We start from the raw sequence: 52,353 nt of genomic DNA on the forward strand, positions 1-52,353 counted from the left end.
TGTTGTAATCGAATCGTACCTGATTGAACCAACTTTTCGGGTAATTCGGTTAATCGAATTTGACTGAATAACTTTAAAATTAATTATAAAAATAAAATATGATTGTAAATTTTGTTTCTAGTTTACCAATTCCATCTTAATTAATAAAAGAGTTTAATTATAAAAGAGATATTTTAGGATTAAACATTTAAGATTTAACATATATCATATATCAATATTACTAGTTAACATTTAATTATTAATTAATTAGTAATTCGGTTAATTGAATTAAAGATTCCACATACCTGAACTGAAAATCGAATATCCAAAATTATTCAAATTTCAAACCGAACTGAACCAAACCTATATATTAACCGAACCGAACCAAACGAACTCGGTCGATTAATTCGAATAATTCAGTTAAACACGAATTATGCTCACCCCTAATTTTAGATGTTGGACATATAATAAATTAATCTTTTAATATACACCACATTATCTTTTAGATCTTTGTTTACAATAATTTCCACCCAATTTTTATGTTTCTCTTTACTAGTGTACCAAAGTTTAAATCCTGATTTTTCAATTTTTATAACTTTCTTTTCTACTCATTTTGTTTAATTTTCCTTTTAAATAGTATTTCCATTATTTTCATACTTTTGCCCATAATAGTCCTTATATTCAAAGTCGTTAATCTAATCTTAGTTTTTTGTATTAACATATTAGCCCTCTCCCTTCTATACTGACTCGGTCTATTTTCTTAATCTAAGTGAATTTGATAAAATTCATGATAATAAAATTTGACAAAGTTTTATGTTGGTTGTTAATTATCTAACACAAACCCATTCCTTTATCCGAACTTGGGACCTATTGTGTGTACAAAGAATTTATGTTACACAGATGAGTAGACGCTTGAGGAGTCTTTTGTGTTTTTTTTAGACAACTTTCTAATGACACCCTACAACTAGTAGAAACCACACATAAAATACATTGCATTAAAAAAAAAAATTTAAACACACAATTTTGGGTGTGAATCCAAGATAGATTGAAATTTTAAAAATTAAAAAGCATGCAATAGTGTTTTGTGAAAAATTTTGTATCTTTCAAGACTTGTAAATGAAAAAAATAAATAAAAATTAACATATTAAGCTTACAAATCATAAACAGAAAAATATGTCTTTCAGGCCCCCAGGGCGCAGCTCAGGTGGTTGAGCGGATTTCGGGTGTGCGCTTCATGGCGTCAGGGTTTGCTCCCCACCCGGGTTCGATTCAGCGCCTGAGCTCCTGATTTACCTCCCTGTGGTTTGTGGGGCCATTCTACAGGGCGTGGGATTAGTCACCAGGCCGGTGCGACGGACCGTAAAACGGACGTCGTTGACGGCGGGTGGACACCCGGGACGTACCCAAAAAAAAAAAAATATGTCTTTCAGATTATGTGCTGCATACAGGGCTGATTTTGCAAAATCTTGGGGGTTCTTTAGATTCTCAAACGACAATTTTCTGCCTGCTGCTGCAGACACTAGACCTCTCAAATTGGTTTTTTTTTTTTTTTTTAAAGAACAATCTTTATTGATATGTCATCAATTTTGACGGAGAAATACGGTGGTTACAAGACAAGTATTAGGAGATTATATATAAATAAATTAAATCTCTTTAAAAAAACAACATCAAGAACCAAACAAATTAGGATTACAAATCAAAACAAAATTAAAAAAGAAATAAATCTAAACAGACCTAGATAGTAATATTATTATTATTATTATTATTATTATTGTTATTATTATTATTAATTTAAATAAATCTAAACTCACAAAACAAAAAGGTTGAACTAATGACGAAAAGAAATGAAATTTAACCAATCCATCTGAAAAATACCTTTCAGTGAATGTGATAAAAGATATTGTTCTTTGTAGCTTTCACCATGTCATGATAGTTCCAAATAATTTGTTCACCTTCTAAAGTACTCGAATTGTTTAAACAAATATTTCATGTAAATTTAAGAAAGATTTGCAACTCATAAAGCACACTTCTAGTATAACTAAATGCAATTATGATCTTTTTCTCTTATAATGTTATTTGTATCATTGAGGACAAACTATATAATTAGCGACCCAATTTAACCCTTGAAAATTTCTAAAAAGACAAATAGAACACATATTCATATTTGTTAAGTTTACTTTAATGATTTAACATTTTATTTTTTTAACTATTTTATATGTAAATTCAATCGCTAGAATCAATATTTTATAAGTAAATTTAAAATAAATGAATTGAAGAAATTAAAATAATTTGGATTTTCTTTTTTAATTAAAAATATTTAAAGTAAACATTATATTTACATTAAAGACAAGAGAGAGAGAGAGAGAGAGAGAGAGAGAGAGAGAGAGAGAGGTAGTATAAAAGTGTGATGGCACATCACCCCCGCACACCCCGCACCCCGGCGCGGGGCCGCCCCAGAATCTTGCATGGCCGAAATTAGGCTATGGTCCGCAAGTTGGATCAATTATCCTTCATCATCCATTGCTTCTTTTAATTTCATTGAACTGATATATACTTTCTGCCCCCCTGAAAAGGCACCCTACCCTATCTAAGGGCACTAGCTGGGGCTGCGAGACCCTACACCGGCCAATTAAGATTTCAGAGCATTCGTTAATTTATTTAGTGTGCTTGTCGTTTGGTGGTAAGTCTGTAATGGCCAATCAGTCAAAGAAGAGCAGCCCCGTGAATTTTACTTTCCAAAGAAGGTTGACCAGCGAGTGATTCACGTTTTTATGAATGATCATTGAGACTAGCTGCAGTCAAAATTTGTCCTCAGCCTCAAATTTTTTGTTCAAAAAAAAAAATACTTACCCTATTTTCAGATAAATTTTAAATTTAGATAAAAATATACTATAAAATTATATTAAAAATTTGTCCAATTCATCAAAATTAAAATAAAAAATTTTAAATTCACGTTCTCAAACACTACTTTAGAGTGCCGAGGGGTATTTTGAGCAATCTCACTAATACCTAATTCGGGAATTAAAAAAGTAAGAATAGTCCGACAACAATGTAAAGATGTGCTATTGTAAGATACCTAACGTTATCAGGAGTTTTCATTTATAGTGAGAGACCCTTTTGCTATTGATTAGCAACACATCAACAAGACATCGACACCTACACGTTACACAAACATTATTTTTGTATTTTAGAGTATTAAAATAGTTATTTTTTATAAAATAATTGGGAATAATGGAGATATTGGTGCATTAGAGATATTTTAAAAGTTTAAAAATTAAAGTTATTTACTATTAGATTACTTCTTTATCTTTGTAAGGTTTAGTTATTGGCTCTCTCCCTAATAGTGAAAATAATAATAATAGATTAAAGTTAATGGGAAAAATAAAAATAATTGTGAAAAACTATAGGAAGAATCTTAACTACTTTCAAATTTGACAATATTTGAAAATTTTAAATTAAAATTAAATGGTAGGATTAATTTGTTAATGATGCATTGGTGATATTGTTGCCCAAAGTTCTTTGATTTAGTTTTTTTTTTTTAACTAGAGGAGGGCGGCATCTCTATTTATTTATTGATATGCCTTCATTTTTTGCGGAAGAAAACCGTGGTTATAAAATAAACAAAAGGGAGAATACAGAGAATAAATAAAAACCCTCCTAAAAAATAACACTAACAACCAACCAAACCAACACAATAAATCCAAACAATGCTAATTAAGAAAAGATCTAGCTTGAAGAGAGATAAAGCGAAGAATATTTTCGAAATTAGATTTTATTTTATTTCTTACCATTTGCATTTTTTTATGTAGAGAGAGAAAGAACTAATAGAAAATGTGCCAAAAATTTAGCGGGACAATTTTTCGTTTGCTAAGTTATTTATTTATCTGAACTTTCAAATTTCTATTTTGTGTGAAAACCCGTAAAAAGTGGACGATTGTGAGGGCATATTTAGCACAAATTTTATAAACTATAAGGGTTGAAAATTTTAGATGATTAGAGAAAGAAAAGATATCAAATCAACATTTTTCTCCTTTCTTATTTTTTTTATCAATCTTAAAAATTATAATTTGTTTATGTAACCTCATTTATTATTTTTCAAAAAAAAGAGGGATTGGATTAACAAATTGACTTTTATTTATTTATTTATTTTATTAAGTTCATTGGAGCCTATAGATCGATTTAAGCCTGAATTAAATAATGGGAGATAACCCATATACTGCTACATATTAATTTTCATTTCATAATGTTTAAACCCTACTATAAATGTGAAAATTCAAAAAATTATAAACGTCTTGTAAGAAAATACGTTATTAAAAAGTATCAACTTAGAAAAAACAAAATAGATCAATAATAACAAATCTCAAAAAATACGCTATTAAAAATTATCAACTTAGAAAAAACAAAATAAATCAATAATAACAAATCCCAGAAAATAAGTTTTTAAAAATTATCAACTTAGAAAAAATACAATAGATCAATAATAACAAATCCCACTACTTCCTACCAAAAGATTTTTTATTTTTTTTATTTTTTGGCATTAAGAACCCCACCAAAGGTACAGTTAACAATAAATGTGGATGGTCCATTTCCTCGAAAAAGTTAGGGGAAAATATAGTAATAATTGTGTGAATAAGGGAGCGAGAAGACCATGGCCTTGTCTAGTTTAACCAGACAGAATAGGCGACCAAACGTCCCCTTATCTACCAAAATGAAACAATCCTAATCATCACTACCCTCGCACCAATAAAGAAGATTAAAGAAAAGCAAAATGACATTACGAAAATGACACCTCCATATTATATATATATATATATATATATATATATATAAATACTTTCTGAAAGTATTTTGAGGCATGGATTTTCATCTCATGAATTTGAATATGGATAGATTTGAACAAGTTTTAATATAATTTTATATTATATTATATTTAAATTTTATGTAATTTTAAATCTAAGATCCCTTCAAATATAGGGTCTGCGAAAATTAAACCAATTAATAGCATTATTCGCGAATTGCGATATACATGCAACGCACCAGTTGTAATCAACATCCAAAATTTTGACCTACCCCTTGACCTTCATTGACTTTGGTTGCCAAATTAGTAATTCCCAAAAATTTGATGCCTAAGCCTACTAATCATATTATCCTATCTCATTATATTAATCAATTCCACATTTAGTATTATATATATATATATATATATATATATATATATGTATATATTATAGTTATCAAATTGTGATCTTCAATGTGATCATTATTTACTCTAATTCAATAAAAAGATAGTTTGATGCACAAAATTTTCTTGATAGTGAAAGGACGAGATATAGTAAGTTGATTTATAGTAAGTAGTCTTATTTTTATTTTTATAAGAGACTAATTCTGCAGTTTCTCGAACCTGTGATCCTTATTAGCATAACCGTAAATGATCCCTGTGGAGCACTATAACAAATGCCTTGTGACTGTAGGCATCTTTTCTCTATCTCTCTGTAACTGTTGGCTTCTGTTTGTTATTCTCTCTTAGTTTTGTAACAAACTTGATTCCTTCTTTACTTGTATAAATTCTTGAGTATTGTAAATGAAATCCGGAGTGAGCATATTCTAACAATTAGCTTCTCTCTGATATGGTATCAGAGCCTCTCTCAAACCTCCGTCTCAAATGGTTGACGCCACTACTATAAATATCCCTCCTCCTGCTGCAAGTATCTCTCCCTCTCCACCCTCCTTCTCTCACGTCGTGACCTGCAAGCTCACTATCGACAACTTCCCCCTCTAGAAGGTTCATATAAGTGCCTATCTTCGTGGCCAAGACTTGTACCAGTATGTCGATGGCATTCTTCCTTCTCGTCCTCAATTTATTGCTGACCAGACTACTATTAATCTAAATTCTATGCCTGGATAAAGACCAATCAACTTGTACAGAGCATTCTACTTTCCTCCATTCAGAGTATGTTATGCGTCATGTACTTTCATCTACAACCTCTCATGAACTCTGGTGCTCCCTTGACTCCCTGTTCACATCCAAATCCCAGGCCCAACAATTTCAAGTCTGATTTCAGCTAGCTAACCTGTCTCACGGAGAGCTCTCCATCACCGATTTCTTTGCCAAGGTTCAAGCCCTAGCAGATATTCTTGCATCCACTGGCAATCCTCTACTGAACCAACCCAGTTATGTTTCCTCACACGAACTATTTCAACTGCTTCTTGTTCGTGAGAGCAGGTTAGCTCACTCAAACAGAGCACTGTTTCCCAACGAATCTTCGATGAATGTTGCAACAGTCGATAGTCGTGATCATCATGGTCGAGGATGCTCACGCACAAGAAAGTCTGGCAGCTATGGAAATTTTAGAGGATGCTCCAACTCATTTACCAAAGGAGGTTGCAGTGGCAGCTACCCAAATTCACCCTCACCCCCAAACAATCGCTCAATCTGTCAGGTGTGTGATAAGCGGGGCCATGTCGCATTACAATGCCGTCATCGCTTCAATCACTCCTACCAATACGAGGCTCCTCCATCCTTCTTCACCAATTTCACAAACACCCTTTCGTTGTCTTCTCCACACCTAGACACCAACTAGTATCATGACTCAACTGCCACCCATCACATCACCAACAATCTTGAAAATCTCAATCTGATGGTGATCAAGTTTAAGTCGGTGACAGATCTACCCTACCCATTCAGAATATCGATGACTCCAATTTTCTCTCTTCTTCTTCTTCATTTACACTTAAAAATCCGCTACATGTTCCTTCAATCACCAAGAATCTTGTTTCCGTTTGTAAATTCTACTCAAATAATAACTGTTTCTTTGAATTTCACTCTTCCTTTTTCTTTGTAAAGGACACCTTGATCAGGAAACTCCTTCTCATCGGTCCCAACATTAACGGCCTCTATGTCTTCCCACTTGCGTCGGCACCCTTGTCTTCCCCTTCCACACACGTTGATGAAAATACCTCCTCTGCTGAATGGCATCGTTGCCTAGGCCACCCGTCTCTCCAGCTTGTTTCTCACATCCTCCATCATCATCGGCTACTCTCTAGTTGTGCTGATTACTCATTCTTCTGCCCTGATTGCCCTTTGGCTAAAAGTCACCAACTGCCCTTCTCTCCAAATTGGGCTCAGGCCTCCAAGCCACTTGAACTTATGTGTGTTAATGTTTTGGGCCCAACTTTGTATTTGTCCAGATGTGATTTTATATTTTACTTATCCATTGTTGATCAATACACTTGGTTCTGTTGGTTTTTCCCCCTCACACTTAAATATGATGTGTTTCATGTTTTCACTAATTTTATTCCCTATGTTGAACGTCACTTTAACTCCAAATTAATTTCCATTAAGACGAATGATGGTGGTGAATTCAAATCACTCACTTCTTTTTGCCAAAAATTTGGCTTCACACACCAATTAACTTGCCCGCATACCCATCAACAAAATGGTCTTGTTGAATGCAAGCACAGGCACATTGTTGAAACCAGACTTGCCTTACTGGCTCATGCAAAATTACCCTATAAATTTTGGGCTGACGCCTTTGAAACTGTTGTGTACCTCATCAATTGTCTTTGCTCTCCCACCTTAAAAAATAAATCTCCCTACTCCTTGGTGTTTCATAAAGATCCGGACTACAAATTTCTTAAAATTTTTGGTTGCAAATGTTGGCCCAATCTTCAACCCTTTAATAATCACAAAATGCGTTTTCGTTCCAAATCCTATTTATTTATGGGCTACAGCCGCTCTTACAAAGGCTACAAATGCTTGGATCTCTACTCAAATAGATTGTACATCTTCTGGGATGTTTTATTCAACGAGGCATCCTTTCCTTTTGTAAATCTCTTGGCTGACCCCAATTCCTCTCCTGTGCCCTCTCCACTGTTCACCTTCCTCTCATTTCTCAATATATTTTGGGCCAGGCCCAATTCTCTCAAATCCCCTCAATTAGACCTCTTCCCCTTTTAGCCCATCATCGCTCCTACCCACCCCTGCAACTTCTCCATCTCTTTCATCCCCAATCTCACCAGATAACCCTAATCCATCTCCTCCTTCTCGATTGGCTCCCCACAACCTTGTTCCACCTCGATCAGCTATCATCACAAGATCTCACACCCATTTGTCTCATCCTCGCATCTTCATTGATGGCACGGCGCCGTATCCTACTCGCCACTGTCTCACCACTAAAGCTATCCCTTCCGACAGTTACTCTGCGACCTCCAAGCTCCTTGAATGGTGCTTTGCTATGAATGACAAGTACACCACTCTCATTCAAAACCACACCTGGACCTTGGTTCCCCACAACCCCTCTTCTAACATTCTTGGTTGCTGGTGGATTTATCGAACCAAATACGATTCTGATGGCATGATTCAATAGCGGAAAGCATGCTTAGTTGCAAAAGGATTCAATCAACGAGAAGGGGTCGATTACCATGACACCTTCAGTCCGGTTATTAAGGCCCCTACCATCCGGTTGGTCCTCTCACTTGTTGTAGCTCACCGCTGGTCCCTGTGACAAATTGATATTCAAAATGCCTTTCTTCACGGTGACTTATCTTATACAGTTTATATGCACTAGCCTCAAGGCTTCATTGATTCCCTACATCCACATTATGTGTGCAAACTGGAGAAGGCGCTCTATGGACTTAAATAGGCCCTTCAAGCATGGTTTGCTCAACTGAGCTCTTGGCACCTTAAGTATGCCCTCTTTGCTTCCAAAGCTGATCCTTCTTTAATCATTTTTGCTCATGGTTCTGTGAAAATTTTTCTATTGCTCTATGTCAATGATATTGTTATCACTGCATCTCTTGACTCTTCCATTGACTCCCTCATTGCCGCCCTCGGTCAATCCTTTCTTGTTAAAGACTTAGGCCCTTTGTCTTATTTTCTGGGTTTGGAGATTGATTATCTATAGGATGGTATTCTGCTCACTCAATGAAAATACATTAAGGATTTGCTTCATCACAGCAATATGCTAAATGCCAAACCCATGTCCTCACCTATGGCGGCCTCCTTAAAATTGTCTACATTTGATTCCCGTTCGTTTGATGATCCAACCCTCTTTAGAAGCACCATTGGAGCTCTTCAATATTTGTCTCACACTTGACCAGACATTAGTTTCTCAGTGAATAAAGTTTTCCAGTTTATGCACGATCCCAAAGTCTCCCATTGGAGTACTGTTAAATGAATTTTGAGGTAGCTTAAGGGGCCTATTAATCATGAGCTCATATTTCCCTTCAAATCCTCTCTGACCCTTCAAACCTACTCCGATGCCGATTAGGCGGGTTGTCCTAATGACCGACGATCAACCGGTGGATATTGCATTTTTCTTGGCAACCATTTGATTTCATGGAGTTCCAAAAAGCATAAAATAGTAGCTCGCTCAAGCACAAAGGCTGAATACAACTCTATTGCAACTGCTGTGGCTGAAACAATCTGGTTACAAACTGTCTTATGCGAGTTGTGGATCTCTCTCTCTCACGTGCTCCAATCTTATGGTATGACAACATTGGCGCAACTTACCTCACAGCCAACCCAGTTTATCACTCTTGGACAAAACACATAGACATCGATTTTCATTTTGTCCATGACCGAGTGGCAGCAAAATCATTATCAGTTTCTTTTCTCTGCTCATAGGACCAAATTGTAGATATCTTCACCAAACCTCTGGTCACTAAAAAATTTCTTCGTTTTCGGTCAAATCTCAATGTTATTGAATTGGACTCGAGGGGGCGTATTAGCATAAATGTAAATGACCTTATGGAGCACAATAACAAATGCCTTGTAACTATAGGCATCTTTTCTCTATCTCTTTATAACTGTAGGCTTCTGTTTGTTATTCCCTCTCAATTTTATAACAAACTTGATTCCTTCTTTACTTGAATAAGTTCTCGAGTACTGTAAATGAAATCCGCAATGAGCATATTCCAGCTATTAGCTTCTCTGTCTGATAATCCTGAGGTCAAACTACAATAATTTCACTTTTACATCATGGATTTTATCTCATTTGCCAAGTTGAAGGATATATAAATGTCGTACTCTATAAATAAGTTTTGTATTTTTTTTTTGTTTGTATATACTATTTTAGCCCGTTTGTTTATTACTTTTTATTTGAGATTGGACTTATCATGGTTTGAAATTTGTGTAATTATTTTATTTTTAAATTTTCTTAATTAATAACAAGTTTAAATCTTTGATTGAGTAAGATATATTTCCATGATTGATTCTTGAAATGTATATTTATACATTTAATTTTTTAAATATTTATTTCTTAAAAATTTTAATTTTACAAAGGTTTCATGGCATTCTTATTCATGTCTCTCAAGTCGTACCTCACATGAGGAGATGACTAAATAATTTAATATTCATATTTAGACTTTGTTTTAGTTATATTAATTTATCCTTTATTTCACAAATTTAAAATTACATTTTAGCATCAGACATCCAACACAAGCTTAATTTTATCAAACTTAAAAAAAAAAAAAAAAAAAAAAAAAAAAAAAAAAATAATAATAATAATAATAATTTCACATTCATGAATTTTAAAACTATATGTGAAGCTTAAATAATAAATTAAATGGTTAGCTAGGAATTTCAATTTAAGAGAGATTAAAATATGATTTTTGGTTAAAATAATGTACTGCGTAATTAGCAATTTTTTAAAATACTGGTTAGTGTGGGATCCAAAGGCTCTAATTAAAGAATTTTAAAAATAAATAAATGATAAATGTTGAGATATTGAAATGAATAGTAAAAAGGGCAAAAGACACTTACCTTCCCGAGGCTTGCCAAAAAGATGCGGACATCCCTTGAGGTTTAAAAATTTTCATTAACCTCTCCTAAGATTTAAAAAATATCACAAATATTTCCTAAGATTTTTCAAAAGATACAAAGTTTTCCACAAAAGATTTATCTGGTTACAATGGGAGGTTTGTATCTTTTTGACAAATCTTAGAAAAGATCTTTGAAATTCTTGAAACCTCGGATAGGTTTTTGAAAAGTTCAATTTTAGGTAGATACACTCACGGAGCCAGCGATACCTGTGGATGGTGAGAGTTTACTCTGTGAGTCAGTAGGAACCGTGGATGGTGAGAGTTCGCTCTGTGAGCTAGCGTGGACCATGGATGGTGAGAGTTTTCTATGAGCCAGCGGAGACTGTGGATGGTAATGGAGATGTGTCTCAAGGATCGAGTTGGCCGAACATCCAACTGATGCATAGAAGTCGTATCCGCATCCGGACTTTACCCTGATCAGTGAGACCTAAGGGCGAAGGACGTTGATAAATGGTTTGGTGCCGCACCAGGGGATCCGAAGGGTTCGTTGGTGGCTGGAGTTTCTATGTAATAAAAAAAAGTAAGTTTGGAGTTCTAAACTTTGAAAAAAATAAAAACAAAGCGACAAATAAATAGAACATTTGAAGAAAGGAAATGATATATAAACAAAGTTCTACCCAAGTGAAAAATAGATGAAAAATCACAACTTAAGTGATTTGTAGATTCAAGTGAATCGAGAATGTTTGAAGAAAAATTTTTTTTTGAGTGCTGTGAAAATGGTTAATTAAGCCTTTGCAAAATGAAGCGATTTAAAAAATTTGACGACTTTTAAAATTTATGGCAAGTTCATAAATGATGAATCAATAAATTTGAATAAGTAAACTAGGACAAATCAAGTCGTAAGGGAAAGTCAAGGATTAACTTGAAATGTGATGCATGTGCTTGAATTAGTAATTAAGTCCTAACTAGGTGACATCGATGCAAAAAAATAATAAATTAGGAAAAAAATTCCTAGAATTGTAAATCAATTCATTTGAATCATAAATTATGTCTCTCGAATTATAGATGATATCAAATGTGAGAAATTGGCAATACTGAATACAGAGGTGTGAATCACATGACATGTAATGTTAAATTAGTCCCATTTATACTAAGTCAAGTTAAATGAGCTTATACTAAATACGTCAATAGTCTGTCTTTTCATGAGACAAAAGTCAATTTTATAAGGCCATTCTTACGGCCACACAGATCAACAAACACACTATAAATGTTTTTAAAATCAAACCAACAAATGAATCATAGCCAAATTAAAATTGCAATAAAAATACATATTTTAATGGACATAAATACACACATTATAAAATCATGTAAATTAATATCAAATGGCTCAAAGTGGCAATCAAAACTTGAGAGGATTGAGAGAATGAACCTACAAACTTGTGAACCCTAAATACAAAAAGGCAAGAAGAAAAATAATAAATTGTTTAATTATCTATAAGTTACATGTTAAATATTTAGACTCGTTTTGATTTTGAGTTAGTCGGCCAGCTAGTTTAAACCCTCTTTTTTTTTTTTTCATGTTTGGTTTTGGTTGATGTGCATGTCTAATTATATTAGAAATGACTTAAGTTTTGATCAGTTGAATTGCTGGTTTTAATATGGTTTTAAAAATATTGATTGGCTTAGTTTGATCTTGAAAATATTGGATTGAAGTGAAAAAAAATTAGTTTGAAACACTCTACGGGAAAAGGTAAAAATGGAGAAGTCAAAGTAGTATGCTCTAAGGAATTATCTGTTGAGGATTTTGCTCAGGTCATTGATGAGTTTATAGGTAGAGACTTAAGAAAAAGATAACTTAATATATAATTATTAAAAAGTTTAAGACTTAAAAAATAAATTCTCTCTCTCTCTCTCTCTCTCTCTCTCTCTCTCTCTCTCTCTCTCTCTCTCTCTCTCTCTCTATTTTTTAAGTAAAAAATTTAACTCTTGTTTGTTTTCATTAATAAATGACTTGTATAAAGATAAGAGCCTCGAATTGATCCTTTTTTTTTATTTTTTATTACGCACTGAACTTCCACGTGTCTTTTTTACGGTCTACGTGACTAATCCCGCGTCTTTTAAATTCAGCGACGAAAATGAATCCGAAAGGGTTTGAATACCTAATCTCGTAAGAGACACTCTTACAGTCCGCACTATCACCTGAACTATACCTCGGAGTTCAAATTGATCCTTTTGATGACTATGCATGCATCTTTTATAGCATTTGAACAATTCAAAGCAACTTAATAATTAAAGTTGTCTCCTTCCTTACAATATTTATGAATAAACAAGTAACTTAATAAAAAAATAATAATATTCGAAAATATTAAATTAATTATATCTTTCATAATTTTTTAAAAGAATTATAAATTTAAAATTATAAAAAAAATTACTCCTTATATATGCACGCCAGGAAGAGCGCGGAGTCTTCCTTCAATGACCACGTGATTTCTGCAGATCTGGTGGCCGCTGGGCACCACTGGCTTTGTGTCTGAGCCAGCGAGTGAAGCCATCTCTGGGATACCTGCGCGTGAGCTCGACAGAAGTCTAACTGACATTATTTATTTATTTATTAAAGAGTCAGATATGAACCGTATGCTTCACGAAATATCTCCTTCTCAAAATAAATATGATGTATATATAGTTATTTAAAAATAAATTATGCACGAAGATTTTAATAATAAAATTTGAAATATTTATTTTGTATTTTTTTATAAACTTATAAAATTTTATAAAAATAAAACTATCAAATTCTTTTAATATAAAATAATCACATATTGGAAAGATTTTGGATTTAAAATTGTACTAGATTTGAATAAAATATAATATAAAATTATTTTAAAATTTATCTAAATTAAATATTCAAAATTCACACTCCCAAGCATTACGGTATAATAATAAAAAATCATCTCAATTAAATTGCAAATGAGCTTAATTGATTTGACTTTTGCCATATTCGAATTAAACTCAAATTAAAAGTTAGTATACTTGTTCATACATGTTCATTATGCGAATGAATGGATTGCTAAGCTCTTATCGAGCTGAATTGTCAAGCTATTAACGCATGTTTTCGTGCGTTTGAATTTCTCATTATGAGAGACATGATACCCTTAAAATTTTATTAGGAAAAGGGTGAAATGAACTCTTAATAATACTATTATACTTGCATTTGTATTGAAAGTGTAAATGAATTTCAAATTCTAATCACGAAGAGTATTACAAAAGATGTTTATATACACATAATAATAACAAAATGTTTAACTGAAAGAATAAAATATTAACATAATAACAAATCTTCAACTGAATATATATGTAGCAGGTTGAACGTGGGAACTCTGTTTTACTAATTGAAAAAATGCTCTTGCAGGCTGCTACAGTAACTAGTAATTGGTTTCTGCCTGCTGCAATAACTAGTAATTGGTTTTGCTGGTAACTAAAAAGTTGTTGTAGCATTGTATGATAAAGAGATGGAAGCTACTGCTCTGGTGCTCTGCTGAATGTTGTTTCTGGTAAATGCAGCATTGTGTGATGAAGGCTGCAAGATATATTATCTGCTAATATGCCCCCTCAAGATGGAGATGGGGAATGGATATTCAACATACCCATCTTGCACAAGAGATGATGAAATGCATCAGAACCCAATGCTTTTGTAAAAATATCAGCTAACTGATGATGTGTTGGAATGTGAAGAAGATGAAGAAATCCAGCTTGAACTTTATCACGAACTAAATGACAATCAATATCTATATGCTTTGTTCGCTCATGAAAAATAGGATTAGAGGCGATGTGCATTGCAGCTTGATTATCACATAATAAAGAAATAAGTAAAGAAATTGAAACACCAAGATCTTTGAGTAAGGTGACAAGCCATGTTAATTCACAAGCAATAGTTGCCATAGCTCGGTATTCAACTTCAGAAGAAGACCGAGAGACAGTGGTTTGTTTCTTAGATCACCACGAGATAAGAGAGTTACCAAGAAAAATACAAAAGCCAGTAACTGATCGACGAGAATCAGGACAACTAGCCCAGTCTAAATCAGTAAAACCAATAAGTTTAAAGGATGAGTGAGTAGGAAAAAATATTCCTCGACCAGGAGAAGATTTAAGATAACGAAGCACACGATGAGCAGCATGAAGATGAGGTAGCCGTGGGGTATCCATGAATTGAGCAAGACTCTGAATAGAGAAAGCAATATCTGGTCTTGTAATTGTGAGATATAATAATCTTCCAATAAGACGGCGATATTGTAAAGGATCCGAAAGAAAATCACCCTCAAATCAAGAAAGTTTAAGATATTGAGTCATGGGGAAAGCAACAGGTTTAGAACCAAGAAAACCTGTATCTTGCAAAACATCCAACGTATACTTACGTTGACAAAGAAATATACCGTTGGAAGATCGAGCAACTTCAAGTCCCAAGAAATACCGTAAGCAACCAAGATCCTTGATTTGAAAAGTGGAATGAAGAAAATGTTTGATGGTAGTGATAGAAGCAATGCTGGAACTGGCAATTATAATATCATCGACATACACTAGAAGTACAGTAAAATCTGAAGAAGAAGTCTTGGTAAAAAGACAGGAATCAAATTTGGATTGAAAAAATCCATGAGTAAGTAATGTGGTGACAAGCTTAGAGAACCATTGTCTGGAAGCCTGCTTCAACCCATAAAGACTCTTATGAAGTCTGCAAACCAAATCAGTTTTGTCCTTTGGTCCATAACCAGGAGGAAGTTTCATATAGACCTCTTCTGATAAATCATCATGTAAGAAAGCATTGTTAACATCAAGTTGATGAATAAACCAGTTATTGATTGCAGCAACAGCTAATACACATTGTATAGAAACCATTTTGGCTACTAGAGAAAATGTTTCAAAATAATCAATGCCTTCCTGTTGAGTGTAGCCTTTGGCTACTAATCGGGCCTTATATCATTCAATGGATCCATTTGAATTATACTTAATGCGATAGACCCACTTGCATCCAATGGTTTTGTAGCCATGAGGTAACTTAGCAAGAGACCAAGTCTGGTTTTCCTCGAGTGCACGTATTTCCTTATCCGTGGCATTGCGCCATTTAGCAATTTTAACAGCTTGATGACAATATTGTGGTTCAGTATGTACAGAAACATTCAATATAAAAGAATGATAGGCTGAAGAGAGATTACAATATGATAAAATAGAAGATAGAGGATACTGATTACCTGAAGATGGCAGGTCTGAACTGTGAAGAGAAGAAGGGACTGATGTAAAATTATTGGCCAGAGAACAATGGTAATCATGAAGATAAGAAGGTGGATGGCTAGGACGTGTTGTTCTTTGAAGAGTAAGAGAATTAGAATCAGATGATTGAGATGAAGAAGATGACATACTGTTTGATGCAGATGGAGTGTTTGGTGAAAAATGTGAAATATCAGGAGAACAATCTGTTTGAGGAGTAGGCAGAACAACATCAGAAATTGATGGTGACATAAGAAAATCTGAAGGTAAGGAAGCAAAAGGAAATTAATTTTCATGAAAAATAACATCATGAGAAACAAATGTTTGATGAGATTGTAAATCAAACAGTTTGTAGCCTTTGATGCCAAATGGATAACCAAGAAAGATGCAACGACGAGAACGAGCATCAAATTTATGATGATTAAAAGGAAGAGTGGAAGCAAAACAGAGTGCACCAATAACTCTTATGGGAGAATAATCAGGAGATTTACCAAATAAAAGTTCATAAGGAGTTTTATTTGATAATAGAGGAGTCGGTGTACGATTGATGATATATGCTGCTGCTAGAATACAGTCAAACCAGAAGGCTAATGGAAGATGAGCTTGGAAACGAATTGATCTTGCAATGTTAAGCAAATGTTGATGTTTTCGTTCCACTACAGAATTTTGTTGAGGAGTATTGATGCAGGATTTTTGATGGATAATCCCATTTGAATGATAAAATTCAGCCATATTAAATTCTGAACCATTATCAGTTCTTATTATTTTAACAGTTGACTGAAATTGATTGTGAACTAAGGCAAAAAAAGATTGAAGTAACATACGAGTCTCAGATTTTGATTTCATAAGAAAAATCCATGTGCATCTCAAATAATCATCAACAATGGACAAAAAATAATGAAAACCTTGTAATGAAGGAGTTGCAAATGGACCCCAAATGTCTACATGAATTAATTGAAAAATAAAAGTGGATACAGATTTACTATGATGAAATGGAAGTCTATGTTGTTTTGCAAGTGGACAAACATTACATGTATGTTTGTTTGAAGTAGAAAATGAAATATGATCACGTAACAGATACAATCGTTCAGAAGAAAGATGGCCTAGTCTTTGATGCCAAATATCAAATGACTTATGTGTATTGTTTGAAGAAAAGCTGTTATTGACAGTATTTGCAGAAGAACAATTATTATTGGAAAAAGAAAGCAGATGATAAAGGCCATTAGATAATCTACCCAGTCCAATCATCTTCCACAGCCGCATGTCCTGGATGAAACAAAAAGATGAAGAAAAAATCAGACAACATGCTAGTGAAGATGATAGTTTACTAGCAGAAATAAGATTGAATTTGAAAGAGGGAACATAGAGAACATCATGTAAGATTAAAGAAGAAGAGAGAAAAACAGTACCAATGTGAGTAACAGAAACTGAATTTCCGTTTGGCAAATTTACAGAAGCTTTTACAGAAGATGTAATGGAAGTTAAAAAATTGACACTACTAACCATATGATCAGTTGCACCCGTGTCTATGATCCAAGGAGTAGAAGAAGACAAGGAAGAAAAACAATTAGAAGCAAAAATGGAAGATGAAGCTGATAAAGACATACCTGTCATATGCATTGAGGTTAAGGAGGAGCTACCATTGGGAATAGTGGAGGCTCCTAAAGCTGAAGATGATGGAGGTGAAGGTTGAAGAAGAGCCAACAATTGAGTACACTGTTCTTGGGTAAATGGTAAAGAAGGATTGTCTGAGATAACTTGATTTCCAGAAATATTTTCTTTCTTTGACTTGGTGAATTTAAAACCAGGTGGAAAACCATGAAGACGGTAGCATTTTGCAATAGTATGACCTGAAATTCCACAATGAGAACAAATAATCTTGTCTTTCTTGAAAGATTTTACAGCATTGAATGAAGGTTTAATTGTAGCCATAGCAGCTGAATCAAAGATCGGAGCTGAAATTGAAGTAAGCTGTCGCTGGCCTTCGTCTTGAAGCAGTAATGAGAATGCTTTGTTAATTGTTGGAAGAGGATCCATCATTAACAAATGACCTCGTATAGCTGAGAAAGAATCATTTAATCCCACAAGAAATTGAATAGTATAATCAAATTGCTCACGTTCAAATACTTTCTGAAGTGCTCCACAAGAACAAGATGGTGAACAGGAACAACAAGGAGCAGGGTGATAAGTCTGGAGTTCATCCCATAGAGTCTTCAGCTGAGTGTAATACTGAGTGATAGACAATTGACCTTGAGAAAGATCTGAGATTGATTTCTTTAGCTGAAAAACTCGTGGTGCACTGCTCCTGGAAAACCTTTGTTGTAGATCTAGCCATATGTTTCTTGCATTATCAGAAAATAAAACACTGGATGCAATGTCCTTTGATAACGAATTTGTAATCCAAGCAACAACCATTGAATTGCAGCGCCCCCATGCAAAATGAAGAGGATAATTCATGGCAGGTTGTGGAAGAGAGCCATCAATGAATGAGAGTTTATTTTTAGCATGAAGAGATGTAATCATGGAACGACTCCATGTATGGTGGTTTGTTTTAGTGAACGGTGTTGTAACGAGAGCAACACCAGGACTATCTCCATGATGCAGAAAATAAGGATTGAGGAAATCTTCTATAGTTGATGAATTCGAGGAAGTATTGGATGAAGAAGAATTGGTAGAAGCCATGAGAATTTCAAGAAAGCTTCAGGAATAAAATGAGGAAGAACTTCAGATCTGCTCTGATACCATATTGAAAGTGTAAATGAATTTCAAATTCTATATCACGAAGAGTATTACAAAAGATGTTTATATACACATAATAATAACAAAATGTTTAACTGAAAGAATAAAATATTAACATAATAACAAATCTTCAACCGAATATATATGTAGCAGGTTGAATGCGGGAACTCTGTTTTGCTAACTGAAAAAATGCTCTTGCAGGCTGCTACAGTAACTGGTAATTGGTTTCTGCCTGCTGCAGTAACTGGTAATTGGTTTTGCTGGAAACTAAAAAGTTGTTGCAGCATTGTATGATGAAGAGATGGAAGCTACTGCTCTGGTGCTCTGCTGAATGTTGTTTCTGGTAAATACAGCATTGTGTGATGAAGGCTGCAGGATATATTATCTGCTAATAATTTGGGTACATGAATTTTGATGTATGAATTTGAATTTATGTGTGTTTTGATTATAATGCAATATCATATTGTATTGATTTTTTTTTATCCTATATTTGGATAGGCTTTGGATTTTGAGTTATAATGAATTTGAATAAGATGTAATATAAATTTATATTGAAATTAACTTGAATATTGTTCAAACTTGGTTAACCTTAGAAGTTGCTAGTGTTTGTTTTGCAGGAACTACCAAAAGAGATGCTAAGGAGGTGCAAGGGTCACAAACTTGTCAAGGTAGAGAATTGTTGGAATGTCAAGCGTTGAAGAAATAAAAAGGAATCTGAGCTGTCCATTTTGTTGGGAAATCCACGACTGCTGTGTTTTCACTTTTGTTAGTGGAGGGGCAATAATGTAATTTATTTGTATCTATAAATAAGTAAATGAAATCAGCAGGGGCACAAGGGGTTTTTCAATTTTTTGGTTTGGGTAGCTTCAGAACATAAGGTTTTTTTTTTTTTTTTCTCAGTGAGAGAGCTTTTTCCAGCCACAGCCGCGAGAGTCTCCTTCCATAGCCGAGCGAGAGACACCTGCAGCCGACGGTTCCTTCAATCGCGCGGGAGAGTGGGCCGCACGAGAGAGGGAGACGGCTTGGGAGGGTGGTTCGGCGTTGGGGGGATCTCCAGCCTCCAGTGGAGGTTCACGCGCAGGTGCGAAGAGGGGCTTTCTTGGGTCGTTCTTGGGCTGATTTTCAGAGGAGATTGGTAAGACAAGAAAGGGTAAATATGTGTGTATTTGTATTTATTTCCGCCGATTTAATATAGTGTCTCCGAAGGTGAGTTCCTGTCGTGGAAGTAGGCCAATTTTTGGGCCGAACCACGTAAATGTGTTCTTGTGGATTGTAATTGTGGCATGTTTATATTTTACTGAATTTATTGTGACTTTACTGAATATTGGATTGGTGAACATATATTTTTCTTGATCAAGCTTAACATACACGCACTGTCACGACCTGCTCATTTTTCACATTTTTTTTATAATAATATCAACGTCATACATTCCAGCTCAGTAAGTCACCATCCACCTAAACTCGTGGGTACCAGTGATATAACAGAATATATATAGTAGAAGCCTAAGCAGCAGAAAGCATATAATCATATACATTTCATCATAACATGCATTACAACACCAGAGTTACTACAATCACTATATCTCTGTATATACATCCCAAAAATCATATCTAGGGACGTTCCCCGCAAAATCTAACTGTCCCTACAAAAACTTACCCTTCGAAAAGGGCAGCTAAACAATACTATATCAGCGAGGCTTTTCCCGCTCTCCTATTTGAGGCTCCTAAAAAGTTAATAAGATTTAGGGGTGAGACACCTCTCAGTAAGGGAAATAAACTAATACCAGTATGTGGCAACATGAGCATTTCGTGTTATACATATACCATACAAAACATATTCAGTACTGTTTCGTCAAATCTAGAAAACATATATATATATATATATATATATATATATCAACACATGGCAGAACATACTGCATTTGCATAAACATATCTCATCTTACATAATAATAATAACATAAAAACATCTTGGTAGGTTAGCTGGTTGTTGTCATGTATTACCCCCACATGACTGGGTTGTGTGGCCCGAAGGCGAGACCTGACAATGGTTGGCCGACCACTGCCAAGTCAAACATACAGTCTGTAAGTCCGATGGGCCTGCTTGACCTGGTCCATACACGAGGGGCGATCACACACACTTCTTAAAAAGCCATATTGACCATCCAATCTCACACCACTACGTATAACGGCGTTAACACAAATATCATGATCACGAAGACCATTGACACATAGCAACGGTATCGTGCAAGTGCTAGCCTAGACCAAGCCAACCAGGTTCTGATATCATATAACATATACTAAAACTGTGATACATAGATATCTCATATCATTTATTTTCACATCAATCATATCATTTTGCATATATACGTGCATCATGAAAATCATCGGCCTGTACACCGGTATTACATATTTTATCATAGGTTGGCCCATACACCGGCAAATCATAGCACAGTTCATACGCTGGCAAATCACATCCACATAGCATGACCCGTACGCCGGTAAATCATATCCACATAGCACGGCCCGTACGCCGGCAAATCATAACACAGCCCATACGTTGGCAAATCACAGTCACATAGTCTGGCCCGTACACCGGCAAAATATATAAAAATCTTGGCCCGTATGTTAGTTTTTCATCATAAAAATTCATATCATAAACACATTTCTATTTTCTATTTTTATTTCTATACAGTAAAAAATTATAAAAATGCGTATATTTATGTTGTTATTTTTCTATTTTTTTGTTGTTGATTTTTTAGCTTTTGGCGAAAAAATTGAAAATTAAAATTTGTAATCTTTTAGTTGTACTGACAAAAATTTTAATTTTCAAAAATAATTTTTTTTAAATTAAATCATTTATTTTATATATTTTAAATTAAAACTAAATTAAGTGATCATATGAATTTAAATATAATTAAAATAAAAATATACATTAATTCCAAATAATAATAATAAAGTCAATTACAACATATTTTTACTATTTTTCAAGTATCATGTCTAATAATTTTTTTTTTTACGAAATAAGTTTTGAAAGTATAACAATTAATTAAAATAATTGTAATAATTTTTTATTTTTATTTTTATTATAATATTTATTTAATGTGTATTCTTTATAAATTTATTATTTTAATTATATTTTTATAATATTATTTGATTAAGGATGAAAATGAGCATTTTTATTAAAATCTAAATTTATATTAGTTTTATAAATTTTAATCAAATGATTATTGATTGCTAATTTTTAATTTATTTTTATAATTTTTAGTTTTTATTTTTATAATTTTTTATAGCGATATTAAAGAGAAAAGTATTATTTATTTTTTTTCAAAAAGAAAAAATAAATTAATACGGCTGGTGGGTGGGAAAGGGACGGAATCGAAGATTGCAGTATATAAATGTATATATGTGGCCACTTCGGTACTCTAGCTTGCCTTCACCTCAAGAATTTCAGAAAACAAAAACCATTGAGAGAGAGAAAGAGAGAGGTCTGACTGTGACTTTAAACGGAGATGGAGACTCGGACGCTTTCTAGAATTGATCTCCAGTCCAAACCACCATTTCCTTTCTCCCTCAATGCACCTATGGATTTCCCGGACCTCTGCTCTCCGGTGTGCCGGAGCTCCGAAGTGCCTCAATCTCCAGCCCTAGATTCCCCTGAAACCGCTGTTGATTTCTTGAAATGCGCTACCTCCGAGAAGAACTATGTTTCGCTACCGTCGGACGAGTCATTTCCTGACGGCCACGGAATCGGCGGCCTCGAGTCTCCGAACCGTTTGACTTCCGACTCGAAGTCGACCGCTGCGATGAGCCCGACGGGTGGCGTCCTTGCGTTTCCTGTGTCGAGTACTGCAGCCGTGAAGCTGCAGAAGGTTTATAGGAGTTACCGTACCCGGCGCAGGTTAGCGGATTCCGCCGTGGTGGCCGAGGAGCTCTGGTGCGTATATGTTTTCTTACTCTTTGATACTTTCGTTCCATTTAATTTTTTTTTTTTTAAATTGTTGACTTTTGTTTTTGCGATGATTGCATTCTTTGAAACTAAGTGTGGCCTGATATTGAGTTTGAAGGTGGCAAGCGATTGACTTCGCTAGACTCAATCACAGTACTATTTCGTTCTTCAATTACGATAAACCGGAGACTGCGGCTTCGCGATTGAAGCGAGTAGGCTTGAACGCTTCAAAGGTACACATGACAGTTCTCATTTCTCGGTAGATTTTTTTTTTTTAATTCTGTTTTAAATATTTTGATACCATCTGAGGAAATGAGTTGATATACTTTTTCATGTTGATATGCCTTCCTCCTCCTGTGCTCGAAGGATTGCAGGCTACCTAATTTCTACCCCTCCCTCCTTCTTTCCGGTTTCTTTGTGTTCTGTGGTGTTGTTCTTCCTCTTATCTTGCGTAGCAAATAAATAAATAAATAAATAATAACGACAAATTTTGGCTTGAAGCCAAAAAATATGACTAAACGTGACGCCGATTTTGGACTCATTCACAGGTAGGGAAGGGATTGTCCAAAGATGCCAAAGCACGAAAATTGGCTTTTCAGCACTGGATTGAAGCTGTAAGTTTAACTCTTTCTAAATGATTTGTTGTTCACTGTGCATATTTTACTTTAGTTTTGATGGTTATGTGATGAATTGAATTTCTCTTTAGTTATATACTTATATCAATTCATTACTTAACATGCTCTTTAATTATTTCTTTTTGATTATTAATTTTTATTATTTATTTATTTTTTACTTCAGATTGATCCACGGCATCGATATGGGCATAACTTGCATAAATACTATGATGTGTGGTGTAAAACATATGCAGGCCAGCCGTTCTTCTACTGGTGAGAAACCCTTCTTGGAGGATTGTTATATAGCAACTTAAATGAGCCATGTCAAATATCCCCATGAGAGACTGTCGGAAAGATGATTTTGATTTCATTAGCTTTTGGCCTCTATTATTTTTTTTTAAAATTTTTTTTTCTTTTTTTGTTCTTATCCAAAGCCCTGGCTTCTGTTCAAGGCCCCTGTAATTGGCACTATATGCATAACTTATATGAAGAGAAGATAATGTGTTTATTACACTGTTCATTTATGGACTACCAAACTTTCTGCTGCCTAATTCTTGTTTTTGGCATGTGTTTCCTCTGCATCATTTGACTCTGCAATTTATTTCTGAAGAATTTGCAGCTCAACAAGATTGACATTTCCATCACTGTTATTTCTGCTTTTAGGCCAAAGCATTTAGATGCTGAGGGCTTTTATTTTTTAATTTCTGCAGGCTAGATATTGGAGATGGGAAAGAGGTTGATCTTGAAGAATGTCCAAGATCAAAGCTACGACAACAGTGCATTAAGTATCTTGGACCTGTATGTACTTATGTGACTTGAATTTGGGAGACAGTTTTAGCTGAAATGATTGTGCTTATTGCATTGCAGTTCAATTCCTAACGTAAGATTGTTATTTACAATTTAAGAGATTCTAACATGTCATTCTTCTCTTGTGGTTTATTTTTGCTGAAAATCAGCAAGAGAGAAAACTTTATGAATATGTCGTGGTCAAAGGGAAAATTGTCCACAAACAAACTGGACATCTTTTAGACACAAACCAAGATTCAGTAAAGGTCAAATGGATATTTTCTATGGACACCTCCAAGAAACTGTATGCTGGTGAGGTAAGAGTTGGAATAAACACAAACACCAATATGTTTGACAGTTTCTTCCTAATTTTTGGTTTCTCTTTTATTTTTCAGAAGTATTGATGTGTTGCTAATGATTTTCTTCAGAAAAAGAAAGGAAGATTCCATCATTCCAGCTTCCTTGCTGGGGGAGCTACTTTAGCTGCTGGTAGGCTTGTGGCAGATGAGGGAACACTTAAGGTAGGATTTCTTAAAGATCATTTACAGTCGTGCCCATAGTGGTTTTAGCTTAAATATTGAAATGAGCACATTATTGCTTCTGAGGCTGTATGAAGTGGTTATGTTTCTTTTCTTCTTGGGGATGCCTGTGGAGAACTTGCTATTCATGTTTACCAAGCTTATAAATGGCCCCTTGATCATCAAATTCCCAAATTAAAAGGTATTAACAACAATGCCAATCGCATTATCAGAAAATGTATCCATATATTGTCTTCCAATTTCAAAGGCGGTTATCCATTATTTGAAATATTTTCCAAAAAAGGAGGAATTTGTGATTTCATTTTCTGATCAACTGGAAGGCTAGGCTGGAGCTACAAAAAAGGGATAGCCCATCCCCAATCCCAAATCCCTCCCACCCGGTCCCAAGATTAGAACCTCATCCTCATTAGGTGCCTTCTGGTATTACAAATTGCCCAAATTCATTTAGTGTTGAGAAAAAATGAGTAGACAACTAAACAGTTTGAAAACAAATAGGCTGACTCAGGACTGAATTTCAGTTTCATGGCGTATCCAAATGGCCCCACCAGCAGGAGCTCCTGGAAGGCCATCGATGTATATATAATGCTTAATTAGTTGGAAAGTAAACTTGAAGTTGCATCCTTGCACCCACAGAGACCTGTTTAATGTTGTGGCTGTAACAAAGTTTAGTTGGAGTTTACTGTCCCTAAGCATCTGACCCTGATTTCTCTGATTTTTCAGTCAATCTCCCCATACAGTGGACATTACCGCCCAACTGAAGACAGCCTTGGCAGTTTTGTGTCATTCCTCGAGGAAAATGGAGTCAACATGGATGAAGTTCAGGTATTCCCTCCCCAAAAAAAAAAAATTTAACTGCATTATCTCTCATTTCTCATCTTAAAATGTGTGGTTTCCATAGGGCTATTGAGGAAAGTACCCTGAACTTCGTGATACTTGGGCTTCTATCTAAATGTTTTGAACCTGTCATGCAAGCATTCCTTTTTCTGTTCCTGTTGCTTATAGCTTCTGTGTTCATGTTTGGTTTCTAGATATTAACGGCAAATGAAGATTACGACAACTATGAAGAAGGCAAATTGAATGCAAGTGAAACCGCGACAAAATTAGAACTGCAACATGAAAGGACCAAAGAAGAAGAAGAAACAGACCCATCCCCACAACTGGCCAAAGCTTCCGAAACCCAAACCAAAACCGAAACTGAAACCAGAAGCACATACAAAAGGACTTTATCCGGTGGGCTTCAGAGCCCCAAAGCTGAGGTGCCCAAGAATGCAATACTGCAGAGGATCAATTCGAAGAAGGCAGCAAGCTCATACCAGCTGGGACATCAACTTACAATGAAATGGTCAACGGGGGCTGGCCCAAGAATCGGCTGCGTGGCCGATTACCCTAAAGAATTGAGGATACAGGCACTGGAGTTTGTGAACCTCTCCCCAAGAGCTCAACTCTCGCCGCCATCGGGCTGTGGGTGGAACAGTACTGGCAGTCTTGCATCACCTTCAGCTCTTCCGGGGGTGGATAATGTTGCTGCAGCTGGTGTCTGACCTTCCCCCTCACTCTGCAATTTCTCATGCTTCCAGTCGTGTGGAAGCTTAGGTGAATAATAGTAAATTTCTCAAAGCCTTTTTGGATCTTCAGAATGCAAGTGGCATTACCTTTCGGCTAGTTAGTAATTACATATAGTATCTAGAAATAATGACCGTAACATCTAGAAATTAGGTCATTAGCTTTCTCCCAATCTCTTGAAGTTGTGTTAGGAGGTTGCAATTGCTTGCGACTAATAAAATTTGACCTTTTTTCCTTCCAAAAGAGGAAAGGAGACCTCCGAAGCTTTGTGGTCCTTGTGAAGAAAACAGTGGGATTCCCATTCCCCTTCTAAAACCATGAATGGTTGAATGCCTTGGGTTGTCTCTCAGGAGTCAATTTCTCAATTGTTTCACAAAATTAATGCTTGTGAGATGTTTGAGCATACCAACTAGTAGATATGGACGGCCATTGATTTTAATTCCAATTATGATTACAAATAAGGTTAAGAAATTAAAAGATGGTAAATGTATTAGTGAGTTTTTGAATTATAATAATCAGACTTATGTTTAAAAGTCAAATTATCAATTCAAGTACCCTAAAAATCATAAAGGAAAATAATGCAGATCACAAGCCTCACAGGCGTGGCAATAAAAGGGAGAGGAGAAGGGATTGGTAAACCGGGGCGTGATGATGAACAAAAACATGATTAATTTGAAAATGATACAAATCAATGTCGGGCTTTTATTCAAGTCAAACAACGCGCTGAGAACACTAGAAAGCAATAGTCATTGACATTAGGGTTGTAAAAAAATATTTTAAAATTGATCCGATCTTAAAATGTGATCCCTATCAAACCAAAGTTTTGGTTAATTAATTTGTTTTACTTGGCTTCAATTCTTTTGTTTTTTTTTTTTATGTACTTGGCTTCAATTCTTTTTATTTATTTATTTATTTATGGTTTTTAGTTATTGATTTGATTTAATTTTTTATGTTCATGAATCCATGATTACCCAAACCAAACTCATATATCTATTTATTTACAATATATAATATTTTTAGGTGATTAGTTTATTTAAATAAATTGTACATCTTAGTAAAAATATTTCATTTTTCTTTTTAAAAAATTATCATAGTTACCGTGAGTTAACTGGACCATCGTTTAATCAAAAGGTTCAAATCGATTTTGTTATTGAACCGAAACCATGAAGTTCGATTCAGATAACCAAGCCATGAGCATCCTTTAATTGCCATTGTGAGCTTGGTATAGGAGATGAGCTTCCATTATACCCCTGCCCTTGTTTTTGCATTTGCATTTGCATTTGCATCTCTAGGGATGTCATATTAGGTCAACGTTCAAAAAGATTAGTCAGCAAAAAATTGAAACCGAATTGATTGTTGGGATTTTGGGTTTGTTTGAGAGCGGTGAGTGGACAAGAAAACTGTGGGCCTGATGGGGCCCAAGTTGGAAAGACTAATGTGTGGCCCAAAACTTGAACCACAAGCCCATTGTTCCACTATGCACCGACTGAATTCAAAAAGTCAAAAAATAAAAAATAAAAAATAAATTAAACATTAAACCCTTGTTAGGACCACCTATCTTATGTCATGAAAATAATTTTCCTTGGATCAGGTACTTAACCATTTTTTATAAACTTAATTTCTTATTAAAAGTATTGAATCAGAAGAAACAATTTAGTGCTTACTTAAATTCTAGCGTTCTCCAAGGTGAAATTATTTGTTGCTGCATTTTATGTTGAACATATTTATAATCCTTATAATTATAAATTGTTGTAAACCACTGCATCAATTTTCTTCAAAATATTACATTATTATGTATGAAGTTAAAATCAATAAATAGATTAATAAGAACTATTCATGGGTTTTTGACCTTAATCAAAATCAAGATAAAAAAATTTACACAGAAGTTGAAAAGATCAAAATGAAACCTCTCAAAAATACAAATTTTAAAGGACAAATTGAGGGTCCATTCAACAAGTTTTCTTACATTCAAACACTAAGATTATTATTATTATTATTATAGAGTGCATGCTGATTTTGAAACCTCAATCTTTAAATGCGATCAAGCAAAATTTTGTAGAAGGATTTTTAACATCCCATTGGAGTTACAGAGAAAAACAAGTAGGAGAAGATGCAAGCTATAGCATGTCTCCTAAAATTCAATGGAAAAGAATAGTGAAATTGATAAAATTATGTTAATACAAAGAATATTATTTTTAGAGAGCTAGGTATACTCCTTTTCCAAAAACAATTGAAGAAATTTAAAAAGCAAGATTAAAAAATACAAAAAATAAAAACAAAAACAAAAAATTAGTAACAGAAACTAAAAATTAGAAATCAACAACTTGTTTGGTTAGCATATATAAAATTATTACAAATTAAAATCTTAATTAAAAAAAGCTCTTGTTCATCCTTAAATAAATAAAAATATTATAAAAATGTGATTAAAATAATAAAATTGCAAATAATACACATTAAAAATTACTATAATAAAAAATTTTATAATTATTTTACTTAATTGTCCTACTTTCAAATTTTACTTTACCATAAAATTTGTTTGGACATGATGATTGAAAAATAGTAAAAGTATTTTGTATTTGACTTTTATTATTATTATTATCATTATTATTATTATTATTATTTTGGAGCGTATGTGTAACGCCCTGAACCCGCAAGTGGGGCTTGAGGTGTTATGTGTTCCTTCCTCCTATTTCTGATACCACAATCATCATGCATGCATCGGAATTAATTATACATCATCAATTAAAATACCAGAGTACTGTACACAACAAAAAAGGGTATATCCATTCTACCATATTACATATCCAGAACTATAAAACATAACCAAAATGCATATGAGTTTCTACAGTTACTCACGCTATGTCTATCAACCCTACTCTGGAGCTTTCTAAGATCGACCACCAAAAGATCCTGAAAAAGATGAGTTGTATATTGGGGTGAGATATTTTTCCGTAAGATGGAATAGATTATTATTAGTGCGTGACTATCATGAGTTTAGTGTATACAAAATAAAACCATTTGTTAATCAATAACAACTGTTAATACATTTATAGACTATACTCACACATACATCATTATTTATAAGCGAGAGTTCCCGAGAATTTGGGAGATTACAAGCCCATAACATGTAACGCTCCTTTACTCTTATATCTTTTATAATCTTGCCCATTTAACTTGGGCGTGGCTACAACTAATGCCTATCAGGACACTCGTCTTACTCAACAAGCCCTCGGACGGAGAGTTTACTTTGCCCCAATCACATGTAATGTCATAATATAAAATACATTTAATAATTTACTATAAATAACTTTCACATGAAAACTATAACTTACACTTATATAAATACTATAAACTGTAAGTTGTTAATACTTTTGCAGCTATAAGTTGTGTACTATAAATACTTTGCAACTATACTCTGTGAACTGTAACCTCTAGAATACTCTACTATGTTATACTCTGTTTTCATGTACTCCATTCTATTATACTCCAGTTAAATCTACAAATATGAATATAAGAACTCACCCCCGAATGGATAAACGACATGCTTCCCTCCATGATGGGTTGTGCGGCCCATAAGTTGGACTTAACCCTGGCCGGCCTGCCACCAGGCTAAGTCAACTATATTGTATGTCTGCTAGTACGAATGACCATCTCATAGCTGGTTTAGACTCCAAGTGGGAACTTTACACTTCACTGGCCCAATCAACTATTCAATATTAACACTCTTTCTCAGAGATGAGTGGTTGCACTAAGCTTTTCATTACTGTAACTGCGGTACCGAGCGTTTTATGGTCCATCAGAGTTCTTAAACCATACTTTGCAATTTAATAAAACTACCCGTGGTCTATATGCCACTATAAACAATTACTATACATGCAGTGTTTTGAACCATTCCAGAAAATAATTTAACACCAACACAAATTCCAATATACGGTTATATCAAACTATAAACTCATAATTTTAATTAAACAATAATCCTCTGCCTCATGCCACACGATTTGAGTGTTTCTCATAATTATATAAATTACTGGAAAATCTGTCGTTCTATACTCAATATCTATTTTATCGAAAACACAGGTTTAATCATCTCCACAATTTATCAAACTCAAAATATGTATTTAAAGGAAAAATGGAGATAACCAACCCTACTCACTTTAATTCTTTACAAAATACGTATAATAAACCAAACCAATAATTTTAACCGGTCAAATCATTCAAAAAATTCACTACAATAATCCAGAAATCAAATACTTTAATTCAATCGGTTAAACTTTGAAATACAATTATTATAAAACTCCTAAGCTCACAAACGCCAGTTTAATCAACTCATAATATTAATAATAATAATCCAAAATTCAATTTTCATATGTCAGAATATTCAGAAAAACATGTATATAATTTTTGTAATCTTATATTACAATTTAATCGGTTAATTTATAAAAATTCCTGACATGATTTATTCTCCTTATCTTATCCCAGAAGTGGTGCCTATGACGCTCCCATGACAAATCCACTTCGGTTAAAATGTTGGTGGTCGAATTTGGAACCCAAGAGTATTTTCCGTTCTTCGATCGATGCACGTTTGACTGAGGAAATCGAGGAGAGAGGAAGTGAGGGCGTGAGGAGAGAGAGAGAGTGAGAGAGAATTCGTCGGGGGGGGGGGGATTCTGTTTCTTCTTGAAGCTCAGAAGCTTCAGGAAGATATATATATATATAAAATATTATATTATATTATATTATTTAATTAATAATTATTAATTAATTATTTTTTAATATTTTTATTTTTATATAATTTTTTTCCTGAGTTACTACATTCTCTCCTCCTTAAAAAAAATTTCGTTCTTGAAATTTGTGAACCTATAATTCTACATATATTCTACTATTAATGAACCAACCCCATATCATGCATTTTAGTATACTTCACAACTGTAAATAAATACATTAATCTAGAACCAAAAATTACCATTGCTTGCCTTATACCATAAACATATCACCTGCTCCTGCGCCACGAGCAATATCTGTGTTAGTTGGGATCAGTGTATACACACACGCTTGGCCGCCTCGGGGTGCCTAATTGTCCCCCCGATTATGATCAAAAGAAGGTGCATTAATTGGCAGCCCACGACAATATCGTATGATGTGACCTGACCTACTGGGGGAATAATGGCAGCCCACGACAATATCGTGCGATGTGACCTGACCTACAGCACCGATAACAGTTCGCACTCCCAACCCGACAGTCACCCCGATGCCTTTTGTTACATCTATGCCATAGAGGGTGCAACGAATGATCCTGATAGCCTCGATCCCTTATCTCCTGCCTCTGGCCCATGTTGTCCCTATCTCTCCTCCATGAACCCTGACTAGCTTTGGTGGGGAAACCTAAAGGTATGAGCCTCTTCTTCTGCTCTGACAGCTCTATACTGCCCTGCAAGCTCTTCTCCAGTACTGTGGTCTTATCCACCAATTCTGAGAAGTTTTAGACTTGGAACCCCACCATCTGCTCATAGATCCTTCGTCATAGGCTTGTTTCAAACTTTCTCGCCTTCCTCGCCTTATCCAGAATCATGTGTGGGGCAAAGCGTGACAGTTCGACAAACTTGGCTGTGTATTCTCTAACGGTCAAGCTCCCCTGAGTCAGACTAGTAAACTCCTCAGCCTTGTTTTCTATGATGGATGAGGGGAAGTGCTGGTCAAAGAATAGCTCCTTGAATCGGTCCCATGTCCGTGTCACTGGTACTAACCTCTGTCCCTCGAGCAGCTTCATAGAAAGCCACCAACATTTTTCCTCTCCCATCATTTTAAATGTGGCGTAAAGGACCTTCTCCTCGTCAGTGCAACAGAGTACCGCCATTATCTTCTCGATTTTCTAAACCTAGTTCTTTGCAGCTATTGGGTCAAGTCCTCTTGGAAAAGTAGGAGGGTTCAGGCGAGTAAACTGCTTGATGTTGCAGCCCCTGGTTTGCTAGTGGGCAATTCTGCTCTCTAGGGTTCTGCCTTATCTCTTTCCTAACTTGCTGAGCTATACCTCGCAACAATGTACAGGTATCAAGGTCATCCTCGCTGGAATCTATCCTGAAGATAGGACAGAAAAGAATTTAGAGTTCCAATATCATAACCTAATCGTTGCAAACATTAATCTAATCCAACATACATCCAAGTTCTCAATTTAAGGACCAGTCTCACTGCTCAGAAATGAAACCATTTAGGGTTTGCCATAGCTTTTCTAAAACTGTCGACTGCTTTAGAAAAATCACAGAAAGCCATCAACGTACTTCCGCTTCCAGACTACAAGACAAAATCCTATACCTCTCAACACCTAGCCTACCCATTTCCTATTCTCATTGTCATCTGTTTCCTATACTTTGGTAATAATCATCCCTAAAGTCTTCAGAACCTAACAACCTAAAGTTTTGATACCACTATGTAACGCCCCGAACCCGCAAGTGGGGCCCGGGGTATTATGTGTTCCTCCACCTATCTTTGATACCACAGTCATCATGCATGCAGTAGAATTAATTATACATCGTCAATTAAAATACTAGAGTACTATACTATACAACCAAAAAGGGTATATCCATTCCACCATATTACATATCCAAAACTATAAAACATCACCAAAATACATCTAAGTTTCTACAACCACTCACACTATGTTATACTATCAAACCCGCTCTGGAGCTTTCTAAGATCAACCACCAGAAGATCTTGAAAAAGGTAAGTTGTATATTGGGGTGAGACACTTCTCAGTAAGAAGGAATAGAGTATTATCAGTGTGTGACTGTCATGAGTTTAGTGTATACAAAATATAATCATTTGTTAATCAATAACAACAATTGTTAATACATTTATAGACTATACTCACACATATATCATTATTTATAAGCGAGAGTTCCTGAGAATTGGGGAGATTATAAGCCCATAACATGTAACTACCCTTTCCTCTGATATCTTATATAACCTTGCCCATTTAACTTGGGCGTGACTACAATCGATGCCTATCAAGGCACTCGCCTTACTCAGTAAGCCCTTGAGCGGAGAGTTTACTTCGCCCCAATCACATGTAATGCCACAGTACAAAATGCATTTAATACTTTACTATAAATAACTTTCACATGAAAACTATAACTCAAACCTATATAAATACTATAAATTGTAAGTTGTTAATACTTTTACAACTATAAGTTGTGTACTATAAATACTTTGCAACTATACTATGTGAACTGTAACCTCTAGAATACTTTGCTCTGTTATACTCTGTTTTCATATACTCTACTCTATTATAGTCTGGTTAAATCTACAAATATGAATATAAGAACTCACCTCCGAATGGATAAACAACATACTTCCCCCCATGACGAGTTATGCGGCCCGTAGGCTGGACTTAGCCCTGGTCGGCCTGCCACTACGCTAAATCAACTAATACTTGTATGTCTGCTAGTACGAATGACCATCCCATAGCTCGTCTAGACTCTAGGTGGGAATTTTACACTTCACTGGCCCAATCGACTAATCAATACCAACACTCTCACTCAGATACGTGTGTTGCACTAAATTATTCATTACTGTAGCTATGGTACCGAGCGTTCTATGGTCCATTGGAGTTCCTAAACCATACTTTGCAATTTAATAAAATTACCTGTGGTCTATACGCCACTATAAGCAGTTACTATACATGCATTGTTTTCAACCATTTCAGAAAATAATATAACACCAACACAATTCTAGTATATCGTTATATCAAACTATAAACTCATAATTTTAATTAAACAATAATACTCTGCCTCATGCCACACGATTTGAGTGTTTCTCATAATTATATAAACTACTGGAAAACCGATCATTCTATACTCAATATCTGTTTTACCGAAAAACACAGGTTTAATCATCTCCACAATTTATCAAACTCAAAATGTGTATTTAAAGGAAAAACAGAGATAACCAATCCTAATCACTTTAATTTTGTCAAAATCCACTACAATAATCCAGAAATCAAATACTTTAATTCAATCGGTTAAACTTTGAAATACAATTATTATAAAATTCCTAGGCTCACAAACACCAGTTTAATCAACTCATAATAATAATAATAATAATAATAATAATAATAATAATAATCCAAAATTCAATTTTCACATGCCAGAATATTCAAAAAAACATGTATATAATTCATGTAATCTCATATTACAATTTAATCGGTTAATTTATAAAAATTCCTGACATAATCTATTTCCCTTACCTTATCCCAAGAGAGGTGCCTACGACGCTCTTACGACAAATCCACTCCGGTTAAAATGTTGGTGGTCGAATTTGGAATCCATGGGTATTTTCCGTTTTTCGATTGGTGCACATTTGACCGAGAAAATCGAGGAGAGAGGAAGTGAGAGCGTGAGGAGAGAGAGAGAGAGAGTGAGAGAGAATTCGGTGGTGGGGAAGCTTCAGGAAGATATATATATATATATATATAATATTATATTATTATATTATATTAATATATTATTATATTATATTATATTATAAATTTTGTTATTATTAGTATTATTATTTATTAATTAATTTTAATTTTTTAATTTTAATTTTAATTTAAATCTTTTTCTCAGGTTACTATAGTATGTTAATTTTTTATTTTAATTATCTTTAAATTCATGTGATTAAATAATTTGTATTTTAATTTAAAAGGGTATAAAATGAATAATTTAATCCAAAAATATTATTTTTGGATATTACAATTTTTGACAATAGATTGTTAAAATAATTGAAAACCATAAATTTTAGTTTTCAATTTTTTGGTAAATAGTTTAAAACTACAACAAAAAGAGAAAATTAACTACATAAACAAAGACCTTTCTATAATCTATTTTTTCATTGTAGAGAAACAAACACAGAAAACTGAAATAACAATGATACCAAACATACCCTTAGTTATTGGGAAAAGAGTTTATCTAGGAAAGTTTTCTGCAATATATATGAACTATGTTAAGGTCAGTGATGGTTACTCTATGCTAGTTATATAGTCAAAAGTTGCACCGTGTCATTATGGCCAAGGACTTTCGACTTTGGCTCCTAATCGTAATATTGGACAATGCAAGAGATCCCTTAAACATTAGACTTCTAACTCTTTGCCCTCCAAGAAATTTATGTTTGTAAGAACCCGAACCATGATGTATGGATTAATTATATAAAAGAAGGGTAAATTGGTAATTGAGCAGAGTTCGTCAACGAAGTCTAGGTGCTGCTCGTCGACGAAATGCAGAGGCTCATCGACGAGGAGAAGCTGAGGGATTTCAGGAAACCGGTAATATTAGGTTCGTCGACGAGCTATTTATATGGCCTCGTCGACGAGGACGTCATTCGTCGATGAGGGCGGTCGAGTCAAAGGGGTAATAAATATCAGTTTCCTTACTTCCAAGTTAAGTAATCTCAAAAATCCTCTCCCTCTCTATTTAGAGCTTGTAGGCCACTCTATCTCTCTAGATTTCTTCGTCGTTCGTCGCTTGATTCGTAAATCCTCATTATCACGTAGATTAGGGAAGGATTCTCTACAAAACCTCTGGATCGGAAACTCGTTCCGGGCATTTTCGGGTTTTGGCATAAAATCGAGAGAAGGCTCGATTTAATTTTCTAATCCGGTTGTTTGGTAGAGAATGAAGTTGTGAATATATTTTGTACTGTATTTTGTAGGTTTTGAGAACTCGATTCACTGTTTAGGAGCTGTAGAGTTCGAGATTGGTCTTTTGGGGGAAAGGTAAGGGGATTTAGTTTATGTCGGTTATTTTTGAAATTAGACTCGGTGGAACTGTGGTCCATGGTCCTGTGTGCATTTTGATTACTCATTTAGGGGGATCTAACGGGTAAAACTATGGGTTTTTTCATGATTACAGTTTTGGAAAAAGGGGGTTTTGGGTTGCATCCCTGGTTTTGTTGGAAAAATTGTATGTATATGATGATTTATACTGTGTAATGGTCGTGCTTTGACTTTATTTAAACTGTATATGTTTGGAAAATCATAATTTTAGATTACCAAGTGGGTGTGGTATGTTTGGTTATATGAGCATGCATAGTTGTGTTTTGTGGAATGCAATTGGAACTGGGTTCTGAGTTGTTCTAGGTACGGAGAGTGTCCGGCTCTATATCTGTGGGCGTATGAAATCGCTAAGCCATGTTTGGCAAGAGTGTTCAACTCTATATTCGAGGGCGTGAGTCTTACTGACTGATCACCGAAGGGTGTGGATCCACTAGTTTGCGCCGGTATGATGCCATGGGAGCCTGAGGCTACGCCATGTGCTAGTGGCGCCGTGTATCGTGAATAGGCTGCGAGCTGACGTCGGGTATCGCAAGACGGCTTCAGGCCAAAGGGTGTGACGACACCAGGTTGCTTGATCATGTGTGTGTGTGTTTGTATGCACTGCTATGAAATTAGTACTGGAACTGCATTTAACTGCGTATGTGGTGTGTATCATGATAACACTCAAATGCCACACACTGATATAACCTGTATTCTTCTTTGCTGAGATGTGTCTCACCCCTGCTGTACGTACATATTTTACAGGTCCTTCGAGTAACCAGAACTAGCGTCCTGGTGTTGGGAGCATAGTAGCCGATGTACTGCGTGTAGCGCTTGGGTAAGTGCTAGGACTTTTGTTTTACGGGTTTTCGTTTTGGGGTATGTTTGGCACTTGTATGTATGTTTGGTATGTATGGAGGCTGGACTCCATGTTTGTATAGACTCTAGTATGATACTGTATATGTATAAAAGACCTTTTTTCCGTCGTGTACCTGGTTGTATGTGGATGCGTATAGGGTGCCTGGAAACCCCACGGGGTCGGACCCTCATTCATCGTGCTATATCATTGATATTTGTATGATACAGGGACAGGGTAGGTTACTTATTCACCCTCGGGTCCCATTTCCGAGTTTGGGGCGTGACAGTTTGGTATCAGAGCTAACCAGGTTGTTAGGTCTTGTAGACTTGGTTAGGTGTAGCTATGTGTACATACCAAAGTATAGGAGGAAGGAAATGGGTAGAGTAGGTTGAGGGTTGTTTTGTTTTTAAACCGGGACTCGTTGGCGGTATTCCATGTTTTTCCTGGAATGACGATTTCAGTAAAAGTAGGGTAGACCATTGATGACTTTTGTGTTGGTGTGATAGGACAGACCTAGGCCTATGAGATGGTAGTTAACATGATTGTGTATCAATTATTGTGTTAACTGTACGTGATATAGGAGTCCTAACCGATTCCTATTCTGTTTCAGAATGGTGCCCAAGGATAATAACTTGGGGAGTAGCTCCGAGGAGACTGTGAGTGATGAGTCTCCGTTAGTGCCTCGAGGTTTGATGAGGCAGGTCATGCGTAAAATTGGCCAGAGTGTCAGGAGATGCGAACACTCTTCTACTACTGCGGGGTGTACCATCGAGAGGTTCACACGCATGCACCTATCAACGTTTGCAGGGGGACCCAACTTGATTATAGCGAAGGACTGGGTCGAAAAGATCGAGAGGATTCTGGAGGTCCTCCACTGTATAGATGAGCAAAGAGTCCTATACACTACCTTCCAGCTATCTGGGGAGGCGAGGCGTTGGTGGACTATCGTAAGTCTGCTATAGAAGCAGAGAGCTGACGTCTCTGAGATGTCTTGGAGCCGTTTCAAGGAGGTTCTCTTCGAGAGATACTTCCTAGCCTCCACTCGCGATGCGAAGGCATATGAGTTTTCTACTCTATCGCAGGGAGATATGATGCTGCAAGGTATGCTACTCGGTATATAGAGCTATCTCGCTTCGTGCCATGTTTGATCTCGAGCGAGTATTAGAAGACTCGGAGATTTGAGAAGGGTTTGAGGAAGGATATCCACAGGTTAGTGGGTATGCTTCTGATCCACGAGTTCTCGATTTTGGTGGATAAGGCCACGGTGATCGAGATCGGCATCCAAGAGGATGAGGTGGAGTTTGCGATAGAGTTGCTGCCTAGCAAGGCACCGATCTCTAAAGCTTCATACCGAATGGCTCCAGCGGAACTTCAGGAATTGAAGGAGCAGTTGTAGGAATTACTGGACAAGGGCTTCATTCGACTGAGTGTTTCGCCCTGAGGATCTCCAATATTGTTTGTGAAGAAGAAGGACGGGTCGATGCGTATGTGCATTGATTACCGTGAGATTAATAAGGCGACGGTGAAGAATCGTTACCCTTTGCCTCGTATTGATGATCTCTTTGACCAATTGCAGGGGATGCATGTCTTTTCAAAGATCGACCTACGGTCAGGGTATCATCAGGTGAGGGTCAGATATGAGGATGTAGCAAATACTGCTTTCCATACCAGGTATGGCCACTACGAGTTCTTAGTCATGCCTTTTGGGCTGATGAATGCTCCAGCAGTGTTCATGGATCTGATGAACAGGGTTTTCCATGAGTACCTGTACTAGTTCATAGTGGTATTTATTGATGATATTCTGGTATACTCGAGGAGTTCGGAAAAGCATGAGAGTCATATGAGGTTAGTATTACAGATTTTGCAGGAGAAGGAGTTGTATGCTAAACTGAAGAAGTGTGAATTTTGGTTGAATCAAGTCACATTCTTAGGCCACGTGGTGACTGGTGATGGCATCTCAGTTGATCCTAGCAAGATTAAAGCGGTGGTCGACTTGGTGAGACCGAAAAGTGTGCAGGAGGTTCGGAGTTTTCTAGGACTGGCGGGTTACTATCGTCGGTTCGTAGATGGTTTCTCTAAATTGTCTCGGCGTTTGACACGTTTGACCAGGAAGGGGGTGAAGTTTGAATGGACCAGTGATTGCAAGCAGTGCTTTCTTGAGTTGAAGTACCAGTTGGTTACTACTCCAGTTTTGACCATTCCTTTAAGGGATGGCGGATTTGTGATTTATAGCAACGCGTCTTTGAAAGGTTTGGGATGTGTGTTTATGCAACAGGGTAAGGTAGTAGCGTATGCTTCTTGGCAACTAAAGGAATACGAGAAGAATTACCCTACACATGATTTGGAGTTGGCTGCTATTGTATATGCACTAAAGATCTGGTGATACTATTTGTATGGTGTGCAATGCGAGATTTTCACTAATCACAAAAGCCTCAGGTACTTTTTCACGCAGAAGGAGTTGAATATGAGGCAGAGACGATGGCTTGAGTTGATTAAGGTCTACGATTGCACCATCAGTTATCACCCGGGGAAAGCTAATGTGGTGGCTGATGTGTTGAGTCGGAAGTCAGATTATGCGGCAGTATCTGCAGTTGTAGCTCAGCATCATATCAGACGGGATCTAGAGAGCTTTGGTACCGAGTTGGTGTTGGGTGATCATCAGGCTTGTATTGCTAGTTTGGTGGTCCAACTGACTTTGTTTGAGCGTATTAAAGTTGTGCAGGCTAGAGATGCGGAGTTGGTTGAAACTGTGGAGAAAGTGCAACAGGGTTTGGCTACGGAGTTCAACATCTTCGAGGGAGGTGTGTTGAGATTTGGAACTAGGCTATGTGTTCCGAATGATGACGAGATCAAAAGGAAAATTCTGGAGGAAGCGCATCGTTCTTTGTATACGGTACATCCTGGTAGCACGAAGATGTATCATGACTTGTGCGAGACCTTCTGGTGGTCTGGTATGAAGAGGCAGATTGCTCAGTTCTTAGAGCAGTGTCTGATGTGTTAAATCGAGACCCAAGGTTTACCTCTCGTTTCTGGAAGAGCTTACAGGAAGCATTGGGGATGAAACTTACTTTTAGTACAGCATTCCACCCCTAGACAAATGGATAGTTGGAGAGAACAATACAGATCTTGGAGGATATGCTATGGGCTTACGTGCTAGACTTTGGTGGTACCTGGTTATAATTTATGTCACTTGTAGAGTTTGCCTATAACAATAGCTTCTAGGCTAGTATTGAGATGGCACCGTTCGAGGCTTTGTATGGTCGGAGGTGTCAATCTCCTCTGTATTGGGACGAGGTTGGTGAATGTCAGGTGTTAGGACTTGAAGTTATTCAGCAGGCATCTGAGAAGGTGGGTTTGATCCGGGATAGGATTAAATCGACTCAGAGTCGGCAGAAGAGTTACGCTGATGTTCACTGCCGTAAATTGGAATTTGAGGTGGGGGTAAGGTATTTCTGCGAATCGCTCCGATGAAAGGAGTGATGATATTTGGGAAGAAAGGCAAGCTGAGCTCAAGACATATTGGACCATTCGAGATTCTTGTGCGAGTGGGTCTGGTAGCCTACAAAATTGCACTACCCCCAGCACTCTCGAGGGTTCACGATGTGTTTCACGTATCCTTGTTAAGGAGGTACGTGCTAGATCCTTTGCATGTCATTAGTTACGAGGACTTGGAAATTGGGGATACTTTAGTGTACGAAGAGTTACCTGTTCAGGTTCTGGACCGTAAAGTTCAAAAGCTTCGCACCAAAGAAATACCGTTAGTAAAGGTATTGTGGCGAAACCACGAGGTCAAGGAAGCTTCTTGGGAACTGGAAACGGAGATACGCCGGAAGTATCCACAATTGTTCTAGTGCATGCGTATTACCTTACTTTGTATGGAATAGGTGGTTAGTCTTTGGGAGTGTGTGTATTTGTGAACTCCTATGACGATACGTGTATGTAACCACGGTATTCTTCCACCATAAGTGAGGGTATACATGTATGTATTGTGATGGGGCTGCGTATAAATGGCCGCCGGTTCTTCTTAGAGTATGTATGTATTTAGTAGTATAAATGAGTTCGTAATGAGAAATTGCAAATTTCGAGGACGAAATTTTTGTAAAGAGGGGAGGTTGTAAGAACTCGAACCGTGATGTATGGATTAATTATATAAAAGAAGGGTAAATTGGTAATTGAGAAGAGTTCGTCGATGAAGCCAGAGTTCATCGATGAAGTCTACGTGCTACTCGTCGACGAAATGTAGAGGCTCGTCGACAAGGAGAAGCTGAGGGATTTCAGAAAACCGGTAATATCAGGTTCATCGACGAGGTCCTTGTCTCATCAACAAGCTACCTATAAGGCCTCGTCGACGAGGACGCCATTTGTCAACGAGGATGACTAAGTCAAAGGGGTTATAAATATCAGTTTCCTTACTTCCAAGCTAAGTAATCTCAAAAATCCTCTCCCTCTCTTTCTAGAACTTGTAGGCCACTCTCTCTCTCTAGATTTCTTCTTCGTTCGTCGTCTGATTCGTAAATTCGATGTTACCGCATAGATCAAGGAAGGATTCTCTACAAAACCTATGGATCGGAAACTCGTTCCGGGCATTTTCGAGTTTTGGTGTAAAATCAAGGTAAGGCTCGGTTTTCTTTTCTAATCCGGTTGTTTGGTAGAGAACGGAGTCGTGAGTATATTTTGTACTGTGTTATGTAGGTTTTGAGAACTCGGTTCGCTGTTTAGGAGCCGTAGAGTTCGGGATTGGTCTTTTGGGGGAAAGGTAAGGGGATTTAGTTTATGTAAGTTATTTTTGAAATCGAACTCTGTGGAACTGTGGTCCACTGTCCTGTGTGCGTTTTGATTACTCATTTGGGGGGGTATAACGGGTAAAACTATGAGTTTTTCATGATTATATTTTTGGAAAAAAGAGGATATTGGGTTGCATCCCTGGTTTTGTTGGAAAAACCGTATGTATATGATGATTTATACTTGTTGGAAAAACCGTATGTATATGATGATTTATACTATGTAATAGGGATGACCGTGCCTTTACTTTATTTAAACTGTATATGTTTGGAAAACCATAATTTTATATTACCAAATGGGTGTGGTATGTTTGGTTATATGAGCATGCACAATTGTGTTTTGTGGAATGCAATTGGAACTGGGTTCTGAGTTGTTCCAGGTACTGAGAGTGTCCGGCTCTATATCCATGGGTGTATGAAATCGCTAGGCCATGTTTGGTAAGAGTGTCCGACTCTATATCTGAGGGCGCAAGCCTTACCGGCTGATCACCGAAGGGTGTGGATCCACCAGTTTGCGCCAGTACGATGCCATGGGAGCCTGGGGCTACGCCATATGCCGGTAGTGCCGTGTATTGTGGGTCGGCTGCGAGTTGACGCCAGGTATCGCGGGCCGGCTTCGGGCCGAAGGGTGTGACCACCGGGTTGCTTAATCATGTGTGTGTGTGTGCTTGTATGCATTGCTGTGAAATTAGTACTAGAACTTCATTTAACTGTGTATATGTTGTGTATCATGATAAAACTCGAATGCCACACACCGATATAACATGTATTCTTCCTTACTGAGATATGTCTCACTCCTACTGTATGTACATATTTTATAGTTCCTTCGAGTAACCGGAACTAGCGTCCTGGTGTTGGGAGCGTAGTGGCCGGTGTACTACGAGTAGCGCTTGGGTAAGTGCTAGGACTTTTGTTTGACGGGTTGCTATTTTGGGGTATGTTTGGCACCCGGATGTACGTTTGGTATGTATGGAGCCTGGACTCCATTTTTGTATAGACTTTGGTATGATACTGTATATGTATAGAAAGACCTTTTTTCTGTTGTGTACTTGGTTGTATGTGGATGCGTATAGGGTTCCTGGAAAACCCACGAGGTCAGACCCTCATTCATTGTGTTGTATCATTGATATTTGTATGATACAGGGGCAGGTTAGGTTACTTATTCACCCTCGGGTCCTATTTCCAGGTTCGGGGCGTGACAGTGTTGCTTTATCAAACTCTATGTTTTTTTTTTTTTTCCCTTTTTGATCTTATTACTCTAAGGAAATCTTATGTTACCTTTAAGTTTCAGAAGGCTTAGTATGTTAAGATTGTAGGTGTGGAGTCGTCGACAGCAACACCAACCCAGCCGCATTCGTTAACATTGGAGACTTGTGGCCACCAACCCTGCCGACCATGCTGAAATTGCCGCCACCTCCTTTAAATTTTACCCCCCATCTGTGTGTGTGTGTGTGTGTGTATATATATATGCGGAGTGAGATGCAGTGTTGTGTAGAACTGTGTGTGCAGAGCAGAGAGTGCGTTGTGAGAGAGAGAGAGAGAGTTGAGTTAAGGGCAGTAGCCTCCTCCTCCTCCTTGTAATTCTTCCGGTTATAGTGGATTGGTGTATGCTCCATGGACGTAGGTACATTCGGCCGAACCATGTAAATCTGGTGTTCCATTATTGTTATTTATTTTTGCTCGCGTGTGATTGTTTCTTCTTGATCCACCCCAACAATTGGTATCAAAGCGAGGTTAGAGCAAAATCACTAGATCGGAGCAAAATTACCGGATTGGAGCCTCTATCCAATAGCTCAAAACTCCGTTTTAAGACCATCATCCTGTTCCCCTCGTCGAGAAGAAGCCAACAGTGGTAACCAGAGCTCGAACGGAGCTCAAACGAAGCTACATGTGCCAACATGCCCTAGAGACATTCCAAAGATGTTCCCACATGCCTGCACATGCCTTCACGTGTCGTCAAGTGGTCAACAGGTCATCTTACGTGCTCCCATGATCCGGCGAACGCCCGACATAGCAAAGGAAGGTTGAAGAAGGTCTGCGTCAACGCCACGTCATTGGACTCCTTAGTGCCTTATCAGCGCACAATCAACACTCGGTCAGCGTGCCACGTCAGTAATAGCAAGCTGCCTCGTTAGCACCAAGTCAACTGCCACGTCAACTGGGTGGGCTCCACACAGCCACGTCAACAGGTTGGCCCCACAGCATGTGTAGAGACCCAGAAAAATAAAATAAAAAAATAAATAAGAAAAGGAGGTTTTTGGCTAGAAGGGGAGAAAACTAGCGATGGTTTTCTAGAGGGAATAGAAAACCAGCAATGGTTTTGGAAAAGAAGCTGGTTAATAGAAAATCGGCGACGATTTTTTGGAAGGAATAGAAAATCGGCGACGATTTTGATTTTACTGTGGAGCGGTAACGAGTAAATGGTAAAATCAAGCCGGTTAAATAGAAAATCGGCGACGGTTTTCTAAGGGTCAAAGAAAGCTGGCGGCAATTTTCTCTGCAGTGGGCATATCAAGGAGATCTCGCGAGGCATTTTCTAAAAAATCAACTCAAACACTCCCTCCTCTCTCTCTCTCTCTCTCTCTCTCTCTCATGCAAACCCACGACCCTCTCTTCCTTCTCTCTTTGATTTTGACCTCATTTTAGCCCGGATTGACGATCAGGAACCACCACGAGGTTCCTGGGAAGATTCTCTACAACATAGGTGGAGTAGATTTTCAAGTTGGGGTTCCGGGGAACCATCCCAAAACTAGGGTAAGTGGTGTACTAACTTGGACTATACGAAACCTAGGAAATGTTAAATGGAAATTATTCTGGGAGTAGTGTTGAATAATTTGGGGTAAATGTGAATTGCAGGTTTTTGGACTACGAACGTCGAGGGGCGTAGAAATTGGGTGTTTTAGTGAAATCTTAGTAAGTCAGGTAAGGGGAATAAATTATAGCAGTCTATTTCTGAAAATTATGGGTTGAGAAATATGAGAAATGGAATTATGATGTTTTACCTCAAATTTATTTATGATATAAATATCAGATAAAATGGTGTGGCATATGAGGTATACTGAAAAATGTTATATGATGATGAGTATTTTCTGAGAAAATGAAAATGTGAAATATTGATATGTTTTTTGGTAAATGAGGGATTGTGATATATAGATATATGTAGCAATGATTTCCATGAAAAATGAGATGGTATGAAATACTGATATATGTATACTGAGAAATGCTGAAGCACGTAAAATGAAATACATTGCCATTGTGAATGGAATGAATATTGAAATGAGAACATTGAATTATGAATATTGAAATATGAATATCGAAATGTGGAAATTGAAATGTGAATTTTGAAATGTGTATACTGGAATGTGCATACTGAAAATGAGATTATTGCAATGTATATGCTGCAATATGAATTTTGAAATGTGAATGTAGGAATGTAAATACTAAAATGTGAAAATGAGTTTCTACTGATGCCGATGAGGAGGTATGCTCAGTATAAAAAGGGTGTGTGTAGTCCCTACTGATGCCGTTGGGGAGGTATGCTCAGTATGGGAACTGTGTGTGTGTAATTCCTACTGATGTCAATGGGGAGGTATGCTCAGTATGGAAATTGTATATGTGTAGTTCCCACTGATGCCGATAGGGAGGTATGCTCGGTACGTAAATTGTTGTGTAGTCCTTACTGATGCCGTTGGGGAGGTATGCTCAGTAGGGAAGGTAGGTTGTGTAGTTCCTATTGATGCCAATGGGGAGGTATGCTTAGTAAGGAAATTGTGTATGTGGAGCTCATACTGATGCTGATGGGGAGGTATGTTCAGTACGGGAACCATATTGGGAAGTTCCTACTGATGTCGTTGGAGAGGTATGCTCAATACGGGAACCATATTGGGAAGTTCCTACTAATGCCGTTGGGGAGGTGTGCTCAGTACGGGAACCATATTGGGAAGTTCCTACTAATGCCGTTAGGGAGGTATGCTCAGTACACGAATCATATTGGGAAGTTCCTACTTATGTCATTGGGGAGGAAAGCTCAGTATGGAAAGTAAGTATGTGTTGAGAGTTAAAATTTGGTGTTCTGTTGTATTATGTAAAGTACACATATGTGGATTTACGTATTCATGGATATTTATTGAGTTAGAACATGTTCTTGAGAAGGAAAACTATTGAATATGCATTCGAGAAATGAAAGCTTATGAAAGCTATAGAGTATGAATATCAGAAATGAAAGAGTTTGAGGTTAATAACATAAATATGAATATCAGAAATGAAAGAGTTTGAGGTTAATAACATAAATAACTAAGGTGAATTAAAACTCTTTACCTGAGGGCTTACTGAGTAAGGTGAGTGCTCTAGTAATTATCAGTTGTAGCTGAACCCGAGTTAATCGGGCTAGGATACAAACGATATCAAGGCAGAGGGAAGCTACTTGTATGGGCGGGTAAGCTTCCCTATTCTCGGGAACTTCGCTGGTAATTATGGGTTGTGTGTGTACGATTTTGGAAATGAAAGTAAAAGCTTATGAAAACTTGTGTTTTATATCTATATGATTATGATTGTGGAAATGGTATATTTTCTCAGAAATATTATTACTGAAACAAATATATGTTATGTTATAATGAATCTCATACTGCCATACACTGTAGATTATTTATTTTGTCTTACTAAGATGTGTCTCACCCAATCATTTAAATATTTTAAGAAACCGAGATAGACTCGGTGATAGAGCTCCGAGGTAGAGGGGATCAGATACCCTGAGCAGTCAAGGTGAGTATTTTGAGCTAGGGAGGTTTAATTCCCCTAGAGTTTTTGTGGTAGACTTGTATATATGGATGGTTGTACTCTGGTATGTGTATTTGTTGTGGTATGTATATATATATATTTGAAATGACTTTCACTGTTAGGATTGTGTACATGTATATGATTGTGTACTCGGTACCCACTTTCAGGTCAGGTTATGTATTGTGGTATCAGAGGTTGATGTGGTTGATATGTGATATACGTGTTATTTGTTAATTATATGGAAAAAATGGTATAAAAAATAGGGGCGTCACAGTGTGCCATGTCACTAGGTGGCCCCGCTGTGCCACATCATCAAACGGCGTCAGTGACTATTAACGACGTCAGAATATTCCGTTTGTTAGAGGGAATATTCCGTTAAAGTTGGCCGAAGATTGATTGTTTCAACCAGAAGTTTGACTGGGCTTTTGGGAGCCATTTCGAGTCTGTTTTTAGAACGACTTGAACCATTTCTAAGGTTTTTAGCCATTATGGATCCAACCGTTCTATCTATTTGAGCTAATTCCATCTATAGATCAGTAAATCGAGATATAGAACGAAAAGAGCTCATAGATCGAGATGTTCGACGACACCAATTTTGGTTTTTGGAAAATGCATATAGAGGACTACTTGTTTGGTAAGGAGTTGCACTTACCATTGAAAGAGAAGCCAGAATCCCTGAAGGTGAGCGAGTGGAAGTTGCTTGACCGAAAAGCTTTTGGAGCTATTAGAATGATGCTGGTAAAGTTTGTAGCATTCAATATCAAGCACTTGACAACCACCAAGTCCCTTATGGATGCACTATCCATTATGTATGAGCAGCCATTAGCCGTGAATAAGGTACATCTAATAAAAAGGTTGTTTACCATGAATATGTTTGTAGGTGAAAGTTTTAGCAAACACCTGACTAATTTCAACTAACTGTCGGATCAACTTGCCTCGGTTGGAATTACATTTGATAGTTAGATCCGTGCCCTACTGATTCTTAGTCAGCTGCCTAAGAGTTGGAATGGTATTGTTGCTACAATCAGTAGCTCCGCAAAAAAATCGAAGCTGAAGTATAATGAGGTCATCAGCATGATTTTGACGAAAGAGATCAGAATGCAATCGAACAATGCCTCCACTTCAAGTTCAACCTTGAATGTGGAAAGCCAAGGAAAAGGAAGCAGACATGGATGATCAAATAATCGCAGTAGGTCTAGGACCAGGTGGTCTAGATCCAGAAATCCCAGAGGTTCCTAGGGCACAAGTGTGACAACCCGAATTCTAATGAGATTTAAATCATAAAGAGGAAGGGAAATGGAACCAGTAACAAAAGGAAGAAGCCGACTTCGTCAATGAACGCAAAGCGTTCGTCGACGACATTGCACTTTTGGAAGGAATCATCAAGGGAAAATCATCAGGGCTTTGTCGACGAATCCCCTGTATTCCTCAACGAAGAAATGCCGAGAGAGGTTTTGAGCCGACTGAATTTCGTCGACAAGGACTGAATTTCGCCTACGAAATTAATGAAGAATTCATCGACGAATGACGTGGCTCGTCGACGAATCCAGTTCTATATATATATATATATATATATATATATATATATATATCAAAAATCTAATTTTTAACTTCATTATTAAGCTATCTTCATCCTCTCTCTCTCTCTCTCTCTCTCTCTCCCCTTCGGCCCTCTCTCTCTCATCGATTTTGGGTCAGATTTACGCTGGATCGACAATCCGAAGCCACCACGACGCTCCTGGGGAAGTTCTATCCAAATCTATTGGAGCGGATCATTGGTGAAAGCTAGTTGGAAATCATCCCTAAGTTGAGGTAAGACTTTTTAAGCCAAATTTGGTCTTACGATAGTTATAGGAAATGATGTACACATGAAAATACTGAGGTTTAATACTGGGAATTTTCAATTTTAGGGTATTGATCAGGAAATCCTACAGGGGTCAGGTTAAGATATTTTAGGGGCTTTCTCAGTAGTCAGGTAAGAGAATAAACTAAAGAAGTTACTTTTTACGCAAATTAATATTACTTATGAGCAAATTGATTTCGTGAAAATATTTATGATATTTGAATATTATGGAATAAATGCACGTTTGGGAAAAATACTGCTATTACGTTGGAATGTGTATATATGTGTGAGATGCCAGAAATCATGATTTTCAAATGCAATGTATGGTTTTATACAACAAATGTGTGGCATGAATATTATTTTATGTGAAGAAATATTATGATATGATAATGATATGAATGCAGTATGGTTTGAGAAATTATGAAAGTATACAGTACTTTATGATGTTGAAATGCATGATAAACTGAGTATTTTCAGAATGATATGTATGATATATTTGGAACGAGACCGTAATTATGATATATTCGGCATGAGGCCGTAATTATGATATATTCGGCATGAGGCCGTAATTATGTTATGTACGGCACGAGGCCATAATTATGATATATGCGGCACGAGGCCGTAATTATGATATGTTCGGCACAAGGCTGTAATTATGATGTGTTCGGCACAAGGCCGTAATGATCTTATATATGATCATGTATTATATGTTATCACAACCCAGATGTTAGTTTAGTTCAGTTCAGGGCTCGGTACCGTAGCTTATACATCATATGTTTATGATCAGATTAGTGCTAACCACCTCACGAGGGGGTGGGAGATGGATAGTCGATGTGGCTATCAGTAGAGTGTGGACGTCCACCTAGCAGTCCGGACCAGGGTGTGACGGGCCCATCGTACTTACAGACATATTTGACTCTGCAGTGGTTGGCCAGCTATTGTCGGGTCTCGCTTTTGGGCTGCACAACCCGTCATGGGGGGTAATACATGACACCAGCTACCTATTCATCTTGGGTATATTTTTAGTATTATCAGTATAACAGATGTTTACATGTGATACGATTTACCAACTATTATGAAATCATATGATTATTCAGTATGTTATGTTAAATGTCTATAGATATATGAAATGTACTATATATGTATAATTACATTAAATATTCATGTTGTCATATAGCTAAATTTAGTTTATTTTCCCTTACCGAGAAGTGTCTCACCCCCGAACATTAAATGATTTTCAGGAAATCCAGAGAGACCGGCGGGCTAGGGCCGCCGTTGAGTGATTGGAACTTCTCTACTAGAAGGGTAAGCATTGAACTAAGATCGGGATTTTTTGTTATTTGATCCTAGTGTTATTTTGACTTTTTGGAGGTTGAATATAGTAACAGCATTTCTGATGATATAGTAAACTTTGGTATTATGCTTTTTGGATAGATGATTGAGATTTTATTTTACTGCTGCTTAGGTTTCCGCTGTGGATGACAGGTGTCCCTCTTACCCATGGGTTCAGGTTGACCATTTTATCTATTATGTTACATTTTATGTTAAAGGAAATTAGGGTTGTTACAACAAGGAACGTTGAGTATTGGAAATGTGGTAAGGCCGAACATTTTAAAAATTAGTGCAAAAGTCCGAGAAAGGAATCTGAGGCGAAGACCAAAGCAAATCTCGCCTCTTCCTCAAGAGAAAAAAATGCATTGATATGTTTTTTGGAGAGCAAGCAGGAGTCTTGGGTCTTAGACTCTGGAGCCTCATTTTAGGCCACTTGCAGCATAGATTGCCTAGAGGAGTACACTCCAGGTAATTTCAATAAGGTGTACCTTAACAATGATCAACCTTGCGACATAGTTGGCAAGGGAGTTGTGAAGATCGAGATGAACGAGTCAATATGGAAGCTGAAGGATGTCAGATATATTACAGAATTGAGAAAGAACTTGATCTCAGTTGGTCAACTAGTAGATGAGGGATACACGACGACATTCATTGGCAATGAATGGAAGGTTTCAAAGGGTGTACTAACGATTGCACGAGGTAAGAAAAGCGGAACACTTTATCTAACCTCCAATGCCTCCATATCTATTTCAGTTGCTACATGAAATGACGAAACAACATCTAGCACCAACGACTCGATCACATAAGTGAGAAAGGACTCAGGGTGATGCAATCAAAAGGAAAATTGAGTAGTCTATGGTTAGTAGAGATCAACATGTGTGAGGATTGCATATTCGGGAAACAAAAGTGGGTCAGTTTCCAGAAAAACACCCTTTCCCCAAAGAAGAAGAGACCAGAACTAGTCCACTCAGATGTATGGGGACCGACGCCCGTCTCATCCATAGGCAGAAGGAATTACTTCGTCGCGTTCATTGACAATCATTCTTGGAAGGTATGGGTTTACTTTCTGAAGTATAAGTCGAAAGTCTTTGATGCTTTTAGGGTATGGAAAACAATGGTTGAAAATGAAATTGGTTTGAAAATCAAGAAGCTGAGAACCGATAACGGTGGTAAGTATGAAGACACTGGGTTCAAGAAATTCTGCCGTGAGAATGGTATTAGGATAGAAAGAACTGTGCCAGGTACTCCCCAGCATAACGGCGTAGCTGAGTGGATGAACCGAACGTTGACTGAAAGAGCCAGAAGCATGCAGATATAGTCAGGTTTACCATTGCAGTTCTGGGCAGAAGCAGCCGACACAACAGCATACTTGATTAACAGGGGTCAGTCAGTACCATTGAAACACCATATACTAGAAGATGTATGAAGCAGAAAAGAGGTGAACCTTTCATTTGAAAGTTTTTGGTTGTGTTGTATATGTACATATCAGTGATCATGTCAGAAACAAGATTGATCATAATTCCCGGAAATACACTTTCATCAGTTACGATGAAGATGAGTATGGATATCGTATTTGGGACGATGAAAACAAGAAGTTGATTAGAAGTAGAGACATGATTTTCAACGAAAAGGTGATGTACAAAGACAGGCACACAGTAGAATCCACCGAAACAGTTCAGAGAGAGTCAACCTATGTAGATATGGATGATGTCCTAGAAGGTGTCGAGATGCAATAGCAGAATGTTGAGAATCCTCAGGCGGAGGAAACAGTGGAGCAGATTGTTGCACCATCGCCTCCTACTCCAGCTCTGGAGCTTAGGAAATCTTCTCGGCCCCATGTACTAAATAAAAGGTATATGGATTACTTAGTTCTTACAGATGGAGAAGAGCCCAAATGCTATGATGAAGCATGTTAGGTGGCAAATAGGAGCAAGTGGGAGCTTACGATGAAGGACGAGATGAAGTCTCTAACCTCCAACAAAACGTGAGAACTAGCTAAGTTGCCCAAAGGTAAGAAGGCGCTCTTCACAACAAGTGGGTGTACAAAATCAAAAAGGAGCATGACGGCTCTAGAAGGTACATGGCTTGGTTGGTAGTCAAAGGCTTCGAGCAGAAGGAAGGAATTGACTATACCGACATCTTTGCACTAGTTATGAAGCTGACAACCATCAGATCAATCTTGAGCATTGTTGCCTCGGAGGGCCTACATCTCAAGCAGTTGAATGTGAAGACGACATTTCTTCACGGTGATCTTGATGAGGAAATTTACATGAATCAGTTAGAAGGATTCTCAAAGAAAGGTAAAGAGAATTTGGTGTGCAGGTTGAAGAATAGCTTGTACGATCTCAAACAAGCTCCCAGACAATGGTACCAAAAATTTGACGGATTTATGCACATGAATGATTTTCAAAAGTGCAACGCTGACCAATGTTTCTACTTCAAGAGGTATCAGTCTAGTTATATCATTCTGTTGTTATATGTGGATGACATGCTAATCGCAGGACCAGATATAGAAGAGATCAGAAAATTAAAGCAACAATTGTAAAAGGAGTTTGACATGAAGGACTTGGGCTCAGCGAAATAGATGCTTGGAATGCGGATCTCAAGAGATAAGCAACAGGGAACATTACAGTTATCTCAGTCGAAGTACATTAGCTGTGTTTCACATAGGTTTAACATGAGTAGCGCCAAAGTGGTAAATTCACCATTGGTAGGACACTTTCACCTCTCCAAGGATCAGACTCCCTAGACAGATGAAGAAAAGGACTTCATGGTTAAGGTACCTTATGCCT

General features: G+C 36.8%; 3 protein-coding genes across 3 annotated transcripts; 1 reads left to right on the plus strand and 2 right to left on the minus strand.

The window, feature by feature from the left end:
• Positions 1-8,057: 8,057 nt before the first annotated feature.
• Positions 8,058-14,676, minus strand: LOC131148757 (uncharacterized). The gene is made up of 3 exons (XM_058098670.1): positions 14,382-14,676; positions 9,831-9,923; positions 8,058-8,296 (listed from the first exon to the last, which is right to left on the minus strand). Exons 1-3 carry the CDS (start codon positions 14,674-14,676, stop codon positions 8,058-8,060), a joined length of 627 nt encoding a protein of 208 aa, XP_057954653.1.
• Positions 14,677-15,708: 1,032 nt separating this feature from the next.
• LOC131148773 (uncharacterized) lies at positions 15,709-18,678 on the minus strand. Its single transcript, XM_058098693.1, has 3 exons — positions 17,401-18,678; positions 17,028-17,262; positions 15,709-16,256 (listed from the first exon to the last, which is right to left on the minus strand). Exons 1-3 carry the CDS (start codon positions 18,676-18,678, stop codon positions 15,709-15,711), a joined length of 2,061 nt encoding a protein of 686 aa, XP_057954676.1.
• Positions 18,679-22,153: 3,475 nt separating this feature from the next.
• Positions 22,154-26,445, plus strand: LOC131156131 (IQ domain-containing protein IQM3-like). The gene is made up of 9 exons (XM_058109580.1): positions 22,154-22,672; positions 22,803-22,917; positions 23,233-23,298; positions 23,483-23,571; positions 24,009-24,096; positions 24,255-24,401; positions 24,513-24,605; positions 25,344-25,445; positions 25,652-26,445. The coding sequence occupies exons 1-9, from the start codon at positions 22,248-22,250 to the stop codon at positions 26,162-26,164; spliced, it is 1,638 nt and encodes a 545-aa protein (XP_057965563.1). The 5' UTR covers positions 22,154-22,247; the 3' UTR covers positions 26,165-26,445.
• Positions 26,446-52,353: the final 25,908 nt, after the last annotated feature.

Source organism: Malania oleifera, chromosome 1 (assembly GCF_029873635.1).
Source record: "Malania oleifera isolate guangnan ecotype guangnan chromosome 1, ASM2987363v1, whole genome shotgun sequence".
Lineage (NCBI taxonomy): Eukaryota > Viridiplantae > Streptophyta > Magnoliopsida > Santalales > Ximeniaceae > Malania > Malania oleifera.

Bases quoted from the DNA above. Each gene is read 5' to 3' on its own strand.
- LOC131148773 (XM_058098693.1), bottom strand. From the start codon at position 18,678: ATGGCTTCTACCAATTCTTCTTCATCCAATACTTCCTCGAATTCATCA. The intron at 17,263-17,400 runs GTTTTTCTCTCT...TGTTTCATCCAG, and splicing joins CTGTTACTCACATTGGTACT to GACATGCGGCTGTGGAAGAT. The intron at 16,257-17,027 runs GTAATGTTTGTC...CCTTACCTTCAG, and splicing joins TACTTCAAACAAACATACAT to ATTTTCTTATGTCACCATCA.
- LOC131156131 (XM_058109580.1), top strand. From the start codon at position 22,248: ATGGAGACTCGGACGCTTTCTAGAATTGATCTCCAGTCCAAACCACCA. The intron at 22,918-23,232 runs GTACACATGACA...ACTCATTCACAG, and splicing joins TAGGCTTGAACGCTTCAAAG to GTAGGGAAGGGATTGTCCAA. The intron at 23,299-23,482 runs GTAAGTTTAACT...TTTTTACTTCAG, and splicing joins TTCAGCACTGGATTGAAGCT to ATTGATCCACGGCATCGATA.
- LOC131148757 (XM_058098670.1), bottom strand. From the start codon at position 14,676: ATGGCAACTATTGCTTGTGAATTAACATGGCTTGTCACCTTACTCAAA. The intron at 9,924-14,381 runs GTATGTTGAATA...GTTTGACCTCAG, and splicing joins TCATCTCTTGTGCAAGATGG to GATTATCAGACAGAGAAGCT. The intron at 8,297-9,830 runs GTTTGTTATAAA...TAAATCCACCAG, and splicing joins TCAAGTAAAGAAGGAATCAA to CAACCAAGAATGTTAGAAGA.